Source organism: Nipponia nippon, unplaced genomic scaffold, assembly GCF_047370975.1.
Source record: "Nipponia nippon isolate SJK-2023a ecotype South Korea unplaced genomic scaffold, ASM4737097v1 scaffold_4, whole genome shotgun sequence".
Taxonomy (NCBI): domain Eukaryota; kingdom Metazoa; phylum Chordata; class Aves; order Pelecaniformes; family Threskiornithidae; genus Nipponia; species Nipponia nippon.
The window spans coordinates 79,573,578-79,645,666 of NW_028262358.1; positions in this window are offsets into that span (position 1 = coordinate 79,573,578).

A 72,089-nucleotide genomic window follows, 5' to 3' on the forward strand; every position below is an offset into this window, starting at 1 on the left:
TGAGTCAGATATCCAAGATATACTATTTTTATAAGTACAGATATATTAGAAAACAAAGATTCATCATCTCCAATTCAAGGCACATGTAAGTTCTTCTCCAGCTTGCTACCTGTGTGTGTCACAGGGACACTCTCTATTAGAAACATATTAGCATTTTTAGTTCCAGTCTACAGAACAGGAACAAAGACAGAAACATTAAACTGTTCATTTAAAATCTGAGGGAGTCTGCAGTAGAAAACAAAATTTAATCCAAACTCCGATCATGAAGGGTTAGTACAGTAACCACCGGGCAATCTTTCCTGTCTAAAAGCTCTTGCCTTACAATTTCAGTAACTTCCTCTTGCATGAATCACTGCCTACATTTAAAGTCTTTCATCTCGTCTTTCCAAGCATATGTTTAGCAAGGAATGAAAGACAGAAGGAAACGTATGGGGATAAAGGGACTTCACAGCCTCTTTCAGACAGTGTGATAGCATATCTGTTGCAGCTCTGCAGTTGCTGCGGTCTGCCTCACCCCTTCGGTTGTGTTAAGGTGGCATGCACACCTGTTTTGCAGACTCCCAAGCTTATCACAACTCTCCTTTCAGGAACTGAAGCTCTTCAGAGAGCCAAATTTGTCCTTAAAAGTTCTGTGCTGACTTTGCTTTCTTGTCTCACAATGGCTGGAGCTTTTTTGTGTGCATCTGTGAATGTGTGTGAACTTTCTTCCTGCAAAGAAAAAGGAAAGTAGTAAGAGCAAAAACATGGAAAATTAAACTTCTGGTAGCAGTAAAGAAAAGGAAGAAGTACTCTAAATGAGGATAGGATAACACTTTTTCAATGTTCAAGAAGTAAAACTCGACTCCCTTTCAATCAGATCATATGTGTTATTAAAATAATGTCTACATATTCCTTTCAAGAAGTACCTAACAGATACTTAATGAGACACTTTTTACCTGTTGCAAAGCTGAAAGTCCAGACAAGGAGCTCTCCTGAAGGTCCACCCTATTTACTGGAAAAAAAGTCTGATGCCATAGTTGCATGTTTATGTTCTGTTTTCTACTTCTTGGCACTGTGGTCTTCCTTCTGCTGCTTTTGGTAGAAAAGAAATAAATTCTTGTTCTTGTTACAAATGCATGGCACTGTATTTCAAAGGACAAACCAACATTAGGCTTGCATGCTATATTAGTAAGGACAAGGTTGAGTATGTTTAAAGAGATACTGTCTATTAGACTGAAGTGAATTACTGTGGAGATGCTGGATTTCTGCCCAGAGATAAAAAGCAGCTAAGATACCTCTTCAGCTACACTGATTAATTATGTATAAGTCTCACTACTAATTGTGTGGGCTCGTTCATTTGGTAAAATTGGGAAGTTACAGACAATTTATTCTTTTGATAGTAAACAAATAAGTAAATATTTAATCTTGAGTCTGCTGGATGAACACTCTGTGTCTCAGAAGACAGAAAATCTCTATGACCAAACCAGAGCTATGGATTCTGGCCATCACCTGGCATAAGTATATTCCACCTCACATAGCATTACAAGCTTTGGTCATTGGTTTTCAAACAGAAATAATGCAGAAAGAACACTGACAATACATTCAAAAGTATTTTTCAGTTCTTGAGGAAAGCTTTTCTGAGTTTTTGAGCACATATTAGCTCTCTTGAATGGCTGAGGTATGTAAGGCAATGGTCTCCACACTTTGGTTACATTTCATTTTATTGGCTTATGATTTAATTTGATGCCTTTTGCCTTTTTTATAATGACAATCAGTGAATTATTTTTGTTCACCTACTCTATGTTAATCCATAATTTATACTGCATTTGCATTGCCAGCACAGCTATAGAATTTCCTCTTTGAGCTGATTGTAAAGGGGTTGTTGCATTTCAGTGATCAAACAACAAAGTTATCCAGATTGTTTTAAAGTTCTAATACAAATAATGTGAGAAGCATGTTAGGACTTGACCTAGAGTTTTGCTCAAACTTGAGCATGCAAGGTAAAGTTTGGGACCAGATCCCTGACCTTGTATTCAAAACTGTCATTTAAGGCAGAGATTTGTCTATGTACATCTGAGAAAGGACTTCAGAACTCTCTTACTTTGAAAGTGTGAATGTTTTAACATTTATATCTATTCCTTTTGCCAGTAGAGCAGGGAGCTCGGTAGCAAGTTTGGTAGAATACATTCCAGAATAATGATAAAATAGAATGAATATAAGGAAGACAACATCCTCGTGCTTCCATGACTCCACAAGTGCCTAGCATCACTAGAGTACTTACATTTATCTTCTCCATTAGTCCCTCACATATTTTTTTCCCCTGTTCACTTGCACAACATATGGGAGAGGGTTGCATTTATTCTTGATTGCATAATCATTATAATTAGTCCCTCACCTTATCAACCAAGAGGTTGTACAAATAACCTCCAATTTGCTAAGCACAAAATGGATGATCCCAAAATTGTTCTTTATTCAAATGGCATTTTGTCATTATAATCTTTCATTATTAAGTTATCACTTGTTTGTTGCAAATCCTGAGCTGTTCCAAGGCCTGATGTTCAAGAACAAGTAGTATTTGCTCTGAAGAACTGTGCTGTACAGTAGCATGGTGTATTAGCAAGTAATTCAGGGCAGTAAGATCAATAGTTTGGTTAGTGCTGAAACCCTTATGCCTACACTATATATTATTTCTGTCTTCTATCTCAGACAAGATTTATCCCGCCCACATGGGCCAACAGTCCTCTCCATGTATCTGATTTGAAGCTGTCCAGAGGACTAAACATGTCTTTTCAGGTGGGAGGACATTTGTTGTCCACCTGAAGCAGACATTCTGCTTCAGTTTCCTCTGTAAGGTATCTTGTTTTCACTGGCTGAAACCATTCTGCAAGCCAAACCAATTTGCAGTAAGCACAATGAATGAGGGATTTGCTTCAAAATGATGCCACTGAATCAAACCCCAGATGTAAATACAGACACAAGCTTTCAGATATTGCTACAAATAATATTATACACCACACTGCTATACCAGCATTACCTGCTGGAAATGTTATGCACTTTTAGTGTTAATTGTAAAAGTATTAAACTTCTCAACTATAAATTGTGGCATAAGATAGCCACACCTCTGAAACACTGTATGTGTTCAAAAAACTTCAGGAACTGAGACAGACGTAGACTTTAATTAATTTAGAAATATTAAAGGAAATTGATAGAAACTGTCTCTATTATAGTATAGTTCTCTAAGTCTACAAAGTTTTTTAATCCCTCCTTTCTGCTAACAGTCATTTTGCCTTCATCATCACATTGTACACATGGTGAACTTTAATTCTCGAACAGCTGGATAGAAACATTGTGAAAAAAAAAAAGTCTAGAAAAAATATTAAATCACTAATTAGGCAGCATTTTTAATGAATCAGGAGCAAAGAAAAACTCAGTATTCTGCCCACACCATACAACAAACAAACAACATATGTTCACAAGAAGTAATGGTGTGAACCATGAGTCACAAAATGGTTCACACACGACATACATTAACATTCAAAGCTGAGATGGATTATAAAATAAGCTAATTAGTAAAACCACCTACAGTGGTGTAAGAAAGTTCAGGAAGGTTCTAGATAAATGGAGAAGCTGAACAAGAGGAAGCCTTACAGAGAAATCAGAAGGCAGTATTGCGAAGTAATAAGGTACACTAAAAAGTGCAATTGCGACCTTTTCTCACTAGAGGGAGATAAGTCTTAACACTCCTTACTAAAGTGGTCTGCAAATGCGCTGGGTAGAGAAAAGATACCAAAGTAAGGTTTATCTCTCCATATTTGGGTATGTGTTTTGCCATGTTTTCAGAACTCCTTATACATTAATACTCTATACATATGAGAAAAAGGCAAAACCAATTGTAATGAAGTTGAGCAAAAAGCCAAAGAGAGCATGGTTAAGTTGAGCGCTGAATTACGCTGTCATTTGTACCAAGAGCAAATGAGGCCTTATGCAATAGCAGCCTCCTTCCCCGTTACAGACTCTATTTCCTTATGCTGTAGGTGTACTATCATCCATGAAGTTACTGTCTACTATGACTTGCTTACTGGTGAATTGGAGAACCTGTGATTCTACTTCTTTTAAAAGCACTCATCTACAAATATCACTAACTACTACAGTAAAAAAAAAAAAAAAAAAAAAGTGTTTTGTATGCAGTAAGTCACTCATGTTGGAATTTTCTGCAAATTCCCACTAGCATTCTGCTGGGGAGACAGAAAATAAAGGAATCCTTGCAAATAATTAAATATCATTAATTAATTATGAGGAAGGCATGGTAATGTACCTCCAGAGTGCAAGTGCATTGCATATCTTGCTAATTTTGCTGTACTTTTTTTTTTTTTTAATCTTTATACTTTGTACTCAAGCATTGATTCTCTAATAATTTTAATTGAATCAGTGGAAGATGATTAAATGCCTTAGAAAATCTGGGCTTACTGATTTCTTTGAAGAAAAAGTCTCGATATTTAGGTGCAGAACAGAGTGGTATTTACTACCACTTATAACCATTTGTCCCTTCCTGTTAGGAGCCTGTAAGGGTGCCACCATGAATTGCCATACCATGCAAGGTGTATTTCTGATCACTCTCTTCAAACACACTATTCTTACCAAAGATTTTAATTGAGCTTCATGTCTAATCTCCAGCAAGATAGAAGAACAGCATTAATTTACTTTGTCCCAAAATTTGCATTATTAATCATTCTAAAGCTTCATAGGCCTAACCTGTGGATTCCTAGAGTGATACAACTAGCCTTTGTGTCTGCATTTTGTGAATACATTTCTTCTTTACAATTTTTCAGCTGGCAAGCCTAATCCACCCAGCTGGGAAAACCATTCAATAATATCTTTATCTGAAAAACGTTAGGGAAAAAAGAACTCAAGTGGCACAGTACACAGAAATTAAGATTTCTGTTAATAGCCCAGGTACATCAATTAATAAATATTCAGATGGCACTGAAGTTCATTTCAGAGGAATCCTGACTCCAAGTAGTATTCATACTGAGCAGCTGGACAATAGGGCATGACAAAGACATGAATTCTGTGTTGCTGTGTAAATTGCTACAAGATCTTGGTTGATTTGGCAATCTGATAACAGAAGAGTACACAGAAGAAAGCCTTCAGCCAAACCATAGTCAGATGTAGTTATAAAGTAAATTACATTTCCTTTTGCTCTATCTTCAGAGTGTGCAAACCCAAATGCTTTGTACTATGACTAATACCCTAGATGTAGTGGCTTCTGAAGGTGGAAACAGTTCTAACACAGTAGCTTAGTAGAAGTGATATTAGAATGATAAAACCTAAGCTAAGATCAAACAGACAAGGCACTAAAAAGAGCACTTTTTTTCCCCCCAATAATAACAGAAACATGAGTTGTATAGCAGGAATGTAAAGAGGCATTTCCACTCAAGCATGAAAAACAAAACGAAAAAGAGCAGCTTGTAAGAGGGGGAGAACTCTCTGTATCTTCAGATTTAACCATCTATTTCAAAATTATCAAGTTATTTCTTAGTTTTGCATTTTAATATAATAAACTCTTCTTCCTTATGCCTAGAAATAGTACAGAAAATTCAATGAGATGATAAATGTGTTCCCAAAAGAGCAGTGATCCAAAACAGAAGGCACTGGTCAATATAAAAATGACACCAGTATACTGTTAGAAACCCTTAAAGCAACTTTTGCATCAGAAATAAATTTCTTGGAAATTTCAGACCAGACAGAGACCTTCAAATGAACTTTACAGAGATTCCCAAACAGATTATAGCCTCTTTCAACCATTATTGAAGCTTAATTAGTATCCAGATTAGATTTCAATATGAAGTTTGGATCACTTCCTAAAACAAAGTAATTTTCCTTGTCAGTCCTTTTTTTAACTTTTGAGTATTTTATAAAAATGGTTATCTCTTTCTTGTGGTATCAAATAGCTATTCTTTCAATGAGGAAAGTTAGTGCGAAAAAAAGAATGAACAATATCTCCTCAAAGTTTCCAAATCTCCTTTTTCATGATTAGGTATTTGCAGAGCAAAAGCCAAGGTCCAAAAAAGCTCTGGTTTAAGATGTTCTGTTAAGGAAAATGCAGAACATGTTATCACAAATTTTGCATTTGTTAGAGGTCCAGTTTCTCCAGTAATATTCAAACATGTACAGAATATCTGCAGTCTTAGAGCCAGATTTCAAAAATTTGATCAGATGTCCACAGATATCACTGGCATCTATGAACTTGTGAAAAATGCAGTCAGTACTTTCTGTACCTTTCAGTGCTTAAATTACCTTGAAAAAGCTGGTCAATTGTTTCCTCATTATTTTTAATGTGGATGCTCTTCCTTCCTTTGTATTAATCCTTACAATGCTACATGAACAAAAAGAGAAAAAAATGTGACTAATGCAGCAGCATTTCTTCCAGTAACTCCTATGAATTTCAAAGCACTGCATGCTTATAGATATAGCTAATTAGTCACTCAGAGGCAATGCTAAAGCAAATTTCAGTGTGCATAGAAACAAACATGTGAACTGAAACATATTTGCCTCTGTTCATCTATTTGTCTTGTTTTGCTTTCCTCCTTTTTCTACACCTCTGACAAGCTGCTCTTTTTTATTTTGTTTTTCATGCTTGACTGGAAGTGCCTACTCTAAGTTGCAATCGTACTAGCTACACTTCTGTTATTATTGACAAAACATAAGATCTTTTTACTGCCTTGTCTGTTTGGTCATAGCTTAACTTTTACCAGCCTAGCATCACTTCAACTAAGCTGCTATGTTAGAACTGCCTCCACATTCAGAAGCTGCTATATCCAGAGTATTAGTCAAAGTAGAGAGTACTTGGGTTTTTCCACTTAACGCTTTTGCAACTTCTACCTATTTTTTAGCAGTGACAATATCTCTGCTCAATAAAAGAACTATAAATGTTTAGTTGGTTTTCTGAGTGTTCCCAGCATCCTTCTGTCTAGTGAGTTTTGCAGAGGAGTTCTTGAATCTTTCTTCTCTCTGCATCACTGATACTTCCATATGCAAGGAATGATAGGTGAGAAAATTCTTCCTTTTAGAGAATCATTCACAACAACTTTAAGAGTTCCCCAATTTAAGGTAAGGGAGTCAGCAAGAAAAAAACGGGGGTTTATCCATATACATTTACATTTCCTACTATCAACGGTGCAGTTCTAAGAAGTTAATTTGGTATTGGATTGCCATATGGTTTGGACACTGCCTGAAAAGCTCTGGCCCATGACAAGAAGACTCACCATTAATATTTGTAAAATAAATGTTTCAAAATGGTGTGTCCTGAAAACGAACATGAATGAAGAGTCTCTAGAAAAGAAATAGGCAGTTAAAAATCATGATGTACACCATCTTTCTTCCAGAGAGTTTTATGGTCATATTGCACTCACAGTTCAAGATACAGTTTTAGAGAACTGCATGTAAATGGCAAACAAAAACTGGGTCATTGCATTGGGTTTATGTGGCAAGGCTTTGGTAGTGAGGATGGCCACAGGGGTGACTTCTGTAAGAATACACCAGGAGCTGCCTCCATGTCAGACAGAGCCAGTTTAATCTGGCTCCAAGACTGCTGGCCAAAGCTAAGCCCATCAGCAATGCTGGCAGCACCTCCATGATAATCATAGAAATGTAGAATCATAAAATTGATTGGGATGGAAAGGATGTTTAAAGATCGTCAGGTCCAATCACCTTCCGTGGGAAGGGACATCTTTCACTAGATCAGGTTGCTCAAATGCCCGTCCAAACTGATTGTTCCAGTCTCACCACTCTGATAGTAAAGAATGTCTTCCTTATGTCCAACCTGAACTTACCCTCTTTCAGTTTAAAACCATTGCCCCCTTTCAGTTTAAAACCATTGCCCCCTTTCAGTTTAAAACCATTACCCCCTTGTCCTGTCACTACAGGCCCTGGTAAAAAGTCTCTCTCCATCTTTCTTATAAGCCCCTTTTATATATTGAAAGACTGAAATAAGGTCTCCCCTGATCCTTCTCTTCTCCAGGCTGAAAAAACCCAACTCTCTCAACCTTTCTTCAGAGGAGAGATGTTCCAGCCCTTTGATCATTTTCATGGCCCTCCTTTGGACTCACTCTAACAGGTCTATGTCTTTCTTGTACTGGTGACCCCAGAGCTGGACACGGTACTGCAGGTGGAGTCCCACAAGCATGGAGTAGAGGGGGAGAATCACCTCCCTCGACCTGCTGGCCATGTTTCTTTTTATGCAGTCCAGGATATGATTGGCTTTCTGGGCTGCAAGTGCACATTGCCAGCTCATGTCCAATTTTTCATTCAACAGTATCCTTAAGTCCTCCACAGGGCTGCTCTCAATCCATTTATTCATTCATTCATCATTCATACTTAGGAAAGCGTAAAAAATGCTGCACAGGAGCTGTGAGAGAGAAGTGAGAAAATGTGAGAAAAACAACCCTGCAGACACCAATGTCAGTGAAGGAGGAAGGGAAGGAGGTGCTCCAGGCACCAGAGCAGAGATTCCCCTGTGGCCTGTGGAGAAGACTATGGTGACAGAGGTTGTCCCCCTGCACCCTGTCCTGTGGAGGACCATGCTGGAGCACATATCCACCCTGCAGCCCATGGAGGACCCCACGACGGAGCAGGCTGCTCACAGGACCAACAGCCTATGGAGAGGAGCCCTCGTAGGAGCAGGTTTTCTGCAAAGACCTGTGGCCCATGGGGGACCCACGCTGGAGCAGTCTGTTCCTGAAGGACTGTACACATTGAAGGGACTCATGCTGGAGCAGTTCTTGCAGAACTGCAGCCTGTGGAAAGGGCCCACGTTGGAGAAGTTAATGAAGGACTGTGTCTTATGGGATGGATCCTATGCTGGAGCAGAGGAAAAACATGAGCAGCAGAGATGAAGTGTTATGGACTAATCACAACCCCCATTCCTCATCTCCCCTGTGCTGCTCAGTGGGGAGGATGTCAAAGAGTCAGGAGTGAAGCAGAGCCTGGGAAGAAGAGGACGGGTGGTGGGAAAGTGGTTTTGAATTAGCAAAGTTAACTGGAATCTAATAATTTTACCATATGGAATAACCTTTACAATTTCTTCGCTTTAAAAACTCTCCTTGCCTCTTGGATTTTAAAGGAAATTCAATGTTTTTTGTTTGCATTGAATATCCAAAAATTGGCATTATTTATCTTGATATTTTTACTAATTAAAATTCTGAACACCTGTTTGTTCTTTTTATTTCCAATTTGCACATTACTTGCATTGGTTTAAAGTGTGTTAACTCTTAAGATCCTTACATACAATTCTGTCACTTAAATAAATAAAAATGTGACATCTGTAATTTCTGAAATGCAATTTGTGATTAGATTTAAATTTTACAAAGTAAATTAAGTTGAGATACAGGTGATTCTTAAAGTACATGTAAATATTTTCATTTGATTATAAAAAGTAATTATGTTGACAAGCAATACATTTGAAAGTGAAAGTGGGGTTATGAAAAATTAATGTAATCATTGAACTGCTTGATAGCTCTTGAAAATGTGATAATAAAATAAATCAAGGAGATGTCACTTTGCAGAGCAGAAAAAGCAAGGTTTGGACAAAAGTAAATGTTCTAAGAAAATCAAATAATGCATGGAAAAGAAAATGCTGTCATACTCAAATATAGGCTTTAGACATTTATTTCTGACATCCATATCACATAAAATTCCCATACTTCTGTGCCTGCAACACTTTACCAAAATAAAATTGCTGCAAGTGAGTAACTGGAAATATCCATTGGCTTAAAAGGGACACTTGAGTCTTCCTAAATACGTATTCTGTCATGAACCTGAGCTTTCTTAAGTGATCTAGTCAATCAAGTTCTTCACTGATTCCTAAAAGTCATGTTTCCAGAATGTAGTTTCAAAAAATTTTTGGAACCTCAGACTAGACCCAATAATGGAGCATCATGCCCATGAAAAAAAGTAACCCTGTGATATATCCCTGTAAAAATATAATAGCAGCTATTTGGGCCCAATAGAAGAATACTAGCCATAGAACTAGGTGTTCAGGTTCTCTATAGAGTGCAACAGAAGAATTAAACATCTCTGAATGGTACTACAGGAAGTATGGTGATGCACTTAGCCAACAGGAGGTGCTAAGCACACAGATTTGAATGATAACATTGCCTTACACTGAGATTAAATGTGTGGGTCAATGCTCAGGCAAGTGTATTCTTCTGCTTCTGGTCTTTGGCATCTAAAAGTGTTTGGGTAGGCTGTAAATGTTTTGTCCAAAACTGTAGTTCAAAGAACACTGCTCAGTTATTGCTTAAGGTTGAAACAAAGGTCTACCTGATGTCTGCAGTAAGATATTTCTGCATGCCCAACACTGATTAACCACCTGAAAGGCTAGCTTCTGCTTATGGTCCATTGACATCCACAAAGAAGATCTCAGAAAGGTTCGGTCTATGCTGGCAGGATTGCTCCCTACAATAATGCACTTTCTTTTCAGTGGGCACTTTCTTTTTTCTGTCTCATCAGTCAAAGGTGATCATGTTATCACACACCACAGTCACTCAGAAAGTGGAAGTCATAAGATCTGTGCTATGCCCAGGCTACAAAGCCATATCTTGCACATCCCAGGAGAATGTGTAAGTATAGAGAGGACTGAAGCACACTCCTCCTGTTCAAACAGACATATTAGATGTAGAGTTTAGGGAGAGGAAGAACACGAAAAAGTTGCAGGATTAAAAAATACAGTATTGGAATACTGTATCAAAGGTATAATCAGCTGGGAGCTGGAGCTAGGAAAATTAAACTCATTCTTGGATATCATAATACTTTCATATTTCCTCTTTTATGTGAGGATGTTGAATGTTTTCTATGTTACCTACTTGGGATCTTAGGCTACATTTGGGGTCTTTGCAGAATTAGATTTTTAATTAAGCTGTGTCTGTGGTAACCCTATCATAAATTTGTCAGCATGCCAATAATAATATTTAGCAATTTTCCTTCCTGAGAGTTCAAAACACTTAGTTAAGAGGGTAATCGTCACTAGTATTATTTTAAATGTGGGTTAAATACAGCATAAAAGGTTGAAGTGACACGTTGAAAGTCAGAGTCAGCAGTAGAGCTATAGATAAAATCCAGGTACACTAAGCCTCAATTAAACCATAAATACTGGTTCAGATTCCCTCCCAGGGCACACTATACCATTTTATTACAGGATTGTATTCTTTTTAGAAGTTTGCCTTTGAAAATAGAAGTGACTTTTCACTGGACTAATTAGAGAGGAAGTTAATAGCTGAATATAATGACAATGAAAGAAGTGGCTCTGACCCAAACACTAAAGCTAAACACAGATACACTTCTGTATCGATGGCTGCTGCTTTCTTTGCACCTTTGTGTGCTCCATATAATGTAACGATATAGGAAAATATATCCATAGCCCTGAATAAAATTTGGCTTGTACCTGAGGAAAATGATTCCTCGTACCTAAGGAATCTAAATTCTATTTCCAGCCCTGCCACAAGTGTCCTGTGTGATTTAGAACTACCTTTCAGCCTCACTGAGACACTGTTGTCCTGTAAGTAAAAATTTCTTAATGTCTCTGAGACAGAAATAGAATTGCTAAAAATGTTGCGATCAATGATTTAAAGGCTCTATGATACTTGTATCAAAAGCAGTACTTGTTTCGTTTAAACAGAAATGTTGCATCAATGCTAGCTATCTGCCTACACATTTTTTGTGTTGTATAGAGATCTTGTACATGCCTTTCATTGTTTTGATGTAGTTAATACAAACAGACATTAATAATATAGTTCTGTCAAGCATAATTAGGAAATATTTTTATTATGTAATTAACAAACTTCAAACTGTACATATGCATCAGAATTTATAGTAGATTTGTATGGTAACATGAGTGTTGCTAATGTACTGTGAATATCTGAAAATCATTAATGCAATGATAACAAAAGTCTCAGTCTCTTTATCAACTGTAATTAAGTCACTTGTCTATTTTATATAATTATGAATTTTTCTCCATATTAGCTAAAAAAGTATAGGGAATCTTTCTTTCTGATGCAGACAACTATGACCATAATTATTAACCTACACATACAAGACTGTATCGCTTGTCTCACTAATAAAGATCAGAAGCATAATCCGTAACCCAAGCAAATTTAACATGATACCAAAAGTTACCTCACATAAAAATAAAAAAAAAAGGATTGAGCAATGAAAAAGAACAACACAATCATGCAGAATTACAACAATAAAGAAAAATAATCCAGAAAGGTAAAACATCATCTCATTAGGCAATCTCTAATCCCTGAAGATGTGTAAGGCATTTTCTCATCAAAAGATTATCTGAAAATTTTTCAGTACATAGCTCCTTTCTCTACAGCAGATTGATCAGTGGTATAATTTGGTAAAGCAGTTCTTAATTATAAATGTAAAAATAACAAAGTTTTATTATTTGTTTGCCAGATGAGTGTATGTACTAATGACTATATTAATTCAGTTTTTTTCAGGCTACACTTTTTTAGGTTAAAATTGACTTCTAAGAGGCTTTTGAATGAAAGCAAGGAAAGACTTAGAAAACTGTCTTAGAAGGAATATTATATATTCAATGACAAATATGGTTAAAGAACAGCTTAGCTTAGCAAATTTTGCCCTTATATATTTACCAATGTTGAGGATGCTGAATAAACAAGTGGATGCAATGTTGAAATTTTACAGCTCTAAGCCATATTTTCTACAAGGCTGCTAATTAGCTTAGAACTAATTAGAACTAATAAAAAGCAACACTCCAAACACTTTGTGGTTTATTTCATTTTTATAGGGAAGGTTAGAAGTTTAGGGTAACCATTTGTTCTCAGGCCTAAAGAAAAAGCCAAAGAAATATCCAAGGTTACTGGAGTTCTTTAAAGCTATACAGCTCCCTGGTGAGGAGTGTACCTCTTTCTCCTCCTAGCAAATTCAGCATGTATTGTATTAAAAGGTTCAAAAGATTACTAGCCTTTACTTTGCTGACCGACTCTTGTAAAAAACTTCTCAGAAAAATTCAATTCTGATCATTTATGTGCACACAGCCAATATAACAACAAACAATAAAAGGTTTTATAGCTGACAATCTTATTAATATGCCTAACATTAATACAAGTGATAGCCAGTTTTTACTGTTTCCAACCTGAATACATAAAGAATACAACCAACCAAATTGCAAATATATTCTGTGTCTTTAAATTTATGGTGGCTGTTGAAAGCACTAATGAAATTTGATCTATGTTAAGAGATGAAGAAAAGGGGAGAGGACTAACTCCTTATCAGATAATTTTGTATCTTCTAAATTGTAAGGTAGAATTTGTTTTAATTAGTGAACTGAAGTATTGCTGTCCTGAAGTTTCTTCATCATTTTTACAGTACCCTGAAAGGTGATAACTAGAAATATAGATTCTGCATGATTATACTACATTTTATATACTGCCAGTGTGAACAGGCAACTTCAAGAGTCAAAAGCTCTCCTGCATTTCAGCTGAAGTCTTTGGGATAGAAATGTAAATCCTCCAAATACTAGTAGTGGATGCTTTGTTAGGCAATAAAAATTGCTGCACATAATGCAGAAACACAGTTCATAACCCTAACAGGATAATCTCAGTCAGGGACCTTCAGATTTCCTCCCACTTGGCTCTAGCCATCATCTAGGAGAAACCCTAAGGGAGCTGATGAAAGTGAAGGTATGGTTTTTAGCCAAGGAATAAGAGTCAGCACCTGTGTGACAGCCAAACTTCTTCTTCAGGTACAGAAGACATTTTTCACGGGGGGGGGGGGGAGTTCTACATCTTTTAAAGCACTTTTCTTCACTGTGACAAGTGACTTTAGAAGGGGTCAATGAGTAATGCTGGGACTCAATGGTTCCCTTTCCTTTGTTCAAATCTTCCAGCCTACCTTCAGTTTGAATAAACATTTTTCATACATCTACTAAACCTTTCCAAAAAGCCTTAAGAGGATATTCATTCACAGAAAACTGCAGGGTTCCATGCAATCGTCCCCCAAACCTTTCTGTGGGAAGCGCTAACCCTTTGCTACCCTACAAGCTTTTCACATGTCCAGAATATTTTCCTCAGTGTCAGTTTTCCCCATCAGCAGCTCTGCATTCTCTTTATGAGATCACAGAAGTTTTTGTCCTTGACAGTATAAACAAAAAATTTTTATGATTGTTTGATTCATCCCTGCTGGAATACTAAAAGATGTGGACAGCAAATGGTAATATGCACAACAGAGGTTTGTTGCTGATTCTGAAAACTACCTGTTCCTTTCCCAAATCAGAAAAATTCCATAGAGTAATTAGAACTGAAACTGGTTATTTTCTTTTCTTAAAAATAATGTCTGGCTGACATACCAATTTCCTGGAAAACATTGGGATCTAGCCTTTGCACTAGGTCTTTGGAGTCATAGCCAACTGCATGGGATTGAGTACTACTGAAGTAAATATCTGCTTCCCAGTGGCTACTATTTGCAGTGGAAGACTGAACCAACTAAGCTAGACCTTAGCCTAGTCTCAAGCAAATTCAATGACAACTTTAAAAGCATGCTACATATTTTCTTCAGTGTAACCAGTACAGGAATCTTCAAGGAAATTAATTTCCTGTTCTTAAAGACAGTAAGAAGAAAATTTGAGATAGAAGAAACAAAATGTAGTTACTGCTTTTAGAGGCACTTTTAAATGATCTCCATTGCAAAAATAATGTTTTTGTTCTCATATTCCATTAAAACCCCCTTTATTTTCACAATAAATTCACTGTCTTTGAAATAGACATTCTTCAAGGCAGAAGTAGTAAATTTTACTGGTCGCAACTACGACTGGGAACAGACTAATACTCTTCATAAAATCACTTAGTAATTCACATTGCACAAAAGAAACTAGTTACAGTAGATCATACAGCAAGTTTGATAGGTTACAAAGAAAATAATAACTGGGTTTTATAAGTTATTTAATTTAGAGATTGGAGGAAAGACAAAAAAAAAGAAAAATAATTTTAAAAAAGGCTTATGTCCAAACCAAGAAATTAAGTTTTCACAGAACAGAACAATGTATAAATTCAATCCTACCTTGAAAACAGCCAGTTCACAGAAAAAAAAAAAAATATATTCTGGTTATTATTTCATTATATTAGTGGCTGGCTAAATAGAAGGAAATGATATCCTGTCTCAATATAAAACTTTAGAAAGAAAACACAAGCAACTGCTGAACTTTATTGAGTATTTTGATACCTGAAAACTTTATCTTCTTTAAGCTGATTTAGGTTTCAGTGAACTAGAAAATAAGAAGACAGTGCACACTAAACCAAGGGAACATTGATGATTAAACAATTCTAAGTTGTGTCTGAGCTTGCTAATCAACCAAAAAGAACCTTTTTAAAACTTCAGTTTAGAGGGGAATGATTGCTCATTATCACAGGAAGAGACTATTTTTCCTCTGTTAAGAGTGCATTAGGTTTGGGAGCTGATCAGTCTACATATACTGAAGAAACGTGAGCATAATATGAAGTAAACTCTCTTTATCATTTGAGGCAGTCAGTGAGACTGTATGGACTGCTGACAGCTTCGTGTGACACATACTTTCTCCTTACCTATCCTCAGTAATGTTGATTAGTGATTGTCCCAATTTCCCTAGCCTACAAAGACGTCAGACCTCTACCTTAGATGCACCAGGTAATACATAAATAATTCCTGTCTGTCCTTAACATTTCCTAACCTGTCAAATGCTAGGGATCACTGATCACACTGGAAGCCTGCCATGGAATGGAACAAGGTGTTTGAAACAAGTAATTTCTTTTCATTACACTGACCTCTACAAATGGCCTCATACCTTCATTAGCAGCTCAGACAAGGTAGAAAACTGGTTTTGCTTTGGAGGAGAAAATAAACGATCATCTTACACCCTCTCAGCAAAATTCAGTCTGATGACTTATGGTTAGATCTGCAAAATGAACATAGACCCCAAAATATTAGGCACTGTGGCGTCATTTGCCCAATCCAGAGTCCAGAATGGTGCCTGAATGAGCCTATGTTCTTATGTTTTTCTTTTTTGGTAAAGTTAAATGCCCCTGAAATCTTTTTTTCAAAGATAATGCTTAACCCTTCCTATGAAATAATTGTTTTCAAATATTCTTTTCTAATGTAAGTAGTAGTCCCATGACAGATAAAATGTCAGTTGTCCCCATGATAATGTCTGAAAGCCAGGACTCCATCAGAAAGTGTACTACAGAGCAAGACTTTCTTCTTCTGGCCTCATTAACTGTGGAATGGCTTCAAGGCAGGGATAGAGATTTTCCTTCTCTTTGTCCAGGTGTTTTGGAATATGGAAGACATGGGATTTGAACACTTACAGAAGAGTGAATGGACCTTGAGTCATCCACTTCCTAGGTTAGTTCTGCAACCATTATGCTGTTGTATAAAAATGGGAATCTGATTTTTTTAAAAAAAATGCAGAGCATCAGGCCTTGGGGCAAACTGGGAGAAAAAAAATCAGTCTGAACTCCCTGAATACTCTGATTTGGATGAGTGATAATATACGTATTTATATATATTTAAAAGCATAGGATGGAAAGTCTTTAAAATATAATATTCTTTTTAGTCTTACTTTTTCATCAGCCATCTCATTAAAAGATTGACCTATTAGCCAACATTTTGACAAAAAGGGCGATACCCCATAACTCCCCATAATTCATACACACCTTTTGATGACAAAAAGGCATCCATCTTCCTTCCATAACCATATGCCTAAATGCATATTTTTTGAAATTAAGCAATGTATTCAGACAAAAGCCTTGGTTCTCTTATTGTGTGCCATGATAAAACAGTATTTTATAAGACTGTATTAGCCAAATTTTTATTTAAAAAGTGAATGTCCCAAAATTTCTCCTTTCTTCTCATTTTGTTTTACCAAAATAGGAGGAGTACTATAGAAAAGAAAAAACAAACAAACAAACAAACAAACTCTCCCTCCCCTCCTACAAAATGCACCAACAGATTTATGCTCAGTGAAATAGGTGTTCCAGCATAATCATGGTTCTCACTATTGCCTTGTAACCACTGTAAAAGAACCACAGGAAAATGATGCCCCCTGTGTAGAAGTGTTTTTTTCCATAATAAAAAGATATTAGTTGAGGAATTCTTTGCAAATATGAAATAGGGTTATAAAATAAATCAGGTGATAAAAAGGAGAACCATATTTTCAGCTGGTGGAAATTAGCATAGTTCCACTGGAGACAAAGGAACTTATTTATATTAGCTGAAGATTTAGCTATTATTTGATATTCAGGGAGCTCAGTGATGAAAGAGCTGTAAGGCAAACAGTGAAACAGATGAGAGAAAGGGAGAAGTAAGGAACAAGAAGGCAAGCAGAATGCATATTCATTCTGATCATGCAGATCATCTGTCCCTCCAGAAACCCCAGGAAGCACAGAGAGGCCACACATCCATTGGCAACACCTAGCATGCTTACTGAGAACTCACTCAATCTCATTATAGTCCTTCCCGAGGCTTGTCTACCTTTCTTATTCCAAGTCATATAGTGGAACAATTATCTAAGCATATAACTGTACCAGGATCTGAGTCTTGCTTTGGGCCCTGTTGACTGCTACAGTTCAAACCATGGTAATTAAGGTAATCACAATTAAAAAAATAGGTTTGAGATAAGCCTGAATTCTCTGAGTTTCTGCTTTATCGTGCCCGGATTTCTTATGCAAATTAGTCTTCTGAAAGAACAATATTTGCTAGGCCACAGAAAAATGGATGCAGCACTATTCTTGTTAAAAAAACGTAACAAAACAACAATATCACTATACTTATAAGAGAATATGTAAAATGTTGCAAATACTGATATGAAAGGATCCCATTCAAAAGCCATTAGTGTGTTTTATAGCGTGTTTCTTTCCATTTGCTGCAATGAGTCACTAGAGTAGGACTTAACACACTAAGCAAAATTTGGGCATGTCCACCTATGTCAAGTGCAGGTAATCATGCCAGCTCTGCCTACAGCTGGAGCTGGCAGATGAGGCTTATTAGTACATCCCAGTTGCACATTAATGTTCCTGAATGCAGCTCAGAATGCAAGTAGTTTATTTTCGGTTTATGATAGGTACTGAGGCAAGTATGCTACTCTATGCCTGTGCATATCATATTTTCCAGTGATCATTCTATGCATGCTTGAGTCCCACATAACCCAGTCACCATGTTTCTACCTTAATTTAACACTCCAAGAAGCATCTTCCTTAGTATAAATGACTTGGTTTAGACTGGGAATGCATAGCTGCTGATTCTGTCACACATCTGTTATTTCTATGGACAAAGGTACTTTACTCTTCAAACCTTTTTATTTAGGATTCATATGTTCATATGTTATGAGAAATTAAGATATTATAAAATCTTATTTAAACAAATTAAAGCTTGGTATCTTGAAGTTAGTTATTAAGTGGAGATGTGGTCACGCCTGATATTACATGCTGCTGGGCAGCAGTCTTACTCCTGAGAGCTAAAGCCACTAGCAGCGTCCAATTTTTGTGTACAAATATCACTAATTCAGATGCAATAGGCTTCAGAAACCATCCTCACAATCCAGGATGATACTTGTTCCTGTGTTCTGGGGAACACATAGCTAAACTGCCAAAATCAATTGTGTAGCGGAACAAAACCATTTGCTCTCAATAGTTTCCTTATGAACACAAGAACAGGTTTGGCTGACAAAGTCCTACTGTCCATGGTCATTCTTCTCTTAATGGAAATCATAGCAGGTTGATACAGAATCAGACTGCAGCTATACCTCAGAAGAATCTATGATTCTAGCTATTCCCGGCATGGAAACAGTCTACTCACAGGTATAAAATTAAGAATGGCATATAAGCATTTAAGACAAGATCAGAAACTGCAACACACCTAAAGATCCAAAGTGTACTTGTGTTTAACGTCCTCTTCTCAGCCTCTTGCTGATGTTTTAAAGAATCTTCTTCAGCCATATTCTCGTTTCAAATCACCTCCCTGTAGCTCCTTCCCTAGCAGCCTCACCCATTCAAACTTGCTGCCGAGAGACATTATAAAAGTCAAAACGATAAAGCAGAACTAAATAAAAGAAACTGAAAATAAAATTTTAAAGCAATTGTTGAAGAGTTTTATTTTTGTTCACTTATCTATTCTTGAGCTTAAACTTTTCTGTTTCCACAGGCTCTGTGGGTGGACCTAGATTTTTAAAACAAATCCTATATAGTTTTTAGGCCACCAGGGCAATAGTTTAAAATCAAAGAACCCTGATTTTTTGAAGCTGCTGTCAGGGCCCCGCGTGTACCAAAAGGCTTTGCAACCCTTCCCACTGCCCCTACTCTGCACTCTAGATGTTTAGCTAACTCTCAGATGTGTTGAAATTCAAATTTCACATAGTGCTTGGATCAGATTTCTGTGAGCTTCACCAAGTTGAAGCTGTGGATCTCACCCTTGATTCTTGCCTGATCTGCATATGCCTGTGCCAATAATTATGTGTGTGTCTAGCCAGGAACCTTGCTGATCCTTACCCACTGACTTGGTTTCCTGGCTTGACCTTGGATCTGCCTCATCACTGCAGACTTTTCTGGCCATCTCTGGACTGTGGGTGGCCCTGGTTACCATCACTGGACCTGCTCTTCTTCCCTTGTTAGTGTGCCATTGAATGGCAACCTTGTCTTGTGGTGCCAGCTCTGCTGTCACCCTCAGTTCCTGGCTCCCCTTCCTGTTCTTGCTCCTGCTGCTCCTTGACAGTCAATATATGGCAAAACATTTGAAATCTGACATGGTTTTAGCTACTCATTTAGAAAAAAGTAGAGCATTACTTTAGGTTACTTTTGAAAATAAAACCCAACAAACTGAAAAACTTACCCAGTAATATCATGGATTTAGAACCTCTGATGTGCAAAAGATAAATCATGTTATTTTTGTTCCAGTCAAAAGTGACAGATAGCAACTCACCTTTTGACTGACTGAGCACTACCATTTGGATAATCAATAGTACACATGAATAATGGTGATTTTAGCTCTTTAAACTGAAACACACAGAAAGATAACAAAGTACCTTACTATTTCTTAGGAATGCATCTCATGATAATGATTTGTATATTTAAAAAGCACTAGGTTATCCAACAGATTATTCAGATATAATTTACTCCACCAAAATTTATAGCCACTGTTCATGCCCACTATTTCAATCTTCTTCTTACATGCAGAGATAACAAAACAGCTGTTAATAAACATAATTGTTAACAGAAACAAAAGTGCATATCACCAAAAATGTTCTAGGCTATGAAAAAACGGTAATCTTGATGTCCAGTATACTAGTGTCTATGCTAGTGGTACTCACTCATTACTCATACAAACATAAGAAGAAATGAAAATAGTTTATGTGTGTCATCATCTCAACATAAAACCACTAAGGATTTTTCCATTGCAGAGTTCTGTACTGGAGAGATTGCCAGTAAGAATGTGGACTCTCTGAAGAACAGCAGGGCAAGATAATATAATAACAAACAATAAAAAGTATGAAATAAAACTTTTCATTCTACAAGCTCTTTTAATCAAAGAGTCTCGAAGAGCTACAAATAATAATACCTTATGCCTCTCAATACCTCTGTGTGGGAGGAAAAAGCTATATGATTCTCTGTCAGTAAGGACAGAAATATTTATTTTCTTAACTATGATTAATTTACTGTATTCAGTGTATGATTTTTTACCCTTGACAATGGAGCAATGGTCTATTGTTCATATAGCAAAAGAATAATCTCATTAGAAAAAAAAGAAAATATAAACTCTTTTTAAATAATCTGAGGAAACCATTCACATGAACTCCAGATCTAGTATTACAGACTCAAAGGCTTTTAGGATATTTATGTTTGTATTTAAACTGAGTGTTCTGAGTCTTGAAGTTCATCTATCTCTAGCAGAGGCAGAGGGCTTCTTATATATACTTTTATTAAGTGTGAAAGATTTTACATCAGCGGTGAAGCAGGAATGATAGTTTTATGTTCAAAGTGAATTTAAGAAAGGGCACAAGTGGAGAAAAATGCTTTTTTAAAATATTTTACTCTTTCAAAACTGTAGAAATAAAACGTGGGGTAAAAAATATTGTGAACATTTCATGATTACATTATTCCAGTTTTGTGAAACCACAGAAAATAAATTAATTATTTCCTTAAGAAGACCTTCAAATGAGTGTCCAAGGAAGTTTGTTTTCCAGAATTTAGATAAATTTTGAAGCTTAATATTCATCCTCTTTTCAGAGTTCTGCTGCTATCATTTTGTTTGGCTATTAATTCATAATTCCTTTACCATCAGCAACTCAATAGATATTTAAAACTGGACTCCTATTGTTCCAGGTAGTATTTTTAAAGAAGTAATTCAAGAAAAAAAAAAACAACAAAACCAACAACAAAAGCAAACCCACACAATTTCTGTTATAGGAACAGGAAAAAGACCCAATAATGAAATGGGAAGGCTTGTTCTCATCCCCTGTGTTTGTACCCACTTCACCATGAATGTGAATATTCTCACAGAATCATATTTAAACTGCTAAAATACTGATCACTACATTTCAGTAAAATAAGCAGAATTTTTTATTCCCTTCTTCCCCCCTAAAACTAATGGGGGGAAAAGAAAGAAATTCTTTGACATTTTGAATGAAAATTATGTTGCAATTTGTTTAAACTGCATAGTCTGCTAAAGCTTTCCCTTTTTTCTGAGTATTTAAAGCAAGTATAAATATTTATGTGTTGGGATGACTGCCCTATAACTTTTACTTAGTTTTAATATTTTTTTCAATATAGTTTTTCTTGTGGCATTATTATTTAAAGAGCATTTTAAAGTAAATGCAATAGAGCAAATTATGAGAGACTAAGGCATAGTTTAAATCTGCTCTTAAAAAAGAACAAGATACACACTTGGAATTATGGATTTTTTCCATATGGATTTTTGATAAATTTTGCTTTTAACACCTTGCACACTAAAAACATTTAGCTACAAAAGCTTTTTAAGTTGCTTGTTTCTCTCTGATTTAGAACATGTACTTCAGATAGTACATGAATTCAATTCCTCATATTATCATAGAATGAATCAATGTCCATGTTAATGACATGAGAAGAGTTCTTTTGTCATATAACATAAATATCTATGTATTTAAATGTAATGTAATTTTCCAGCAACACTCTGTTTTAAACTGTGAAGGAAAACCTCAAGGCATTATTGTCTTTAAGAACCGAACTCCTGGATATGTTATTCTGCTACCTTGAACTTGCCTGTAAGTACATTATATATTATAAAAACTGTGACTGACGTAACATATCTCTTCAAATTAAATACTTTTACTCAGTATAGCCAATAAAACAGAATATGTCTGCCAATTCCTCCATTAAAATCTTGCTGATGGGTTTTACTTAAATTACATCAAACTTCAAATTTTCCATAATGATTCCAAAGGCATGGTTATGCATAGAAATAGAAATTATTAATTAAAGATGAGTTTGAACTGATACCATGGTGGATTTGTAAAGATCACTGTAATATTCTAAACAATTCAGTATTCTTTTTGAATCTTTGAACTGCAATTTCCAAATTGGTTACAATGTTTGCTATAACCCTGATCAGAATTTTAAGTGGTGCTGCTTCCAGAGAACCCAGAAACTTAAACTAACTACCTAGCATTTAAAAAGTTTTAACCAAAGCATACAGGAACAGATGCTGTGTTCATTTTGTTATGTCCTATTGTGCCTGTAAGAAACCATAGTTATGAAGATGCATAAGATGGTTTTCATTTTCCGGATGATTAAGCCTGCCAGGGGCCACCAGACAAAACTTCTTATGGTTTCCTTTATTTCTGCATATATATGAGTTTGCTTGATTTTGGGAGGGAGGAGGCAGAAGTGTATACATTTTGTCTATAAAAAACATCCCACTGGAATTCTTAGCAAAAGTCAGCTTTATGTCAAGGACATGGCATTTTAAGAACAGCTTTTTGTTCTGAAGCTCAGGAAAGTTCAGATTAACTTGATATTAAAAACTAATCACCATTTCAAAATGGAATGGGTAGCAATGAGATGAGAGGTCTATTCCCTTCACACTGTCCTTTAATCGGAAGTATTCCCTAGAATTTTGAAGATCATGACACTTTATAAGTGCTTTTAAAATGTAACCTAGAAAACTTGCCTAAAAAAGGTAAGGGCCTGCAAGAATGATCTTTTTAGCTGACTTGATTTAGCATCAGTGCAGTTATATCCCAGCTTTTGAGAAAGACATTTGCTAGAAAACCAATCATCCAAGATTACCAGGCAATTAAAAGTGTGGTAGGATATACTCCTATGGCTTGTCAAGAAAAAAATCCTTACAAAATAGAAACGTGTGTAAGAGAAAAGATGAAGTCAAGGACTAAGAAACAGTCTAGGATACACTGGATAGTAATAGTAAAAGTAAAAGAGATTTCTACTTGAAATCAGAAAAACAATGCCATGTCTTCAACATAAGTAAAGGAGAAGAAGAAAGGTTATATCCTGTATCCCAAACCACAGAAATATCAAGTAGATGAAATCTGGTCTGAAAATAGAAATTTGGTTGAGAATCTGTCTAAAACTGTCTTACAGCTATTAATATTAGAAAATTATAATCACTTGTAAATCAGTAAGGCATGAATGCAAGAGTGCACAGAGCTAGAAGATTAAGAGCTATAACAAGCAAGATTAATTTATAACCAAAAAAATAAGAGAAGATGTTACAAGCATGAGACAATTATTTATATATATATATTTGAAAAACAGCTGAATGCCAGACTTTGTATCTTCTTTCTATCTCTGAATGAATGAAGGTTTAGCCCACTAGTCAGCCATGTAGTATGAACTGGTAGCATGGACTAAATACCCAGAATGAAGGTCAGGGACAGTTTTTCTTTAGAGGAATAACATTGACAACATAACAGAGAAAAATACTACCATTCTCCAAAATTTAACATTGACAAATACAGTATACTTTTTTATGCCTTACTGCCAATAAAGGATCATCTTGTTTCAAATTTAGAAGACACTGCGTTGTCAAGATATTTTTGCTAATATTCATACTATGCTTTCGTTTAACATACTTCTTACACATGCGTTTCTTCTGTTGCTCACAAGTCTATGGGACCAGAGGGGATCCACCCAAGGATACTGAGGGAGCTGGCAGAGGAGCTTGCCAAGCCACTCCCCATCATTTATCAGCAGTCCTGGTCAACCGAAGAGGTCCCAGATGACTGGAAGTTAGCAAATGTGATGGCCCTCTACAAGAAGGGTCGGAAGGAGGATCCAGGGAACTACAGGCCTGTCAGCCTGACCTCGGTGCTGGGGAAGGTCATGGAACAGATCACCTTGAGTACTGTTACATGGCACATGCGGGACAACTGGGGGATCGGGCTCAGCCAGCATGGGTTTATGAAAGGGAGGTCCTGCTTCACTAACCTGGTCTCATTCTATGACAAGGTGACCCACTTAGTGGATGAGGGGAAGGCTGTGGAAGTTGTCTACTTGGACTTTAGTAAGGCCTTTGACACTGTCTCCCACAGCATTCTCCTGGAGAAACTGACTGATCATGGCTTGGATAAGTGCACGCTGCGCTGGGTTAAAAACTGGCTGGATGGCTTAGCCCAGAGAGTGGTGGTGAATGGAGTCAAATCCAGTTGGCAGCCGGTCACAAGTGGTGTTCCCCAGGGCTCAGTGTTGCGGCCAATCTGTTCAACATCTTCATTGATGATCTGGATGAGGGGATGGAGTGCACCCTCAGTAAGTTTGCAGATGACACCAAGTTGGGTGGAAGTGTCAATCTGCTGGAGGATAGGAAGGCCCTACAGAGGGACCTGGACAGGCTGGATCATTGGGCCAGGGCCAACCGTATGAGATTCAACAAGGCTAAGTGCTGGGTCCTGCACTTGGGTCACAACAACCCCATGCAACACTACAGGCTTGGGGAGGAGTGGCTGGAGAGCTGCCTGGCAGAAAAGGACCTGGGGGTGTTGGTTGTCAGCCGCCTGAACATGAGCCAGCAGTGTGCTCAGGTGGCCAAGAAGGCCATTAGCATCCTGGCTTGTATCAGGAATAATGTGGCCAGCAGGACCAGGAAGGTGATAGTGCCCCTGTACTCAGCACTGGTGAGACCCCACCTCGAGTTCTGTGTTCAGTTTTGGGCCCCTCACTCCAAGAAGGACATTGAGGTGCTGGAGCATGTCCAGAGAAGGGCAGCGAAGTTGGTGAAGGGTCTAGAGCACAAGTCTTGTAAGGAGCGGCTGAGGGAACTGGGGTTGTTTAGCCTGGAGAAGAGGAGGCTGAGGGGAGACCTTATCGCTCTCTACAACTACATGAAAGGAGGTTGTAGTGAGGTGGGGGTCGGTCTCTTCTCCCTAGTAACAAGTGATAGGACGAGAGGAAACGACCTCAAGCTGTGCAAGGGAAGTTTAGGTTGGATATTAGGAAAAGCTTCTTCACCGAAAGGGTAGTCAGGCATTGGAACAGGCTGCCCAGGGAAGTGGTTGAGTCTCCATCCCTGGAGGTATTTAAAAGACGGGTGGACGTGGTGCTTGAGGACATGGTTTAGTGGTGGACTTGATAGTGATAGGTTAATGGTTGGACTCAATGACCTTAAGGGTCTTTTCCAACCTTAACGATTCTATGATTCTATAAATTTTTCAAATGCTGAAAGAGGTGATAGTGTGATCTGTTCACACAAATATCCTACCACGACAACTTGAGACTGAGGATGAAGAAAAATGCAGTCTTAACAGTGAGTTTTCGCTGAAGGTAATGGTATTACTACTGAGTGAACTACAGCAATAAACAGCTGTTCTTCACATTTGCACATCCCACACATAGTCAGCTCAAATGGTTCGTTCTTCAGATTGGGATGGGATATTCTGGAGGCCACAAATTAAGTCACACTGACAGCTGAGTAGCCAGCTTTCTTCAGCGTTTCCCTAAATGTTACCTGTGTCATCCTATTCTATGCAGGTTCTGTGATTAATTTTAAAGTTTGAACATCTTCTGCAGGAAAGCTGGATGATATGACTAGTGCGGATCATGTGTGCTTCTCTTTCTTTCATTCATCTTCCTAGAGAATAGAATAAGTGTAGCTGTCATAAGACATCTCCTAGTTGGACGAATTGAGGTTTTTTTCTGCTGCATTTTAAGCATGCACACTACTATTGTTATGTACTAAATGTTACATGACATTGTATAAATGTGATGTACAACAAAATCAAAACATTGGAAAGCCACACATCTTATTCTAACATACTTAATTTGTCAAAGGAAATACTAGCATCACAGACTGTAGTCTTTCCTTCGTACGGGGACTTCCTGTTGGAAGCCACTAGCAACAGTGAAGGTAAATAAACAGGACTCTTGTCTCATTTTATAACCTTATCAAGCCGTGCAAATAAAATAAAAAAATAATATTAAATTAAATTTTAAACATGGATTGTAAAAGAAGAAGTTTTTGTTACTGTTTTAGTCTTTGGTTAAGAATTTCAGAGTTGTTAGTGGTTACTTAAAATTATTTTTATATTATCTAGTTGTCTATTCATCAATTCAGAGTTGACCAAAGTGCAAAGTAATTGCATCAGAACAATCATACCTGCTCTAAAAGATGGAGAGGGACATAGAAAAATAACAAAAATAAGTAAATAAAGGCAAGGCCAAAAGGCAAACTGCTAAAAATAAACATGTCGAATGTACAAATATGAAGAAGAGATTTGCATTATTCATTGTAAGACAACGTATGGAAAGGATAAAGGTACCAAAGGCATTGAATGAATTTTGACACCAGTAAGCTATATTTCAGGGCTAACCAAAATGCCAACAACTAGCAGTAGGATTTAAAACTCCCAGTCAGAGGAAATGTTCCATGGCTCTAGAGAGATAAATAGTTGAATCAGGTTACATATTACTTGTGATTTACACAGATGACTGAGACAGAAAGACCAGCTACAAAGCTGTTAAGTTTGTTCATGGTAGAATAAAGTAACCAGCGAGCTGAACTCTGAAAAAATTGGATTGCTAATACATAAGAGATGAATCTTGGGAATTTACACTGTACAGTAAGAGTTTATGACTTCGATTTAATAGCCTACTTCTCTCTAAATATTCCAGACAACATGAAATAATGGAAAGACTTAAAAAAAATCAAACACTGTTTTAAACTATGTACCCGGCTGTATGGATATACAGATAAGAAAAAAAATCCAAATAAATAAAATTACACTTGCTGTATTCATTTTCTGTATTTCTTCTAGCAAGCCAAATCTCAAACAATTTCACTCCTCCTTTCTTTATATTAACTGAAATAGTTCAAGATATGTAAGAAAGATATGATATCCAGAGTTTTCTCAGAACTATATTGTCTGGGGTCAGTTTTGTCTCCCAATTCTATAACATAGCCAAAGTGCTAATGCAAATTTACCATATGACATTTTCTGGAAGGCACTCAGATATTATAACAAATGTTAGCCCTTTGATTCATACTCAGGAGCTCAAATAGGTATAACAATTATAGGGCACATACCACACTGAAGTTTGTAAGTGGTTTAACTGTATGAAAGATGAGAGTGAAAAGCAATTTTGCTTTTGATGCATTAAAAAGTCAAAGAAAAATACTTTTCCATCACTGGAAAAAAAGATGTAAGTTGAAAAACCACCCCAAACCTGATAGAATTAAAAGCTAACTACAGAGAAAAGTCTTGTGCAGCAGTTACATAAACAACTTTAATTCTCCCTTTTCTGAATAACGTGATCAATTAAAATGGAAGATCAATAACAATAACTGCCTTTTGAGAGTGTGAGCTGCAAATTAAATCCCTTTCATTTTACTTAAGGAGGAGTCAAATGAATACCTTCAGCTGATCAGAAGCAAAGAGACAATAGAAAACTACTTTTTTATGCCTCTTATTCACATGAAAATACAGCTTAGTCAGACCAGCAAATCTGTACTTGGCAGTAGACATTAATATGTGCTGATACAGACTCTCAGATACATTGGCAAACTTTGAAATTATCCTCTTTGTCTGGCATTTAGACACTATGACACTATTTGAAACCTAAGAGAAATGAGATTATAAAAGCAAGTTGTACCTATTCACCTTGCCAATTTTTTTATACTTGAATCATGAAATTTAAATCTACAAAGGAAATGTATCTAAATAGTGAGCTTGGCCATGTTACAGAACTCATCAGCTGTTTACGCACATAGCCTGCAGAGGCTTTACAAAGAGGAGCAGAGCAGAGCGGAGCGGAGAGAGGCGGAAAGGAGAGGAGAGAGAACTGTATTCTTGAGGATCTTCTACATTATTTTGATAATCTGGACTATTAGACTTTTAAAAATTATAATAACAATATAGTTCTTAGTTTAATATAGCTTATTCTCTTTTGCCTAGAACAAGATTTGAAGTGTGATTTAGCTATTACAACAAAATAAGTTCCCAGTAGTCCTTTAGCTTTACTTTGATATTCTTTAGATCAAAATTAACATCTTAAAATCCTACCAAAGATGATGGAAAATAAAATAAAAAAGATAAACCTGTATGTCGTATGTACAAAGTTTGAATTCACTTATAAACTACCAATAAAGAAAAAATCGTATAGAAATTAGGCAAGAGAGAAATTATCTTGAGTTTACTTAATTTAGAATTAATTTCTCACCAAGGCAGCCTAGCAGTTTCTTGGATTGCCTGTATAAATGTATCTTCTGCCTCCCAGCAGTTCTCTGAATAGCCAAAGACCCCTATGAGTAAAAGTACCTGCAGATGGGACGCTTTGGTGATTGTTGGTAAAGTGCCTTTTTCATTCCTGTCAGTCAGGGGGGCAGGCTGCAGCAGATCCCTACCCAACAGACCTCAAGTTACTCATCCATGTTATCTTGACCTTGAGACTCACAACCAGCACATCCCTGGTTATGAACTCTGGAGTAGCACACTTATACATGATACAAAAAGCCACTGAACAAAACATCTGTCTGATATTTGCTGCACTTACAAATCAAATTCAGTTTTCAACTAAGTGAATAATTTTATGAAGGAAGAAAGGGTGACACAGCAAAATCCATATACAGTAGAAGCATAAAATCCATAGAAATGTGAGAAGAAAGCTACAGAATTTTCTGTAGCTTGCTGTAAAGCAAAGACAAACCCGCAATTTATACTGAATATTTCTGGGGGAGTTAAAAAAAAAAAAAAAAGCTTCTTAATTCCCTTTAAAAAACAACAACAAAAAAACCCCTCAGGTATCTTTTTGTAAAAACATCAGGAAGGAAACCTACCCTGTCTGGAATGGCAGGAATTTTTTTTTCGAGAGATATATCTCACAGGGTTAGCTGTATCAGCAGCACCTAGAAAAAATGTACAAGCATTGGCATTGCTTAATCTGAAGTCCAACAGGGAAAGAAATGATAGAATATGTCTCTCTTCAGTAACTAATGAATATATAAATTGCCAAGCACACAAGTAAATACTTTGGGGAAAGCCCTTCTCTCCACATCGAATATTGTTTGGAATATATTAATACAATAATAATATAAATATATTATTAATAATTATTAATAATTAATAATTATCAATATCATTGTTAATAATATAAATATATAATATTAATATAATAATAATATAAATATATTGAATATTGGAATTACCTTGGTGTAAGATCATTTTTTAGCAGATTAGTGTATTTTGCTGTTTAAAACACCATCTGCATTTAGTTTAATAGTAATAAAGATTTTTACCTTCTTTGCAAAACACTTTGAAACCTGTTAACACTATACAAAGCCAGCTGTTTTATCATTACTATTGTACGTGCAATTTAAATGACAAGAGTTCACAATGAATTATACATTGTAATACATTAACAGTAAGAAATGGAAAAATAAGGAACATTTTGCAGGGACTTCTACTCCATCTCTATGGAGATTTATTAGGGGAGAGGAGAAGGGGAAGGGAAATAAGTAAGCAACTCCTAGTTGTTCTTTCCACACTAGTTAAGAAACTAAAGGCTCTCTTAGGGAATTATTCAGCTGCATGTATGATTAATCAACAAGATAAAGTATGTGAATTAAGTAAGCATTATGGCTTACAAGTCACTTGTAGTTAGTTCATGTGAACATACTTCTGTTGTAGCCATTCTGGAAAGTATTTAAAGAAAAAGAACATTACAAATACCAACTGATCAGGCAAGTTTTCAGTTAAACAAGATGGAATCAGCACAAGAATGCAATTTATAACCATCAGACTTATAAAAAAAAAAAAGATAAAAAAAGTGAGAATTGATATAAGCAGTATCTCTTTTTCTTTTTACTTCACTTACACAATTTATGTGAAAGAATGGATGTACTTTCTAATACTTGAGATGAGATTCTTATTGTATTTATCTGAGAAGTGTTAACAGTGTGTTTGATTCAATTAGTGACAATAAGCCCTTACTGTTATAAGATTTAGGTTGTAAAACTAGTATAAATAATGATGGAATGGTCTGCAATCAACTAAAGTGAAAGACAATGGGAAATATAGTAATTTTCTCTTTTCAGAAATCTAATAGTGGGAAAAAGAGTATGGTAAGGTATTAGAGAGGTCCCTAAGACTGGAAATAGTTGGATGAGTAATTTGAAGTTAGTAAATCCTGTGGCCAAGGCAATTTAATGTTGCCAAGTGTTAGTAACAAGCCTCAGGCTTTAAAAACAATAATTAACCATACCATGTCTCAGGATTTTCCAAGACTTGTCTGGACTTGTTTGATCTTAAACACATTTTTAGCTTGATTTTACATGTATTCCCAAATTATTTAAGAAAATTCTCCTGTGGTTTCAACTTGCTTTATGATGAGATGACTATTGCCTACATTGTGCTAGCTGTTATGGCAGAATGGTCAGGCCATTGCTTGTGCTGTGATTTTGAGCTTTTTAAAGGCATATTATTATCAAACTTGCTGCTACCTTAAGTTTTATTTATTTCTTTTGCAATTGCATGGTTCTTATCCTAAAATAAAGCATACTATAATTAAAAAAAAAAAGAAAAGGACTAACAAGCATATGTAATCTTACTGTAAGAAAACCACATGGACTAAAGGTGAATAAAGTGTGTAAGTCATTAGCGAATACAGGGTTAAGAAGTATAACAATAGCCCTGAGCATTAACCCTCAAGACTGAGGACGAAGAAACTCCCACTGTCAACATAGTGTGTGTCCCAGCAAAGAACTAGGAATGCTGACAGCTTGCCATAACAACATATAAGTAGGGTGGGCATTACACGAGATGAAGGAATATACGCTAGAAATTCAGTGTATAACTATTTTAATTGTATTATTAAGAGGAATTATTAGAGGAAGTAGGTGAAGGGGACTATAAGTGTTAAATTACCAGTTTAAACCAGACTTAAAAAATAACTCTCTATTTTGATTAATCTACTAGAACACTCACTACACTAGTAGTAAATTCTCTTCCATCATTTGTTGCACGTAATAAAAATGTGCAAGTAACAAAAGCTTTGAAAATGCCCCATGGCTTGAGCAAGTAAGGATCTCAGTCTTGTATTCAGTGGGAAAACATAATGATCAAAAACCAGAAAAAATGCAGTGGGGTAGATAATGGTTTATCTAACTCACTTTTCTGCCTTTGATAAAGGCAGTAGAAGGTGCTGTTTAGGGATAGTACATGAGTCTGGCCATTATCCATGGTCTATTGTCCCTCGTAGTCTCTGAGCACCCACAGTCACTGGATAAAGGTTTTTAGAACATATATCCTTGCCTGCTCCCTGAACTATTTGGTTATGGACCTACTGTCCATAAATTTCTGTAATTTCTCTTACAACCTTCTGATATTATCTGTCTTCAAAACCCTTTGTGACAACAGACTCCAAAAGTTCAGTCTGCTGTGTAAAAAAATACTGTAAAAAGCAGTCTTCTGCTATTCCCAGTGAATGATCCCTAGTTTTATGATGATTACAGAATTCAACGAACAGAAGACCACCTGTGGAATCCAGTGCAAAAGAAAGGACTTAAGCAATATGAAGGATCTGAGGTGGGTTGACCTTGGCTAGCTACTAGGTGCCTACCTAGCTGCTCTCTCACTCCTCCTCCTCCTCAAAAGAGGGAGAAAATACAATGGAAAAACTCATGGGTCAAGATAAGAACAGAGAGATCACTCACTAGTTACCATCATGGGCAAAACAGACTTGACTAGGCAAAATTAGTTTAATTTATTAACAATTAATAATAAAGTATGATAGCCAGAAATAAAAACAGAACTAAAAACACCCCCCTCCTCATCCCAAGGTCAACTTCACTCACAACTTTTCTCTCTTCCCCCTTGCCTGAGCAGTGGAGGGGGATGGAGAATGGGGGTTGCAGTCAGTCCATAACATTTAATCTCTGCCACTCTTACCTCCTCACGCTGTTCCCCTGCTCCAGCATAGGGTCCTTCTCATGAGAGACAGTCTTTCACAAACTTCTCCAATGTGAGTCCTTCCTACGGGCTGCAGCTCTCCAAGAACTGCTCCAGCATGGGTCCTTTCCACAGGGTGGAGTCCTTCAGGAATGGTCTGCTCCAGTGTGGATCCCCCACAGGCAACAAGTTCTGCCAGAAAACCTGTTCCTGCATGGGCTCCTCTCCACAGAGTCACAGGTCCTGCCAGGAGCCTGCTCTGGTGCAGGGTCTCCACAGGCTGCAGTTTACTTCAGGGCATATCCACCTGCTTTGGCGTGGGGTCCTCCACGGACTGCAGTGTGGATATCTGCTCCACAATGGTCCTCAAGAGGCTGCAGGGGAATCACTGCTCTAGCAACTGGAGCGCCTCCTCCTCCTCTTTCCTCATAGACATAGGTGTCTGCAGGATTGTTTCTCTCACATTTTCTCACTTCTCTCTCTCAGTTAGTGTTGTGCAGCATTTTTACCCTTTCTTAAATATGTTATCACAGAGGTGCCATGAACATCGCTGATGGGATCAGCTTTGGCCAGTGGTGGGTCCATTTTGGAGCTGGATGAAACTGGCTTTGTCTGACATGTGGTCAGCTCCTGATGTCTTCTCACAGCATCCACCCTTTCAGCCCCCAGACTACCAAAACCTTGCCATGAAAATTTATCAAAGACCAGTCAGGAGAAAGGATCATCTTGAAGATAGATATCGGACTTTTGAAGGTAGTTGTGAATGACAACCTCATAGACATGTGAAAGTTGGACTTTAAGGTAGTGAAATGAAAAATACATTATGAAAAAAACCCTGCATGTAAAATGGAAAATTTTGCAATGAAAATAAAAAAAAAAAAAAAGGAAACTGGCATTTCTGGTCTGAACCAGTAGACAGATTTGGATACTGCAAAGAAAATGAAAGGGAAAAAAAAAAGGATGCCATGTTTTATTTTACTGGGGGGGCAGGGAACCAACCATATAAATTATTTCAGCTAAGAATGTCTCTAAGGAATTGGTCTAGATAGAATCTTATTTACAAAGGAAGGGCATCTTAGATTTTCTATGCATGGTAGATTTTCTATATTAAAAAGTGTAATGTCAAGATAATTACAACTGATATCAGATTAGATTCTAATTTTGCACTGTCATCATAAGACTCACATTGACAGCCAGCAAGTCTGGAGTAGAAATTAAAATCTGGGATAAACACAAATAGAAAAGGTCAGATGCTTAAAGATAATGCAAAGATGACTTTTATAATATCATTACATCTCTGATGTAATAATGGAAAAACATATCATTGTTTATCTGTTTTAGCTTTACATTAGTTTTGTTTTAAGGAAGATTTGGAGTGCAAGGCAATTGAGTAGTAACAGTATGAAGATATTAACACAATAGGTTGACCCAAGATAAAAAAGAGGATTTAGGGAGTATGAAACTAATCAGTAAGCAAACAAAGTAAGTAAGGAAGCAGGAGAATATATCAAGAGAAATGTTATGTAAGATAAGAGGAACCAAACAGGATGTTTGACTTGAAAGACAAATGTGTGCAAATAACAAAGAACAGGTAAGAATGATGGAGAATGATGGAGAAATATCTCAAAGTTACACAGCATTCAGAAAATAGTAATTAAATGGGTCCTGGACAAGCATTACAGAGCAAAATGAAAGAAAGCAAATGACACAGGGAAAAATTTTGAATTTTTTTCCTTTTAGGAAAGAAACATTACCTATGAATGGTAATGTAGGTGAGAAACCCACAACAAAGACAAGGTAAAACTATTGCATGGTATTTACAAGGAACAGGTATTCAGTAACTGTGTGAAAGCAACAGTAATATCAACCTGTAACAAAGACGACAAGAATGAGCACAAGAGCTACAGAGGAATTTGTCTGTTTCATTTTCCAAGAAAGTTCTTCATGGGGTTTTTCACAGACTAGAAGGAATAAAGTGGAGCTTGCAGAGCAATACGCCAGATACGTATCTGCAGTGCTAAACCAGGAAAAAAAACAGATTTAGAATGAAAATCATTTTGAACAAGTCAAATGCGGGGGGGAGGGGGAGAGAATCAAGGAAGGAAGCAAATACTGGTAGGAAAAAAAAAAGAACTAGAAAGAAGAGGAATATCTTGGAGGATTCATTTAAAAAAAAAAGATTATGAAGCTGACAGAAAAAGATTCACCCACTACTGTTGCACCTGCTCAGTATGTCAATGTTTGATAACTATCAATATCAAAAGTTATTTGTTAAAAATTAAAGCCAACATAGCAAAGACAACAGTCACGATGAACAAGATGAACGACTTATCACAGGAGTATGTGGAACTGAAATTCACTGAAGAGACAGCAAACAAACAAAACTGAAATAAAGTAAACAAGGGACACAAAATAAGACCTTATCAGAAGATTTTAAGAATGTAGCTGTCATAGTTTGGATGTGTATCAAATATAATACTAGAAGAGATACCTGATGATAGGTATCCAAGAGGAGTATAGATAAGTGCTACATAGGCATGATGAACTAAAAGATGGAATAAAAAGATTTATAGAAGAAAGAAATTATGGAAATCACATACAACTAAAAACAGGGGAACTGAACATTTCAGTGCAATTAAATGACTTTGAGACACTCTGATGTTGACCTGATTTCTTTAACTAAAATATACATAGTGACTGTATTTTTTTTTTACCCAGGAAATCAGTGACTAACTTTGTGCTATTTGATTCCAGACTTTCTCTGTTGAAAATTTGTATCTTCTGTATGTGTGGCTTATTTACTATGTCTGTCAAGCCAAAAGTATGAATCATGGACCAAGGTCTCATTATTCTAGGCACTGTGCATACACATAGCATAAAGGTCAAACCTAGCAAGGCCATAAAATCTCTTTTGCTTGTTTCCTCCACTTTGGTCCCTCTTGTCTTTCCCATCCTTTTGCCTAATGTGAATTGTCCTGTTATTTGTCTAGTGTGACTTTGGAAACCTAGTAGTGTTTGTGTATTGTTAGCCTGATACCCTGCACATATATATGTAAATAAACATATTCACGATTCACAGTTGCGGTTTCCTGCTCCAGACATTACACCTTTCTGTAAGATTTTTTATATTATGAGATTAAAATGGCTTCTCTATCACAGGAACAGAGAAGATCCTGTTTAACTAGCCTGACAGTATATACCTGAATGATCAAGTAAAGTCAGTCCCAAACCACAATCTAATCCAGATTGACAGCCAGTTTAGCACTTACCTCAGTCAGGAAAGCTAGCAACAGAAATCACTGCATCCAGTCTCAGGTAAGTCAATAAAGAATCTACCTCTAAAATAACACAGTTATAAGGAAAATATGAACTAACTACATCAAACTATAGTCCTCAGACATTTAGATGCAATTTTTGTCCTAAAGACCGTATCTTCCATTTCAAGGCAAAGATATTCCCCCCTCTTCTGTCTCAGCAGATTACCTTCCTTAGCCTAATGCTCCAGGATAAGATGTAAATCAAACTCATTTTGGAAACATAACTGGAAATTCTATGTCAACTATTACTTTTTTTTTCACACAAATTACAAGTCTTTGAGTTTATTTTGTTCTTGATTTTATTTTCATCATTTAAGGCTTCTGTTCATTCTTTAGCTATGAAAAAGCTGTGGTAAGGCTGGAGCCAAAGCCAGATATATAGTTGAAATACACTCTGAACAATTTCTGTCTGTATGATTTCTTCGATGTGTGATTCCATTGCACTACATATCTTGGCATGCTCATCAATCTGCCCCTGTTTGAAGTTAGCATTCCCTTGGGAAAAGGAAAATATCATTATGGAAATTGCCTGAGTAAGCTGTTCTGTCTCAGTGTTTTCACAAACAGTCAATCTGGGAGTACTAGTGCTAGGAATCAGAACAGAATCCTTTTTTAAGAGTCAGAAAAAAAAATCTGAGATGCACTGAGATGATTCGGTCAAGAAAGCAGAAATGTAGTGTGCATTTTAAAATAATGTATCATACTTTCCTGGCACATTATCTTACTTATTTAGTATCATTAGGTTTCTCACAATTGCAAGTGATCACAATCACAGAGTTAATTTGGTGAAGCAGCTGCTCTAAGTGGTTCATATATTCCATTCAACTATTTATAATTGTTATGCCTATGTAAAAGAACATTCTAAAGCTCGAAAAGTCAAGTAAAGGAAAATTAATCTGAAAATTAAAATTGCCTTTATAACCTTATTTCAAAGCCCCTCTATATATGTTTTCTGATGTTGCCATATCTTTCTCCACTCTCTTGCTTTATTTGGTAGAAAAATAAACATTGTCTACTTCCACCAGATAGTTAATATTTTACATTTTGTTTTTGATTTAACCTTATTGTTCGAAGTACAGCCTTAGTGTCTATTTACTGGACATTATTTAAATACTGTTCTGATTACAGATAATTCTCTCCCAGGCTGTTCTGGACTATTCTAAGAAGTACAGTATATGAATTTTTTAAAATATATTGGGAGGTGAGGGAGCAGCATAATTTCATTTCATAGCTGGAGATCCAAAATAGAGGAAGATTAAGATTGAAAGACTGCTATATTTTGGGCAGGAGTCAGCTGGAACCTCTTATGCTTAAGTAATTTTCATTACGTTGCACTTGATATGTTCAAGGCACATGTCCTTTTGTTTTTAATTGCTGTTGTGAATATACACCATCTTCAGCAAAGTGTTTTGAAAGATCTCACATATAACAATTTTTAAAAATGAGTGACCATTTTCAAAGAGTTTTGTTAGGTTACTTCCTTCATATCTCATGAAGTCTCAAGCAAATCAAATCAAAATTTGTCCCAATTAGCTTTTAGAATACTAAATCAGTAGAGTATCCTTCTATCTGATAAGGACTCTAGTCATTGCATACTTCCCAGATTCTGAAGCAAGTAACGTAGCAATGACAACCTTCATCACTACACAATCTTTCTTGCTGTATCTACATCTGTCCTATGCAGTGAAGTAAATGCAAAAAAGTTATTCCACTTGCAAATAAAAATTTCCTCGTTGTATTAACATTCAAGGTAGCATATAATCTGACATTTCTCAAAGTTTGACTTTGTGGTAAGTTATTATGTTCTTTTAAGGTGGTATCTAACTTTAGATTTTTTTTTTAAAGAGCGTTTTATAAAGACACCTGTCTGTTACGACTGTTGTCAAGTGAACAGGTTAACAACAGTAATATATTGTTATCTACTGCATGAATAACATTTAAGCATATCGCCATTCTGTTTCTCACCTATTGCTGATAGAAGTCACGAAACTCAGAAATCTTCTAGTGGGTGAGAGATGAACAGAATCTTCTGCATATCCCCCCCTATAAATCAGGATCAGCTCTCAAATCTCCTAATCCAATTCCAAGTCTTTTTTTATGTTGCTCATTCCTTCACCTTCAAATCCTATTCCCAATTTCCTTGAGCCATGACTATAAATATTCTTCTTTTGTTTCTATCTTCAAATTCAAAATCTTTCTCAGTTAACACCTTGCCCCTTCCTCTAACCAACACCATTATTCCTACCAAATCTCTTCAACTCTTGCCCAAGAAGTACATAATTATGTACATTTTCCCCTTTTGGATCCTTTTCTAGACTGCCTTACCTCTGTCTCGATTTATTGTTTTTCTGAAGATTAACCTTCCATTTCACCTGGTTTTATGTCATCTTCTAATTAGTCATTATTCTCCACCACAATTCTTGCATACTGTTAAAAATACCTTTTTACAGTGTAACATTTTTAGCCCCAGTCCCAATACCTAAATCCATCTTCTACCCAAACTAATCCAACTCTCATAGTTTTTACTCCAAGTCTCTCTAGCCACACTTTAGTTAGCATATTTTCCTAACAAGCTTTCCCCACATTGCCAAAGATCATCCAGTCCCAAATTCTGCAATCTCTGCAGCTACTCCTTGACATTCACAATACCAGTACTTATCTTCCCTGTCCTTCTTCTAGGCCTCATTCCCTGTCTTAATTCCTCTAGAAAATCCTAGAAAAATGTGTAGAGTTCTGTAATTTGCTAAGATAAAACTGTCATGTGGAATAAGACAGCTGTCATGAATGGGAGTCTGAATTTGTTTTACTAAAGATAAAATCTACATGATTGTTTGTTTGTTTGTTTCCAAATAATAGTAAACAAATTAAAAAACTATTAGAGACATAAAAATTATTCATTAATTCAAGTCAAATTCAGGCAATAAAAAGTAATTGGATTTTTATTTTTGTACATTTTGTTTAACATTTTATTTCCAAAAATCCCTTTTTTAGAATTTAAAAAATCCTTCTAATTTTTTTTTTGTTTTTTAAAATTAACTCTTTTAAAAATGCTGAATGTAGGTAAAATATTTTTTAAATATATGGCATATTTCAAGGCACCTAGTTCAATCCCAATAATTTTTGGGTTTATGTTTATCTTATGAAAAAGGCTGAAAAATTTTAAGTGTTCAAATGAAATCCAATTTTTATATCATTATTTCACCTGTGACCAGAAAGATAAAAGTATTACCTTTTTCCTGTCCCTGGTAAGAGTTTTTGGAATGTGCAAGACAAAACTGAGAACATCAAAGAGAAAAAGCAATATAATGGTATGTTAAATGACTCACCCGAAATACACAGACTAAGTTAATATTGCTCATTTCTTATATTGCTGTTTAGCTCAGTCAGGACAAAGAACAGCCTTGAAATATAAAAAAAATGATTGAAAAAAAAAAAAAGAATGAAGTTGAATTGAATGGTCATCTTCAGAAAAAAATTCTGCCAAAATTTCTCATTTTAATCTGTAGCCTTAGTAGTCTGTTCTTAGCTGTGTCCATTTGTAAAAAGACCAATTTGTGTGTCAGAAAAAAAGTTATACACACACACAAAAGATACAGAAGCTCAGCTACATTTATATAAACTTACATGAATATTTAAAATGCAGTGACTTGATGAAGAGAAAAAAAAATCAAATTATGTAACAATTTATATAGTCATCTGTAAGAATTGAGCTGCATGTGGTGTCGGTAACATTGTTTCATTTACTAAACTGATGTTCTTGACAGTAGCCAAGTATCAATTAAAACACTTCTATCTGACACAGTAAAACACACATTGTAAATTCTATGTGTATTCATTAACTTAAATATTTGTGGTGTTCACTATATCACAATTGAATATGTTATTTTTTTACTCTATCTGCATTCTGTTCAACAGAAATATAATGTTAAAAATACATAATACTCAATTTATAAATACAAAAACATCAAGAAAAATTTAATTTCCCAAACTCCTTGGAGTGGCAGACAGTCATGTTAAGAAGAATGTGACTGTTTTGCTATGTTCAAAAGCGATTATATACATGTCATAGCAGGAAACTGAAAAGAAGGTCCAGCTGCGCAGTGTTTTGCAGAAGCAGAGAATGAATTCAGCAGTTTTGTTACAACAATGACAAAAATGCTAAATATCAAAAATATTTTTAAAATACATTATAGGAACAAATTTTGTGATAGTGACAAATTCCACACTTAGTCACTACTACAGAAAGAAACTAGATAAGAAGTAGTCCATGCCTGGGAGCACTGAAGCAACAGGGACAGATGATACAGTTTTATTAAGTTTAGAAAATATAACTTTTTATACCAACATGAGTATTTTCATTTTTATTGAGTCTTTTTTTTTTCTCCTTAACATAGTTTATGCTAATACCAGGTGTCAGAGCTTGCAAGCACTTTAAAACATACAACACAGCATACCCTGAGCTAGAATTTTTCTTTTCCTTAAAGTTTCATTGGTAACAAAGCAGAAAAAAGATGCAGAAAGAAAGGAAGATCCATTATTTAACAGGTAGTTTATGGTACAATTTATGTAGTAAAACTCCAAGATGGAAAATAATACACAATGTGGAAATTATATAGCATTTTAAATACATCTTTCTGCAATAACTAGCAATTTGTTTTACTTTATTCTAGTCAGCTGGAGTAGACTATGTTCCACTAGTAATATAAATACAAAGCATGTACTGCAGGAGATATTGCAACTGAAAGGTTTGCTGTAAATTCTAAATGGTTATGTTAACAAACACAATTGTATGCAAACATGTATTGATATTTTAATATGAAAATGAAAAAGAAACTTAGCAATATGGCCAGACATATATATCTGATATTTTACTTTTCCTTGTTGACAATTCTGCTGCTGTTGTTATAGTTGTCTTTCAACTCGTGATTATATGATAACTCCCTTTTACTATGTGTTCAAACTAGTAAATGTATCCTTAAGGTTAAACCACCAAGTTGTCCCATATTTCCATTTTCAGTTTAGCTGGGGTCATGCTTCTTTATTGAATCAGCAGAAATAATTCTTGGATTTGGTAGAAAGCCTACAGTAAAATTTCAGGTTTCAGTAAACAACAATTTGGCGTGGGCTTCTGTCTATACCCGAGAAGTTTGTTGGCATTTCATCCATCACTTCAACACCTCTAGATTCAGAATAGTCCCTCATTTATTCACACAATAATATATTGCTCTGCTGTTTTTTCAGGGTATTTATCTCTCTACCTCCTATACTATATCTAAGAATAACCCCTGTCACATTGTTTTATTTGTAATGTCTCATCTTACTATCAATTTATTACTTCTTGTAATTGGTATGCACTTAGAAAAACAAACAATTCTGATGATGTTGTTTGCTATTAGCAAAGGAAATATGACATATTTTCAGCTACTGTAACTGTTGCTAACAGTTGGTAACCACTGGCAAATGTTGACTTTCCAATGGCAGCAGACATGGTACTTACTCCATGGAGTGAAAGATTGTGAGCATGAAAAAACAACAGTTCTTGTTCATTGTGGTTACACATCATTAAAAAATGACAGATAATTTATCCCCCAGCCAATATTAATTCCTTTCCTGTAGCTCAAACTGTGATTTCTGGAACCAGAAATCCTAGGACTTTTTTTACTGTGACATGTAGTTGTTAAATGCATGATTATTGAAAGAGCATTGATTTTTTTCCAAGGGTGAGCTTAAAGATTTAACAGCAGTACTGTATGCACCGTGTGGGTCTTTTTCGTTTATTTGTGGTGACTTTTGTGATCAAGGCAAAGAAATATTTATAGAACCCACAAGAGAGCCCTAAGGAAACAATCAAGGAAGGCTTTTAATGAGCTCTGAACACAATTTTCATGGCAAGATACAGCAGAGGGTCTCTGCAGACATAGTAAGCAAGAAATCTGTATATATAAAGAAAACTGGAATTTTTTGGCTGTCAAGAGGGATTTCTTTTAAGACAGTGATAAAAGTATATTTTGCCTTCTGGTTTTTTTTTGCCTTGTCTGAGTAACTGCAAATGGGCGAATGGCCAAAAAATAGCCATTGTAACTATTTTTTTAAAATGATTAATGAAGGTAACTATAAGTTACCATAATCCTTTGCATATACTTTTTTATCTAAAGAACAGTTTGCCATTGACTTAAGGATATGAGTTTTGCAGTATTTGTTGAGTGTTGGTATTCTTTCTCCTGTTTAGTAACAAATTTGGGATCTTGCAAAAAGGGAAATATAAGTGTATGTATGAATCCTCATGCATGCAGAATGTAAGTTCTAGTTACCAGCACTTTTTAAAACAGACCTAACAGTACTTTCAGAAAAATAGAAATAAAGCCATAAGGAAGAAAGCAAGCCATAGTCACCACCCATGTTTTGCTTCATAGGGTCTCTCAGCAGTTGAACCTCCTTAGACAAAGGGGTCATTTATTAATGTAGCATTTCAGATTGAGTCTAAATGGAGGAACATAAAGACACATAATTAATTCATGTAGTATAAGCAGTAAAGTTATCCTAGCAGAGCACCAGTGTGGTTTACTATGCATGTGGATGTGCATGAACGGATGGTGCTATACTGAATATTCCTAATAATACTAGTCTTGAAATTTATGCAAAAAATTTTTAAAAAATCCACAGTAAACATCTGCTGTAAACGTCACCACAGCATCTGTTTGGGAAAATAATTGTGAGAAAATACAGGTAATTACTCCCAACATTCACAGAAAGGTTACATTAGAAGGGTGAGTTTCCTGATGAGTCAGAGCCAGCCAAGAAGTGGCTACCACATATCCTCATGCAAACAGATAGCCCAGAAGGAGAGGATTTTAATAAAATAAGCTATTTTCAACTTCTTTGAAGTCTCTTTGTTGGCAGAGAAGGGTGAAACCAAAAAAAGGAATCAGTACAACTTAGCTAAGAAGACAGCATGGTTAGAATAACCACACGTAGTGGTAAAATAATTTAGTATTTTAAAGCTTCAGATGGGTTCAGGTTTTTAAAGATTTTTCGAACCATCAATGAACTGACTCAAAACATCATATTTTGTCTTTTTTTAATAAACTGAGCTTTTTCAAATCCACTCGAATAGACATCTTGTCTGAGTTGCTTTTTATGTAGCATAAATGTTATTAGAGTAGTTTAATAAGTTTTATGCCAAAACTTATCTAGGCTTTACTAATGCCTTCAACTGGAGTATTGAATGTTATTTGTTCTTTCAGAGCCTAGGTACAAAGGGTTAGTATGACAGCACACAATTTCATACTTACAGCTCAGTCTTTTAATCAGCTATATTTCAGAGCTGTACAAGCAAAATAAAATTTTCTGCTGTTTTAAAACATCACAAATGCATATGAAGATAATTACTTGCACAGCTAATAGACTGATTTAGTATCTTCTCTGTGGAGTGCTTTCTTGTTAACTTACCCAGCATAGTCCTGTCAAAGTTTAATGCTTCAGATGCAGCATATAATTTTAATCTAATGCACAGCACTGCTAATATTTCAAACATTATGATATGTGCACTGAGACAGAAATGTGTAGTTTGTTTAATAAGCCATCTAAAATGTCTTGGATCTCTGAAATTATTTGAAGACTTAAAGCAAAAGTGGGGGGTTTATGTGGTTTGGATTTTGTTTTGGGTGGTTGTTTTTGTTTTTGTTTTTTTTTCATTTTTTTTCTAATTAAGCACAGGTGTGCCAATTCAGCAATATCCATCTTGGCTGAGGAAGATGTATGGTTATCCAACCAGTAATGCGTGTTAAAATGGAAGGGTTTGAGATATGGTTTTCTCTCCCTTATGCTTTGTAAAACAGCCATTTTATTAGGTGTTAATCTTAACCTCTAACATGATGACCTCTGATCATGAAGTTGACCTGCCGTAAAAGCATAGAGTCTGGTTACAGAAAGCAATCAGTTGCATGATTCTGATTCTGAATATCCAGCTCCAAATCTTGCTCTTTTACAGGAATTCTCTGCCTTTACAGACAAGCTGTAGTCTGCCTTGTCTTGACCCCTGAAGGACTGTACCTACAGAAACAAAGCTGGACTAACAGACATATTATGTATAAAGAAAGTATTTAACAATCTAAGTACTTATGCCTCACTAGAGCATTAATTTGTTGTCCCGGACTCCTAAGTCATAGAAGGATAGACAAACTGTAATGGATGTTTTTCACATACCAAATACAAAATAAGAATTTCAACAGAACTAAAAATTTCTTCCCAGTCTTTCCCTTTTTTGCCTTGCAGCTGATTATGCAGATATAAAGAAAGAATGCAACATGATCTCTACTGTGTCCTAAAGTAGCATCCCTGACAGCTGTTAGTTTTCTCTTCCTCTGAGGTGCAGACTCTTGTATTGATTGATGTACAGACAAGCATATCAAAATCTAACACATACATGGGCTAGATTCATTATGTTTTCCATCTTTTGCTTCTTGTCAGTTTGATCTCTACTGGAGGGACCATACAAGCCACTTATCATTCTTGTTGCCAAAGGGCATCTGTGCTGTTCATTTGCTCAACCTTGCAAAGATAAATGCAGATTGCTGCAATTAATAAAATAGCTGTTCTCTGGACAGAATTTGTAGAAATAAATCTAAGTTATGTCACCATGTGCTCATGGGTATGTATGAGTAGTAATATAGATCTAATACACAACACATTTCTTCTCAAACAACTGACATAATCGTATGGTAAAGATTATCTTTTCAGCCAGATTTCTCTGAATACATTTTGAAATCACTTACAGACAGACTCAAGAGAAAGCGTGTATTTCACACAGATTTTCAACATTTGTTTTTGTTCTCCAACTGAGAATGAAACAAAATATTCAAAATGCACTACGATGTTTCTCGGCCTATGTTTCATGGAAGCAGCATATGAAACCATTGCAATGTTTTGTTTTTTTTTTTTTAAACATGTATTTGACCATATGTTCCCTGTCATATTGAAAGAAACAAATGGAATAGAAAAGGGTGATAACAGCTTACTGCTGTGAACTCACAAAACTCAGGCTTTTAAGAAAAATGAAAATTAACACCATTGAGGCTATACTGCGCAAGACGGCACAAATCCAGCACTGGATTTGGAGGAGAGGTGTGGATGAGGGGTGGTGTTTGTGTTTTTTTTTTCCCCAAAGCAGGTAGGTGATTCTTGTGAATTTTGGTTTAAGCGTTCCATGGGCTATAAAAAGACTGAGAAACACCACTTCAGTATTTTAACTAATGCCTCAGTTTAAATATTTCTTCTTCAGATATCATATTTTATATTTTATATTGTACAGTGATAAGTTGTTTTGAAGGGAAACATGACATATTTAATTCAGGAAACACTGAAAGAGAACATTACAGAAATGCCTAACCACTTACCTTTTCTTCTCTGAAACAAATTTTGTATAAAATCTCCATTGTGTCAAAGGTACTTTGTGTTCTTTGCACTGACCTCTAATATCATCCATACAATAGGGGCTGAACACAGAGGAAGCTACTACACATTTTCAAGGAATCAGTTGTGCCTCAGAAGTAGATTATTAGCAAAATATAACAATAATTTTAGTACATCTTCATTTTACTGTCACCTTAAAAACACACACTTCTGAGAAATTGATCCTACAGTCTTCATACAGATAAATCACAAGAAAGTTTTCCAGAAGAACTGGTATTTAGAACTGAAATTCTCCAGTGAGGCAATAACATGGACCAGAGGAGATCTGTTAGGAGTGACAAAATATAACTGAAGTATTGCCCTGGGTATGTGTTAGTAACCACCAACCAAAAAACATGTTCCAATAACAACGGAGTCCAGGTCTTCCTTATAAGAACAGACGAGTCCCAGCTGCACAGAATTTCAGGATACCAATGTATCAAAGTACATATAGCCAACCAAACAAACAAAAAAACCAACCCTAACTGGTTGACAGACTTTCAAAGAAAATTAAAGAATAAAGGGAATTCTTGTTTATTCACCTTCCTGAGCTAGAGACAGCTGGAAGGAAGAAAGGAGATTCCTCAATAGCAAACACCTGCCTGGCCAGGAAAGCTTTCTGGAAAGAGGAACAAGAGGATTCCTGAAAAGGAAAAGGAGCATGCTTGGGATGGACAGGGGTTCTGGCTGAGGGCTTACGGAGAACAGATGATCAGAGTCAATGCTTTTGTTCTTGACCGGTACAATCCTGAGAATTAAAAATGTCTTCTTTCCTGCAGAAGGGAGGGTCCCTTTCACAGAAGTTCAAACTTATTCAAGGAAATTTATTCACAAATGCTTAAGGACAACATTTCCTGTGTTTAAATCACCAGTTGTGAAATCCTGTTCCTTTGAAACAAGAAAGTATCATAACTGGAATATCCAGCTCACACGAGAACTAGAATTTGCAAATGCATGGTAGTGTCTAGTGAAGAGGCGAACTTAACATTTTTCCTAGAGAAATTCTGTATTTGCAAGTTCAACTCTTTTACCTCATCAGGCATTTATATACACTATTTTAAAAATGTAACTTACTTTTTTTGACCAAGAAGGATTTTTTATATTCTTTCTATGACTTTGACACTTAAGTCATTAACATTATTTAAATGCAAATTTTATGTGTGCAGTACGATTATTGAAGTCTGGTTTTCTTCCAAGTTATCCCGCTGGGCCATAATATGTGCTTTAAGACCAGTCTACGTTTAGACGGTTTTGGGATATGTATAATCACACTGAATAATTCCAATTCTGTTTGTTTCCTTGGAGGTTTCTCAAATACTTTGATGCATTCTACTTCTCTGTCTTTCCCTTCCTCGTCAAAGTCACAATGAATTCCCATTAGAGGCATTACAAGAATATATCCTCAGGGTTATGATTTATTTTTAGGCAGATTGACTAAAACTCAGTTTTCTCTTTCTCCTATGCCACTATTATTCAGTGGCGATATAGAAACACTAAGTCTCATTGGCTTAGATTCAGGGAATTTAGGAGCTAAAGCATTCCAATACCTAACTTTTAAGCACTGGTCCCAAGGATGGAATCACAACATTAAGCTCTCTATATGATTCATTAGAGAAGTTAGGCATCTTAAAGTAGGATCCACAAAAATGTGCATGCTAAAGTGGGATCTACCTACACTGCATTTAATTCCCTCTTCTCCATTTTGAGAAGATACAGTCTATGACTCTCACTTGTCATGTCCCAGCAGGACTGTTCTGTCTCCCTTGTTCTGGACACCAGGATAACATATCAGACATATATTGAAAATTTTCCCACTTTACATAGAGTAAGAAATATCACTCAGCCAGAAGGCATTGTCTGCTAGATTTTAATCTTGTGACAAAAGCCATCGAGAAAGCTGTGAGAAAGCCTGAAAGCTGTATTTTCCAAGGTTTACCTCATTATTTCATTCACTGAGTTTCGTTTGGCACACAGATACTTTGTTTGTGTTTATGCTGGTAAACGGAATGGACCAGGACTAATATTGCTACAAATAAATTGTCATCCAGCCCTCAGACAGGAGACCTCATCCATACTGCTTGGCAGGAATACCCTTAGCTCTCCTCAAAATTTTTTTCTTTGGTCTTCTCCAGACTATTTTGCACAGCCTGAGAAGTTGTTAGCTGCCATGAACCAAAACTTTCAAGGTGTATGTTAGTGGTTAAACAGTCATCATGTACTCAACTCTATGCCCTGGCCACTTAGTTTACTAGTATAAGTATGGCCTTTATGGGCTAGGATGAGCATGCAGGACCTCCTGATTCTCATGGGAAAGCATTCCTATTACACAAGCAGGAAGAAGAGTCACCTCTTATTTTCACCCTAGCTTGGCAAGTTTATTCCCCTAGAATTAGGGGTGGGTAGGGGGCAGGGGGCACACCATGCACTTTTATCTAGAAAACAGATGTGAGGTTAATTTCCTCTAGAGAAGAAAAAAACAATCAATTGTCTTGGTTTCGGCTGGGATAGTTAATTTTCTTTCTAGTAGTCAGTATAGTATTTTGGATTTAGGATGAGAATAATGTTGTAACACACTGATGTTTTAGTTACTGGTGAGCAGTGCTTACACAGACTCAAGGCCTTTTCCTGCTTCTCACACCACCCCACCAGCAAGTAGGGTGGGAGTGCACAAGAAGCTGGGAGGGGACACGGCTGGGACAGCTGACCCCAACTGACCAAAGGGATATTCCATACCACATGACGTCATGCCCAACATATAAAGCTGGGGGAAGAAGAAGGAAGGGGGGGACGTTCAGAGTAATGGCGTTTGTCTTCCCAAGTAACCATTACGCATGATGGAGCCCTGCTTTCCTGGAGATGGCTGGACACCCGCTTTCCAATGGGAAGTAGTGAATTAATTCCTTGTTTTGCTTTGCTTGTATGTGCGGCTTTTGCTTTACCTATTAAACATTCTTTATCTCAAGCCACAGTTTTTCTCACTTTTACTCTTCTGATTCTCTCCCCCATCCCATCGGAGGGGAGTGAGTGAGCAGCTGTGTGGTGCTTAGTTGCTGGCTGGGGTTAAACCACAACAACAACCAAAACCAAAACAACCCAGCTTTCTCACATTTTGGATGAACAGTCTAATACAAAAGGGAAATTTCAAAGAAGGTTTGAGTAAAAGCCTTGATGAGAAATAAACTGTGAAATACTGAGGTTATGAATCCTAATGAGCATGGGCAAGAGAAGTGAATCAAACTATCCAGTTAAAACTGATGGATTTTTGACCATATGCAAAGGAGAAAGGTCAGTACAGCAGATGAGGTTTTCAGGATCACAGTTTTGAGCTAATTTATCTTTTCTAGTGATTATAATTTTATATTTGTTAATGTATTCCACAACTTCAGATTAGTATAGCAAAGTCCATCTTCCCTATTTCAGTCTAATCTGCACTTTAACCAGATCTGATGATTCCTTCTGATGTATGAACACATCCAAGTAGAAGAAGGAGGAATGTGCATACATCTTGTGCTCTGATGCCATGATGCACCTGGGGTCTCCAGGAACCATCAGAGAGAGTCACACAAATAAATAATAAGAGTCACAAACTGGACTGTCTCTGGTTGTCTTGTAACCTGAAATACTCTGGTTTGTAAGGCAGCTACACCCTTCAGGCACAAGCAGGGAAAAGGAAGCATTGGATACTGTGGGAAAAAGTTATATTGACAGTATTCTAAACAGCTGCACAGTGCATGCTCCATTTAGGGAACATACACACAGAACATACACAAAAAAAGTAAATGTAACACAAAGACTGCTGAAAGCTGCTAGTCAAAAACTGAAATACTATGCGCATTGTAAAAACCCTGACTTAACATTTACAATAAACACTGTGATTGGAGTATAACATTAATGGGGACATGCATGTAATTCATATTTATGACCTTAGTAAGGGCTGGCTCTATTAGCTTGAGTACAGATGGTCAGATATTTCCCAAGGAAATATTTTTATTAAAAAACATTTCACTGAGCCTGAATGCTTTGTTTGACTCATCTCAGGTTTGACTATGTTCTGCCAAATCAAAGGCAAATCCACCAGTCCTGCCAGACTGCTTCAGAGCAATCAACTTACTGCTGCCAAGTTTGGCAGGTCTGGGACAGACTGACCAGGCTACTTTCAAAACAGGAAACATGAAAGTTTTGCTTGTAAAAAGCTGGGGCAGGTTCACATAACTGATTTGTTCTGGGTCAGTCTACATGATGGATCTGCCCTAGAGCCACTGACCCTGGAAGCAGCTGGCTACTGTGTTCCCAGTTCTGGAATGAATTGTCTGGTAACTGGCAAATTACCAAGATCCTGCGACTTGAGAGTCTACACAGTGGGGCTGACAGTCTTACTAAAGCCTCCAGCCTGAGAGCCTGGGACCCACAATGCAGCAAAGCTCTGTGCTCTCTCAGAGATTGCAAGCTCTATGCAACAAAACCAGGACCTAAAAACCCTTATGGTCTTCTCCATTCTGCCTTTTAAGCTGATCTGCATGATGGGGCATCCTAAAGACACATAGCTCCAGTGCTGCTCAACAGTGTTACTTGTAAATTCCCCTAGTCAATGTTATCTAGTGTCTTAGGCTCAGATACAGTACTTCAGAAATTCTTCTTTTATGGAAAGTTATATGTGTATGTACATATACATATATATAGAATCATAGCATCATAGAATGTCCTGAGTTGGAAGAGACCCACAAGGATCATCGAGTCCAACTCCTGTCCCTGCATAGGACAACCCCAAAATTCACACCATATGTCTGAGAGCGTTGTCCAAATGCTTCTTAAATGTTGTCAGCGTTGGCGCAGTGACTGCCTCCTGGGGGAGCTTGTTCCAGTGCTCCACCACCCTGTGGGTGAAGAACCTTTTCTGAATGTCCAACCTAAACCTCCCCTGGCATATCTTCCTGCCGTTCACTCGGGTCCTATCATTGGTCATCAGGGAGAAGAGATCAGCACCTGCCCCTCCTCCTTCCCTTTGTGAGGAAGCTGTAGATCACGATGAGGTCTCCCCTCAGTCTTCTCTTCTCCAGGCTGAACAGACCAAGTGACTTCACATATATATGTGTATATATATGCACACACAAACATATAAGCACACACACAAACATATATACACACACATATGTGTACATATAAAAAAATATGTGTATGTGTGTGTGTTTGAATTTAATTCCAGGAATCAAGTCAGTTCCAGGGATCAAATGACAAGAAACCATTAAAAGGATAATCTCCCCAAAATGTCACATTTAGGGAAGCACCTAATGAATGTAGTAAAAGCCATCAAGTAGTCTGTCCTATATGGCAATAGAGACACTGCAATACAAAGGATGCTTTTATTTTTAAGAAAAGTAATGACATAAAAGTAAAGAAAGCAATCTAGAATAATAAGCATTTGTTTTCATTGTTCTTCTCAGCTACATGAGTTTGAGAGGCCCATTCTCTATTTTTAAAATAATTTTGATTACTTTTTTTTTTTTTTCTCTTCAGACTTCATTCTTGCAGTCAAGTTTCAAATAAAATTTTAAAGGATTAATTCTCTGACTTTTTGGTCACTTATCTCTCTTTCCCCTCTTGCCAGTGTACTCTATTTTCTAATTTAGGTTAATCAAAATGAATCCAGCTATCAACTGTAAAAGAGTTAAGGAAAACTGTCCAGCATTTAATTTCCATGTCTTGGAATGTTAAGCAATAGTGTGACACTATTTTAGTACATTTTCAGCTTCAATGTTAACACAGAATGTCACCCAATAACAACACAAAAGTATTATTGCTTGACAAACAGATTTCTCAAGGTTTGCTTCCACATATGGCATGTGATTTTTATCTGACCTATTCAAACAGCTCCAGCTCAAAATGAGGAAATCAGTATTGTTAGGATTCTAAGTGTATTCACTGTACTTTCTGCCTTTTATTCTTTTTTTTTTCTTTTTCCAAAGATTTTTTTTTCTTTTTTTTTTCCCCCCAAAAACTCTAAGTATGGAACATCAATCCTAAGAATTGAGTGGTTCTATTTTGATTGTCCAACATGAAGTATCTGAAAAAAAACAACTTAAATAAAAATTATAAATAAAATAAAGTAAAAAACAAAACTCACCCCACCCCACCCCCAAAAAGAAAAACAACCTGCTGGCTGCTTGTGTTCTGTTAATTGATGTCCTCTAAGCAGTCTTGAACTGGGAAATCTGAAATGATTTGTTTAAATCTGAATTTCTGAGATGTTTTCAGACTCTTTATTTCAAGACTTTTATTGCATTTGTGAAAAATACTCAGATCTAGTTATTTACAAGTTTTACTGATGGATAATACAAGACCATACAAGATTAATTAAGTAATATCAGGCAACTCAGCAAGTTGGTGGCAAGCTAAAGAAACTAAAACCCTGTATTTGATCTAGGTATAAGATCACTCTTTGGGAAACAGCAAAAAGACAGCATCTTCAATGACCTCTTTAGAAGGATTAGTCTCAAGAAAATGCCGGGTAATGTTAAGATAAAGGGCAAAGTGCTGCAAGGAAAACAGCACTGAAAGATAAAGTAGACAAGGTATCCTTCTGAGCTTGTGGGCTATGGAAGAAAGGCTGCCAAAGAAGTTTACCTATAAATGCTAAGAATTCATTGGTTGAACTAATGTGAGGTGGTGGGATACCTTCATGAAAAAATAGCTAGGGCTAAAAAAGCCATCTTAACTGGTATGGAATTTCTTGCTTTACCTAGAGGACATCATGAAAATTATTTATTTCCCATTTAAAAATAATGATGGGGAAAAGAGTGGGGAGAAAAGTGAAATCTTCTGAAAAGTTTAGCAAAGGTAGTTTAGCTCTGCATTATAATCTTTTGCCTTCTCTTAGACAAGTGTGATAAGTGAGCTATTAATGAATTATGAAAAGAAGTGAATTAGTGATCCTAAACTGGTACTATCTGGGTGAAAAATATCCACACTACTGAAAGTGCTTCAGACATAAGGGAGAAAGTAATCTGTAGACTAATATATGTGTTCTTACATACTATTACTATCCTATCTGTGTGTCACAGTGTTGTGTGCACCAAGACGGGATCATGAAAATACACAAATGGCTTAGCTGATCTCATTTGGGCTTGTGAAAGAAAAGTTCAGATAGGTCTGACCTGCAGTAACAGATTGCAAAATCCAAAAGAGACTGAGCCTACATATCAACAGCTACATATGACTTTAGCTTTAGGTCTGAAGTTGGAGCCAATAAATCTAAAATAAAAAAGTATCCGAAAGTTAATAGCTTCTATATTTTGCTCACCAAACTTTCCTTCCATTAATTCTTGCCTCAGTGGAGAAAATAATAGTTGGGTTTGATCTCATGTCAGTTCAGGAGACAGATGCCAGCCAAACAACACAGAGGATTTCACTGTTTTCATTTTAGAAAAACTGAAGGAAGATCACATGCTAGGCAGGAGAGCATGAAGATTGTTTGATAAGATTCCATTAAAGTGAGCTGACAGCAAGGTTAGAAGTGAACTGGGAAAACCTCACCTGGGTAATATCTGGGAAAGAAACAATCAGTTTGACATTTCCCAGGTTAAAGATTTCACATTATCAAAATGGAAGTCAAGTGTTCCTTTTTAAAGACAGCACAGCCAATACTGGGATCACTCTATCTCATTCTGGACTGAAGAAATAATTTCTTCCTAGGATGAATATGAAAGATGAAGAGTTCTAAAATGACACTAAATATTGTAAGAAGTATTGCTGTAAGTGCACTGTATCTTGCCTTGCTGTATTATGATACTCAAAGACTGATTTAAGTATTAAGTTAACTCAGTTTCTGATTTTTTTTTATTTTAAATATTCTATCATATCCTCATTAACATCTCATTACTAAGCAGTTAGCTAATGAAAAGGACAAAGAAGGAAAATTAGATGCAACACTATAGGGCATATTTTAACCTTGATGAGCAAGAGTAACTCACTAGGGTTTACTGAAAGTCATACACGTGCTTCGGAGGAATAATGCCTTCAAGGTATATTGAAATTATTGACATGTTAAAGCAACAATATTTATTTTTTATATAAAAGAATAATTTATTAATACCAGGTAGGAATACATGCAGGGAAAAAACCTATACAGCCAAAAGAAAAATAGTTAACCAGTTCCAGAATTCTTTCTTTTTTTCAGTGATGGTGGGAGAGAGGAAACGTAAGAATAAAATAACACTGTAATTTTGAGGTTAAAATGGTTAAATGCATACAGAAATTATTAATAGTTTCTTCACTACAATACAGGGACTTCTGAATATTGTCTCATATTCTTTTTTGGAGGGGAAGGAGGAAATAGGATTTGAGAGAAATATCCGAGAACTGACTGAATCCGAAATGAAATGCATATGTGATCTGACCAGGTAGAAACTGAATCCTCTGGAAATGAAACAGTACTGCATTAAGGGTTCAATCATGAACACCGCAGCCTTCATTAGCCATGTGTGTGCTTCAGTGCTCTGCTGGAATAGAGACAGAATGTGCAGTACTTGGCAGGATAAGCCCCAAGCCCCACATATACACGGGCAGAGACATACATGGACAAGTTATTTCCTCTACATTCGTATTTTCATTGACTTAGTTTTGGATTATGAATTTTTTTCTAGTTTGCTAGTCACACACTGACTCAAACACTAAAAATCCCATCAAAACCAGAAAAGCACTGTCATCAAAATGGTTTCTGTATCAGAAAACACAAAGCAGCTCTGTTTCCCACTCACTACCGCTAGCTTTGCCTTATAGAGAAAGTGATATTACCCTCATCAGCTTAAATTCATGAAAAGGATAAGTCCCTGAACAGCAATCAGAAACATATATTTGGACTCTGGTGAACTGCATTTTTATTCACACATACTGTCCTCTGAAATCTGGACTGTTAGTACAGGGGTATTCTCAGCTCCAATTTACCAGTGCAAGAACTTTCATTTATAGACAAAATAGCATGACCTGTTCTGACCTATGAAACATTCCTGGAAGAACCAGTACTTATGGGTGAATGGCCATCAGGTACATTCTGTTGAGTTGCAATGTTTGTTAATATACATCTGTGTTCTTTCTGAACGATATTGTTCCTGAGCAGATACAGGAATGTCCTACAGTCTATTTAGGAGTTTTATCTTGTTTGTTTTGTTAGTACACCGTGGCCACAATGCATTTGTAGTAAATGCTGCCTGTTTCATAGAATTTGTCTTGAAGACTTAAGTATCTGAGATCAACTGTAAGAGCTCTTCAGCAGAAGCAGTGTGTGATTTAAGGATCCAATTATGTTTTATTCTTCTTAATCTGTGAAAATATTAATGGTCATCACATAGAAGTATGTAATACCACCAAAAGCAAAGGCTGCTGAGTCAACGTTTTGGGTATCAAAAGTGACAAACTGGCAGCACTGGATTCCCTCTGTGATCAGAAAGGAGGAGAATCCCTAGCTGCATTTGAAGTAGTAACATTTTGATGCCCAGTCACATATTTGGATGCTACTTTTGCCAAAGCTGTGCCATTAGTACAGCTGCCCTTCCACAGAGAGATCTCTAGGGACATTAAAGTATCAGTCTGCAAGAACATGATGATAAAACCGAGCCAAAATTTTTTATTAATTAAATTTTTAATTATACAAAAGGACCTACAAGTAACTATACCAATTACAGTGAACTGAGGAAAATACAAATGCCAAAATGAAATCATCATAATAATGTATAATATTTTATAACTTTTATGTTCTATGATTTTAGACAATTCAAATAAAAACAATGCAAAGTGGGCAATGGGAATAGAAATAAGCCACTGGGAACACAGAGTAAATGTGTAGGTCAAAGAGACAAGTGCTGCTCTGAACCAGGAAACCATCACTGTTGAACAATGGCATTACTATCTCGGAGACTGTTTCAATAGGTCCAACAACAAAACTCCCCCTGCAGATTGCAATTCTGCATTCACCTCATTAGTCAAACAAATAAATACCATGTCATTTGATGGTGGAACACTTCCATACCTTCAAGGATAATCTTTCATGGACTGCCATGTTGTAAAATGTTATAAATTAGTGCTGTGTGCTGCTGGAAGAGGTTCTTAGTTTTATCTCCCTGCTTAAAGGCAGAAACAATCATACTTAAAACAAATTAAGTCACACTTTAAATAAAGTTTCATAAGCGGGAAATACATGTTTGATCAGTCATTTTGGTTTAGTAATCATTTTGATACCAGCAAAAACCCAACATTTTTGTGATTCAACAAAGAAAATCTTGGGATAGGCAAACACTTTTATTCACTGGCATGACTAAAGAAGTCACTAATGCTGTCCACAGGGATTATGCTATTGACTGTGTATAAAATCACAATAGTGACAGTAGTGAAGTCTAGAAATAACTGGTTTGAAATAAGCTAATTTGAGTGCCAGCTGCAGTTTAACAGAGTTTAATGTGTTCTTTGTAATGTGATGAGTTCTGTGTTGTCAAGCCTGTATGGTTACAAATAAACTTCAATTCAGTAGTCTCTAGTTTTCTTGGATGCTTCTACAGCCACTTTGCATCTCAGTCAGATTGCACAGTGGGGCAGACTGAAGGCAGTGAAAGGCTTTATGAGGAACCAATACTTAAATGTGGTTTTCCTCACAGTTCTGTAACATGTGTGGGAGGAGTCTGAATCCAGGCTGAGTAATATGTCATTAAATAATTTGTTTGCACCCATCAATAGCTACTTCAGTATGCAGATTCTTACAAAATATGTGAAAAAGAATTCTGCAAGTAACCTGTTCCCAAGAAAGCACATGGCCTTAGGCTCCTGCCTCTCCTCGTACTTCAGTAAGGTAGAAATCTACTCTTCAGGTAAAGATCATTTCAGGTAAAGATCATTTACAGATCCTTTTCTACTTCTTTCCCTGGGTGAGTGGACTGGAATCCAATGCAAAAATAATCTCTGTCTTTCATGGCTTACCTGTTTTATATAAAGTTGTATTCATTATTAATGGAGGCTTAGATAACATTTACATATTCTCTATTTCAGAAAGACTATATTTATTCTCTGTTATTTTTGCCACATTGAATACAATGTGTAACAATGAAAGCCAAAATAAGGAAGAAGGAATTTTTTTTTATTTTATTAGGAAATCTAAAGGAGAGGTCCATTATATTTAGATCATGCAGTTACTGTTTTTATGACAAGCATAAGGTCATAAATATCAGGTTATTAGTTTGAAAAGTTTAGCATCAGCTCAATGCTAGTTCTTGGTCTGAGTATCTTTTTTTCTGTTTTTGTTGTAATGCATATTGACAATTTGTAGCATGCACACAATAAGCAAAGGAAAACATAAAAAGAGCTGTCATTTGCAAATCATCTTGTTTTGAGAAAAGGGAATTCAATCATCTTTTTTGGAAATGGAAAGGTGAACAGAATTTAAAGCCTTCAAAAAGGCACAGTCTAAAATTATAATGGTTAGCACCAGGGAGCATGCTAGGATACTACTCCTACTATGCCCGTTGGCATGCAAGACTTCCACTTAGCAATAAAGAATGTTGCTGATGTGCCTCAAGTGTTTCTAAATTCAAATTAAAAACTTTCTCATTCTGTGTGTACACTGGGACCATCCTTTCATGGCTTGAACAGATCAAACTATGTTACTCAGGCTGTTGTGCCCATCTTGATGCATGGACAAGAATAGCAGTAGGATAATTTTACAGTTTTTTTGGCTTAGAGTTTTTTGGCTTGGTAGTTTTACTTTATGAAAGAATTTACCAGTTGAAAACATGTATGTATCAGCGGCAACAAGAATTACAATGTCAGGACAGGTTAACAACTGCTCATGCCTAGAATGCTCCACATTGACCAGTCTGGGATACACCAGAAATAGAAGTAAAGCCATCAAATGCATGCCACCTATGGCATGCATTTTTTTTTTTTAATCTGTTTAGTAATCATTTGAGATCCTTGTTTTGCCATTACAAATTATTTTTTTCTGCATATTCATATGAGTTTTCTTAAAACAGAAAATATTCATTTTCTCTATTTTGAGCTGGTTTAAAGATATGATTTTCAGAACATATTGAGAACTTCCCACTCAGTGTTACTCCATTTGAGTACAGAAAAAGAGAGACATCCAAAATGACTATTTATCTCTGAAAACCTAGGAAACAAATCTCTAATATTTTCCTGAGTGTTCTTTAGCCATTTGTTTTTTAAATAGTTCATAGCTATTAATAACAATTCATATCACATCACTTAATTCAATAGACAAACACTAATCTTGCATCCTGCACATAAACTGGACTGCTGCAGCTTGTCTGTGAGAAGGTGCCAGCTCAGAAAAGGTTAGAAATGCTTACTGTGCCATTTTGTTGTTGAGTCATGAGGAGAAAGAGCTTTCCTTAGTCCTCTGTTGTCCCTCCCCTCTGCATATAAAATGGTATGGCAGACCCTGGCAGTAGGAAAGTAATTTTCCTTTTTGTTTATGCAGTATGTAACATTTTGTCTTAACATAAATTAGCACAAAGCCTCATCCTTAAAAGCAGCATCTTCATTCATCTCTATCAGTGCTGTCTAAGACTTTTCAGCAAAGGCAGTCACTGTGAAAAACTGATCTTGCTTTATTTCTTTCCAGTTTGGCCTGAAGGTCAGTGAAGATGTTTTGTCTCATTTGAGTAATTTGGAATTTGTTTGAACAGCCCAAGTGCAGAAGTTTAACTCATAATCAAATGCTGAGATCACATTTTCTGTGTAAGACACAGGAGGTGGAGAGAAATATGAACCAAAAAACAAAAAACAAACCAGCCAAAAAAAAAGAGTTGCGCATAACTAAGCAAGAAAGATGGAAGTGTGAAAGAAATGTTACTGGATGATACAGAAAATAACTCTAAAGGAAATAAAAATACTTTAGAAGAGAATGAAATTATTTTAGGACCATCGATACTTAAAGTTAGCCAATTTTTTTCTTTTCTTTTTTTTCTTCATCTGACTGATATAATCGGATGTGATTTTAACAGGCCAGTCTGAAATTTTGCAAGTTGATTGTCTATTTGATACAGAAATTTTTGTAGAGTTCAGCAAAAGACATCCAATAGAGGAATATGAAAAACTGGTGGTTATATTCTCAAAAGTTTTTTTTATTGTTTATTTGTTCATTTGTTTAATCTTTACTGTGCATGTATTCATTCAGAGGTGAAATATTTCACGGGTAGCTGTGGTGCCCAGCACTGCACATAAGATCTGGTGCCATCATTGCTCTGCATAACAGTTCCCAAAAGGCACAGAGACACACAGGGAATCAGTGTCATCAGAAGATCCCTTGAAAATCTCTCTGAACTAGGAACAGAACACAGCAGAGTAAAAAGAGTGGGAATTACCACATGATGATAAGGAGAGAGGGAAAGTAAAAAAGATAGGCCAATAAACAAGGACAGAAAATGTGATCCATGTGTATCTTCATATATATTTATGTTGTGCATATAATGCAGCAGGGGACAGAGAAAGCATATGACAATGTGACTATTTAGGCACATCCTGCCCATAGGATAAAATTAAATGTTTGAGTCCACAATATCATGTCACAAAAATTTGCAAAACCAATGAAGTGGCTCTTTGCAAGCCTCTACAAGGAAATCATCTTCCAGTGCCATTCTCTACTTAATCTTGTTCCACAAAGTTTGATAATCTATTAATATCATCATTTGCTCACTCAAGCTCAAGGGGCAAAAGTATCCACTGTCTCCAAATGTCAGCATCATGTGTCTGCATTTTCTACTGACTTCTATGGAATTAACATTTTCTGTTTACTTCATCAAAACCCTAGGAAATTACACTTTCAGCACATCATCATTATTAAAGTTAAAAAGTCAAGTTCTAAACAGAAATTGCAAGATAAAACTTGGGTATGTAACCCTTATTTCCTACACTATTATATATGGAATTGTAATTTTGTTCTTAAATACGTGATCACATGATTACATGATTGCATACAATTGCATGAATACAAGCTATTTTCCCAGTGATTTCTGTCTCATTCTGTGCACAAAACTGATATTGCTTAAACAATAAGCATTTTCTTACATTTTGCTGCTTCTAATTTTTTTAGTGCTTTGTTTCTGATTTTGCAGAATATTGTACATGCAATTGTTTAGTTTATTTGACTATTTTTTTTATTTTTCTCCTTGTTAGCAGACCTTTTTAAAACCAAATCTTCCTCACTGCCATATAACCATTTGTTCTAAAATTATCATTTCACTCCATTCTAGTTACCTTCTGTATAATTAGACAGTGGCTTCTAAGTTGGAGTGAAGAAACATTCTCCAGCACTATAAGAAAAACTTACACGGCAGAACACAGTGTCATAACTGTCTGAAAATATCCTGCAAGAAAACTAAAAGTTTCCTCATGTATGCACCAGAAACAGCATTATATAGCATAAGACTATACTCTAGGAACCTTCAGTGATTTTTTTTTTTTTAAATATGGAAATCCATATATTTCTGTTATTTAATAAGCATATCACTTACCACTACAATAAAAAAGAAGTTTCTTTACTAATTCTGATATTCACTCATGCCCTGTCAGAAGCACTCTCTGTAAAGACTAGAATTATCTGTCCAATGCTGATTTTGTCTATTTTAACTTTTTTTCCCCCTGCAGTAGTTAGCCATTTGAACATGAGATGAGTAGGAAAAAGGAATTTTTTTTTATTGTTACATTAAAAATAAATAAATCTCATAGCCATTATTTTCCAGGGCACGTGTAGCCAAAAGCACTGAAGTTCCTTTGAAAGCTAAAGCTTTACAAAATAACCTTCAGTGAGGAGCTGTGCCTTTTATTGTCCTATAGGAAATCTGTTTTGATTCAACAGAATGATAAGCCTTTGAAAACTGTGGACTGAAAATACACAGTAGATTTTTTCTAAGCTCATAAAGTGCCCAACTGAGAAAGGATGCACTGCACATGAAAAAGAGCTAAATTAACTGTGTATTGAAAAGTCTCATCAAATGCAAGGCTGTAAGTCTTGGCAGAGCTTGGGTCCCAGCAAAGGTTTTCTGCACACTTTGTCAGGTACTCTGGAGAGATCACTATTCTGATGTGCTATAGGATCTCTTCAGCATTCTTTGGCTGATATGAACTTTAAACCATATCTTACAGCAAATCTGAAAAATAGCTATTTTTTTTGTTTGGCGGAGGCTAATTTATTTGTTTTTCCTTTCACGTATCTTTCTTAAAGAGGGAATGTGTTTCATAGGAAGAAAGGACGTAGAAGCAGCTGTACCCAATTCTTTAGCTCAGCGTTGTGTTATGACTTCTAAATATACGAGTCATCCACAAGTGCAAAGAAGAACAAACATATTTATGTTTTAATTCTATATGTAACGGAAAAGACAGGTGCTGTTCCTGTTCAAAAGGCAAGATACAAGAGGTGAATGAAATAATTAAACAGGCAGGTAACAGTGGACCCTAAAACAATCTCACAAAAATAGCACTCCCTGTGAAGTTTTATGCATGCATGTTGCTTTACCTTCTGTAACACAATAACGAACGACACTGCAAGTGTTTTAAATGCTGATGGTATTTTATAGGAAGGCTCTGAAGGAAATACACACAGACTGAAATGTCTTATGCACTATATGTTCCCTGTCATTGTTTTCCTAAGAATCATGTTCAATGTATAATTATTATTGTTAAAATATAGAAACACAAGAATAAATCTCACACTGAAATAAAGAATATGACATAATGAATATTCACTGAAATAGTAAAATACTAGAATGGAATTACTATTATGGAGGCATAAGAATATGAAAATGAAGAGAATATCTTTATGCTGAGTGGCATGAAATCTGCTCATGGATTGATTGTTTTGACTCTGTCCTCCAGACCCATATGCAACTGGGTTTTCATATCTCTGCTGCTAATACTGAAAAGGTGTTCTAGACCTTTCATATTCTGGAAACAGATTTTTCCAATTTCTAGACTACTTAATTCTTAGTGAGTTGACAAATATTTCTTCTCATGTCAACCTTACCTTTCAAATTTAATGGTAATTTTTTCCCATTTGTTCAATACCTAGATGAATTTATTTAAAAAGTTATATTCTCTTTTGGCTTTTATTGTGCCTAGCTAACCTGTGTAAGGTTTTCTATGGAACAAAGATTGAAGCCATCTTCATAATAGTTAGTTCAGGTGCTGTTACCAGCCTAGCAAGAGCTGTGCTGAGATGAGTTGCTTCGTTTGCTCTGTTTCTAAAAATGAAATCTATATTGACACTGATTTTTCTCTTTAGATGCCAGAGATGAGAAATCCATGAGAAATATGTGAGAGATGTTTTGTCTCTCTCCAGGTCACACTTCGTTGTCTGCATTAGGCTATTAAAGATCTATGAAGAGACTCCAGCTTTACTCATAGAATAGAATCATAAAATCATAGAATGATTAAGGTTGGAAAAGACCCTTAAGATCATCGAGTCCAACCATTAACCTAACACGGCCAAGTCCAACACTAAACCATGTCCTCAAGCACCACGTCTACCCTTCTTTTAAATACCTCCAGGGATGGAGACTCAACCACTTCCCTGGGCAGCCTGTTCCAATGCCTGACTACCATTACAGTGAAGAAGCTTTTCCTAATATCCAACCTAAACTTCCCCTGGCACAGATTGAGGCCATTTCCTCTTGTCCTATCACTTGTTACCTGGGAGAAGAGACTGACCCCCACCTCATTACGACCTCCTTTCAGGTAGTTGTAGAAAGCAATAAGGTCTCCCCTCAGCCTCCTCTTCTCCAGACTAAACAACCCCAGTTCCCTTAGCCGCTCCTTATAAGACTTGTTCTCTAGACCCTTCACCAACTTCATTGGACACACTTCACTGCCCTTCTTTGGACATGCTCCAGCACCTCAATGTCCTTCTTGGAGTGAGGGGCCCAAAACTGAACACAGAACTCGAGGTGTGGCCTCACCAGTGCCGAGTACAGGGGCACTATCACCTCCCTGGTCCTGCTGGCCACACTATGCCTGATACAAGCCAGGATGCTAATGGCCTTCTTGGCCACCTGAGCACACTGCTGGCTCATGTTCAGGCGGCTGACAACCAACACCCCCAGGTGCTTTTCCGCCAGACAGCTCTCCAGCCACTCCTCCCCAAGCCTGTAGTGTTGCATGGGGTTGTTGTGACCGAAGTGCAGGACCCGGCACTTAGCTTTGTTGAGTCTCATACGGTTGGCCCCGGCCCAACAATCCAGCCTGTCCAGGTCCCTCTGTAGGGCCTTCCTACCCTCCAGCAGATCAACACTTCCACCCAACTTGGTGTCATCTGCAGACTTACTGAGTGTGCACTCCATCCCCTCATCCAGATCATCAATAAAGATATTGAACAGGACTGGCCGCAACACTGAGCCCTGGGGAACACCACTTGTGACCGGCCGCCAACTGGATTTGACTCCATTCACCACCACTCTCTGGGCTTGGCCATCCAGCCAGTTTTTAACCCAGTGCAGCGTGCACTTATCCAAGCCATGATCAGTCAGTTTCTCCAGGAGAATGCTGTGGGAGACAGTGTCAAAGGCCTTACTAAAGTCCAAGTAGACAACTTCCACAGCCTTTCCCTCATCCACTAAGCGGATCACCTTGTCATAGAATGAGACCAGGTGAGTGAAGCATAACCTCCCTTTCATAAACCCATGCTGGCTGAGCCCGACCCCCCAGTTGTCCCGCACATGCCGCATAATGGCACTCAAGATGATCTGCCCCATGACCTTCCCCAGCACCGAGGTCGGGCTGACAGGCCTGTAGTTCCCTGGATCCTCCTTCCGACCCTTCCTGTAGAGGGGCGTCACATTTGCTAACTTCCAGTCATCTGGGACCTCCTCGGTTGACCAGGACTGCTGATAAATGATGGAGAGTAGCTTGGCAAGCTCCTCTGCCAGCTCCCTCAGTATCCTCGGGTGGATCCCATCTGGCCCCATGGACTCGTGAGCATTCAGGTGGAGGAGCAGGTCGGTGACTGCCACCTCTTCAACAACTGGGGCTTAATTCTGCATCCTATCTCCATCTCCCAGCTCAGGGGCCTGAAAACCCTGAGGATGACCAGTCTGACTATTAAAGACTGAGGCAAAGAAGGCATTAAGTACCTCAGCCTTCCCCTCATCCTTCATGGCAATGTATCCCTTCGCATCCAACAAAGGAGGGAGATTCTCCCTGGCCCTCCTTTTGTCGCTGACATATTTGTAAAAACATTTGTTATCTTTAACGGTGGTGGCCAGTTTAAGTTCTAGCTGGGCCTTCACCTTTCTAATCTTCTCCCTGCATAACCTCACAACATCCTTGTAGTCCTCTTGAGTCACATGCCCCTTCTTCCAAAGGTGGTAGGCTCTCCTTTTTTTCTTGAGTTCCAGCCAAAGCTTTTTGTTCAGCCAGGCAGGTCTTCTCCCCAGCCTGCTCAACTTACGGGACATGGGGATGACCTGCTCCTGCGCATTTGAGACTTCCTTCTTGAATAACACCCAGCCTTCCTGGACTCCTTTGCCCTTCAGGACTGCCTCCCAAGGGACTCTGTTAACCAGACTCCTGAACAGCCCAAAGTCTGTCCTTCTAAAGTTCAGGGTAGTGGTTTTGCTGACCACCTTCCTTACTTCTCCAAGAATTGAGAACTCTATCATGTCATGGTTACTGAGCCCAAGACAGCCTCCGACCATCACATTGCCCACCAGGCCTTCTCTTTTCGTAAACAGCGGGTCCAGCGGGGCACCTCCCCTGGTTGGCTCGCTTACCAGCTGCATGAGGAAGTTATCTTCCACGCACTCCAGGAACCTCCGAGACTGCTTTCTTTCTGCTGTGTTGTATTTCCAGCAGATATCTGGTAAGTTGAAGTCTCCCATGTGAACTAGGGCTACTCATTCCTTGGGATCTCTTTTAAGCATTAACTTAACATTTCATAGTATATGGAGTATGCACGAAGATGTACCTGTATATGTGTCTACAAAACTGGGCAATTATTTCCCAAAGTTTAGAAAATGACCTGTTAGACATGGTTTTCTCTCTTAAGGAATCGTGGACACTTAATTTGGGGGAACTGAACTGGAGCACCCTTCTCTTTTCATTTAAACTGATCAAATTATTTTCAGAAGATTAAAACAATCAGTCTTTGTTCATCCAGGCTGACATAATGACTTTGATGGGAAAGGATCTTACTTCATTGTCAATCGCATGTGAAGCACAAATACACTTTCAAATACATTATTTGACTTGATTGCACAAAAACAAATTAAATAAAAATGATCACTTACGTCGACATAGAAGAACCAGATCAAGCTAATATTATGGTTTAGTATTATTGCAATAATAGAAAAGTACAGTTTTAGACCTACTTTATTTTTGCACATGTACATCCCTTTGCACATATGTATTGCGTGTGAATATCCAGAATGTACTGTACCTTGTTAGTGAGAGTTGCCTAGTTTCCGGTATATTTGGGTGCCACAAATGAGTAAATATATTTATAACAATATCCAGAGTGAATTCCACACTGAGCTGATGAAGTTAGGCTTAGCAAAATTTGCATGGATAAGATTTTTTTTCCTCTAGGCAGCAGACAATTTGCTAATAAGATTAGTTTTCTATCGCATTATCAACTTCATTTTCTGTTGTTCATGGGGAACTGCAACTTACACCAAATTATGTTTTAAATAGTGCCATACCAGCCTTCCCTTTGAACAAGATGGCATTGGCTTGAGAGGAGTTTTTAATTCCACTAGAGCCATGTTCTTGGAACAAAAGTGATGTGACAGACCTACTGAAACTTATGAATGAATTATTGCTGGAACATAGAATACTTGATTTTTGCACTTTAATATCAATCTTTTGGCAGCGTAGCTGCTGCAGATGAAAAAAGTGGGTCTCAGCTTTTATTCTTATTCATGTGTTGACCTTAAATTACCCCTTTTCCCAGATGGCCAGTCATCTCTCAGTTCTGAAATGCTAACTGGCACCATTATGCTTGTCATACTACTGCAAACCTGTTCTTAAACTCTGTACCATATGAAATGTTTTGTGACTATGTGCCAAAAAAAAAAATATTTAAAAAATTAAAGAACAGAGAGATTCTCTGCTTGACAAAAAGAGGAAGAGGAACATAAAAGATTATTACCCTAGAGCTTTTCAGATATTGTTCTGTCATTATTTGTTTTATTTAGATTTACTCAAATGAAATCAACTCTACTGTCATAGTGAAACAAGGCTATCACTTACATTCTTCTGAGTACATTTCATGAATCATTGTATCAAAACTGAGGCTGACAGAAAAACTACTTTCCTCCCAAACATATGCTTGGGCAATTTTGGCCTCACAGTTGAACATAAACTCTTTAAAATGCTTTAGAGAGGAAAAAGAGTCCTAGTACAATGCAGAAAATGGCATGGTGAACACATTATGCTGAAGGGCTTGACAACAGGAAAGAGTGTTTGCCTTCAGCAATATCACTACATTCTTCTCTGAAAAACACCCTAGCCCACAGTTTAGCTAAGGAGCCTTTTCCACTCACACAGAGGTAGCAAAATAGATTGAAGTGGAAAGGACTTCCTTTGCAGCATACAGTATATACTATAACTTGGGTTTGAACTCCTTTTCTGAAAAGCATATGTTCACCTCATTGTGGTCTAAGTAATACATACAGTGTCAGCTTCTTTTTATGGTTAGCATTTTTTTTTTTTTTTTTTTATTTTCTGCAATTGTGAAAGTTCCTGCACACACATCTTTTTCATTTCATCTGTCCAATTGCTAAGCCATTTAGACTTTTTAAGAGGAAAGGATAAAGCAATTTACAATAATTGTCCTTTTATACATGCAGTATGTAAGTATTCATGCACACACATGCACATACATATGCAGAGTTTTATCTTTCTTTTCATATTATTCTTAATTCTTTTTTATTTAAAATTTTTCTTAGCTTTTTTCTTCTTGGTTTCAGGATTTACCTCCTCTTTTAACTTATACCTAGAAAGCCTATTCATCACCTTCCAGAATTCTACTATTCTTTCCCTCCATTCTTTCTTTTTCATCTGTATTTATACTCAAATTAATTCACTGTTTACTCCTTTAAAAGAAAAGTTTTGTTGCCTGAGCATTTTTCCTCACCCAGTACATCTTCTCCTATTTGCCACTGGTTTATCAGATTCACTCTGTTTGAGCTCATTCAAATCACCAGAGAGTTTCTTTCTCTTGCCTAATTTATCAGCTCAGCATTCTCACCCTAAATATATTTATTACACCGAAGTACTTCTCTCAGTCCATCAGCTCCACATTGAGTATTCCCTGTGTTCTGTTCAGTTTTCGGTTCTCTTTCCTAATCTATTTTTTCCATTTCTTATTCTTTATCAGCAAACTTGTTTTATTCCAAATCTCCCTAACCCAATCAAAATAATTGTTCTCTTTCCTCACCTATGCAGGTATTGATGTCTCTCCTTCATTGATTATCATATTTTCTTTGTTCCCATTCCATCAAATGAAATATTAGACATCCTTTCCTCTTGCAACATGTATGACACACAGCTATGTTGATAATTGTTCTTAACTGCATGTACATTATTTTTTACCTGAAGATTCATTTTTAACTTCTAAATGTTTCTGACTACTCAGGAAAAGAAGACAAGATTACTGTCTTAGTAGTCCATGCAAGTAGTCACCTTTCCAGGCAGACTCACCCAGGCAACACTTCAGAGTTGAGACTTCCATCAACAAATTCTCACATCAGAATCTACTGTATTTCAATTTTTTTTTCCTTATTCAAGCTGATCAGGACATTTTCTTTGCATTTGTTACACTACATTCTTTTCTGATAAGATCTACAAAGGAAATTAAAGAAGGAACAGTGGATAAAGTAAAACAACCAATATCTGGAGTTGTCAGAGTTGCCTACTAAAAAATGCAGCTGAATCCCTGCTTAAAAAGCATTGAATATAAGCATCTCAATGACCTAATTAATGAGAGAGGATAAAGATTACACTTACGACAAGCCTGGTACCTATTCTCCTATATTTCCTTCATAGTAGGATAAGTTTCAAGCTGTCTGTGCCTGTAAAGATTTAGCAGGAAGCTCCTATCAATTTATGTGATTTTAGAGTGAAATTTTCAAGTGTGTCATTAAGCTGTAAAGTTTAAATAGGATCCTCGGGTTTAATTCAAGCCACTATCCCTGTTTCATTGCCCAGATATCCCAGCATCTTCCAATTTTGTCCACAATAGGAAGTCTACAAAGGAATAGAATAATTCTTATTGTTAGTCCAGTTTAGGGAATACAGGAAATATAATGATTAAAGAATTAGTAATGATTGATGCATAAAGAAATGGAATAATCTATTTCCAAAGAGAGGATAACAAGCAATACATAAAAATTGGTTATTCAAATTGATTCTGATTATAGAAATTGAAACCCAACATTCTTTATCTAGAAAGAATAAGGGAGTTCTCAGATTATCAAAGAAGTTTTTGGAACTTCTGTCACCAGAGATTTTAAGGACAGGTTAGACAAATACCTGCTAGGAATGGTTTAAGAATATTAGACGGTTTAAAACTATATCATGGATGAGAGGAAACATATTTTCCCTGGACCTAATTTTTAGTAGGCAGCTAAGGTCAATAAACTGCAAGAGAATGATAAAGACTCATACAGAAATACTAAATATAGTTCTGTTTCCTAATACTTCCATAGTAAGGATCAAATATTACTACCAAAATGAGCTAATAGCCCATATGATATCTGTTGTTTTCAGCTCTTCCTCTAGTTTGTTAACTTCAGATTATATGACTGCATATTAATGGAAATACTGTTACTGAAAAAGTAATTTCTTAACATTTCTCCCAGAGTGTAGTTTCAGTAAAAAATTATCACAGTTCATTTTTTCCCAATTCAAAACTTACTAAGGAGAGAGAAGTTCAAATGTTAGAAAATTCTAGAATTCATTTTAATTCATAGTAAGTCACACATCTTCTCCCATATTTTTTTCTTCTCTTCTATTTCTTCCCATCCTGTAGAAGTGGGAAATGAGTGATAAAACAACCAAAATGTGATAAAAGGAGAAGTAAAGTAATATTTTTATTTAAATTTTTACCCTCATTAAAATTTTCAGGAGAACTATCTTCATTTTACTATGATCTCTGTTATTAATATTCTGCACTTTAACATTGCATATGCAACCAGATATTGCACATGCAACCAGATATTGCACATGTAACCTGCTACATTAGTGTTTACACTGAGAATGAGCTGAACTTGGCTGAATACTATGCATTTACCCTTTGGAGACCTGTCTTTTTCCTACCACTTCCATTCACTCTTTCTTGAAAGAGTGAGCGTGAAGCAATATATAAAAGAAAAACCAAATACAGTTTTCTTGGTGTATGTAACAGATAAATATGCACAATATAATTTTACTACCAAAGTCAAAAACAATTCTCTACAGAATTTGGTCTCATGTTAAGTTTGATTACAAATCGTTAATTAAGGCAAACATGAAAATCAGCAAAGTGCTAGCAATGTTTTAAAATACACCAGTCTATGAAAGATTCTTCACAGTCAGAAATGTTTTACAAGAATTTCACAGAAATATCATATGTCCAGATATTAAAACAAGGTCATTTAATTCCTGATTGAGACTTCAGGATTACATGTTGCAATCCATCTCCTGAAGTTTGCTTGAAGCACAGCCTCAAACAAGAGTGATGCAACCAGAGCTGCCTAAACAGAATCATGCAGCAACATTGTGATTTCATCAGCTTGCTGAGTAAAGGTGGGTATCTCAGGTATTAAAATGCAGTTGTAGCCAAAAAGGAAAGTAAACTTAAACATGCCTTAGGTGCTGTTTAATCTAAGGATGGCCCTGTTATATTAATATGTTCTAGTGATGTCTGGCCTATGCTTACTTTCTATCCTAGTATGTCTAGTTTGCAAGAAAAACATCACTAATAATAAAGCAGCATATGTAAATATATTCATTATTAATTATTAGCAACAGTCTTGTACTGTCTCAACCTGTTTCACTTGAAGTCATACATACCTCAAAATGTGGATAATACTACAAACTACAGGCAAGAGTATGTATACGCCTCCACCTTTGCATTGTGCACAGTGCTGTGTGTACTACATAAGATCAAGCTCAGCCACCAAAGATGGGTTACCAGTTTAAAACACATGCCTAGCTAATTCAAGTGGGCTGACTTCTGGCAAGGTAGATATGCCCAAAGCTTTATGAAATAGCCATGTTTACAACATCATGCCAATATTTCTGTGGCAAATAAAGCAGAAAAAGTTATTCCTTTATTTCATAGAAGGAAAGCCTGTGGAACTGTAGCCATTGTCAGTGAAGATGAAGTAAGGAGTATCATCTGACATATATTAATATGATTCATTCCACCTAATATACAAAAAAACCCTAGTTTACATCACTTAGGACAGTCATTTTAATAAGAGAGATCTCGAGGGTGGATGCATTAAAAACATCTGGATCCAAGAAGTGTGGCTCAGTTAGTCAGACTGAGACTCATAATGGCTATCTTGTAGGCATTTGCATCTCAGCTAGTTATTATCTGTATAGATGTTAGAAGGAACTAGGCAACTCTAGGAAAAAGTTTTAGATTTCTGGTTTAGGAAGAGATATATATTATTTCATTGTTTTTATTATTGGCATCATAATTGAGTGAAATTTTTAAAAAAATTGATTAATACCTCTACTGGTTAATATTGAAATAATTTTAAATACTCCAAAATTATTAAATTATCCTTATATTTTGATTCCTCTGAAAACTCATTTGCAAAAAAACCCCAAAGCAATAAATGCTGACAAAGTTTAACCAAGAAAAAAAAGCTACTTTGAAACCCACAGAAATACACTCTATAACTAATAAGAGGTAAAGTGCAAATTTGCAAAAAACCCAAAGCTATGCTTTAAATCAGATCCATTTTCCTTTCAGTCAGACATCCACTCTAATGGTCTGCTGCAATTTTCTAAGAAAAAGATAAAAATGCAACCAAACTCATTATTCTGCAAAACTTTGCATAGTCACTTAACTTTATGCCTCCTGAACAGTTCAGTTAAATTCACCAGGACTGTTGACAAAGCATCTGCAAACCTGGGCATCCACATTCTCTCACTCAGATTCTGTTTCCTCTGCTTCTCCTCCATCCTGCCAGTGGATGTTTAGAATAACAATTACGCTGGTTTTTGCTGTAAACTTGAAAAGACACTTGAGAATTTCCCAGGGGGCAAAGACACTAAATTACACATACATTCAGTTTCTTTTTACACAATCAATGAAAATACCCACCACAAATCATGTGACTAACATTGGATGCAATTGACTTTAAAATTAATTCCTTTTCACAGTTTCACCAGAGTCAGAAGGGAAATAACACCATTCAAAATATATTAAGTGCATTCTTCCATCTAATGTAGTTCTGATCCCTAAGATGTATATTTTTTCAGACGCAGTCTGGTACCTTTCTTTTTTCTATTTAAAGTGGCTGTCAGCAACTTAAACCTCAGCAATTTTTGCAATCAAGAAATTAACTTTCCCTTCTTTTGCCATTCCCAGCCCCTCTCAAAAAATTTCAGTGTGGTACATAGAACGCTTTTGTTTCAGTATAATTACCAAACATATTGACCAACATGTAGTTAGATGAAAAAGTACTATTTTGAAAATGACTAAGCAAATAGAAAGAGGTAATATTAACAAGGGGCTAATTATTATTTGCTGATTTCAAATTTCAAGCACACTTAGTATAAATTATATGTATCCAGAAGCCTTTGAAGGTTCAGAATTACATATTTACACAGTTGATAACACTAACCTTATTCATAAGCTTTTACCAAATGGTTTATGAATTACTCCAGTGATGCTAACAGGTCTACCCTGTGTTTCTACTGTTTTAAAAGTGGATTTTTAAGTATTATCTTGTTTCTTTTTTTCCTATCTTTCTACACTTTCACTTTTTAAAACCTCTTATTTTGTCTTTGTGTTGTCTAATCCATAATTTATCTACAGATAAGAGACCAGGACCAAGGTTAACTTCTTAAATTACAGTATTCATTTCTTTTTATTATCTTCACATATAATGAGTTCCTATGCTGTCTTTGAAAATCATTTAAATATTCTATGAAAGCATAGAATCATAGAATCATAGAACTGTAGAATGGATTGGGTTGGAAGGGACCTTTAAAGGTCATCTAGTCCAACTCCCCTGCAATGAGCAGGGACATCTTCAACTGGATCAGGTTGCTCAGAGCTCCATCCAGCTCAACTGTGAATGTTTCCAGGGACTGGGCATCTACCACCTCTCTGGGCAACATGTTCTAGTGTCTCACCACCCTCATTGTAAAAAATTTCTTCCTTATATCTAGTCTGAATGTACCCTCTTTTAGTTTAAAATCATTACCCTTTGTCCTAAAACTACAAAAAAATCTATTAAAAAGTCTGTCCCCAACCTTTTAATGAAAACTTGGAGCTGTTTCAGCTAAAAGACTCTTTTGCAGACCTTTAAAATAATTAAATCACAGTATTTGGGCAGTAATAATCCCCATACTATTGAACAGATCTGCACAGAACAATAAATATTAAAAAAAAAAAAAAACTTCAAAAAATCTTTTTATTCTCTAAGTTCAATAAAACTGTGACGTCTTTAATTAGTTTATTTCTGCAGGTCTTCTCTTGAGATATGACTGACACCCACTACCATATTGGTCCAGGAATGCAGCATAATAAAATTTTCATATAAGGTTTTTTCCCTATTTTCCTTGTGTAAATTGGATCCTCCGTTGACATCTGTGAAGATCTCTCACATTGATTCACAGTGTTCAATATACTGGGAGGCTACATACTGCCGTTTTGAAGTTAGCACAATTAATTAAACTACCATCACCACTATAACACTCACCATCTCCTCCAA